Here is a 72,089-nt window from a genome sequence, read left to right as displayed (position 1 = left end):
GTTCCTTATTACATTCTCGCTACTCTGAGGATTGCAACAACTCTAATCATGCCTCCAAATGAAGCAAGTGGGAGCAGTAAAGCCATCCTAAAACACAAAGACGCTCCTAAAGCAATGCGACAGTGAGCGCCCAGCTGGCGCGCTGCGGGCGGTTGCGCAATCGGACTAAATTAAGCTCCCTGGGCACTGAGGTCCACTTAAATTTTGGAAAGTCCATTAGGACTTTAAAAATATTTTCTAAATTTTAGCGACCGCTCTGTCACAATAATGCGACCAGCGCGGTGCAGTTGCGCGGTCAGCGGCGCGCTACGGTTGCGCGTTCGGCGATGCGCTGCAGTTGCGCAATCGGACAAAATGAAGCTCCCTGCGCACTGAGGTCCTCTTAAATTTTGGAAAGTACATCAGGACTTTTAAAATATTTTCTAAATTTACAGCGGCCGCTCTGTCACAATTATACGGCCAGCGCGGTGCAGTTGCGGGAAGCTTGGGAAACAGTGTTCTAGTGGACGCACAAAGTCAATGTGGACACGTTGCCATAGCTCCGATGAAAATTCCCCTTGATGGACACGAGGTAATGATTGGTTGTTTCTGGTTTGGCGGCTATTTGATCAATTTGCTTGTTTTATGGCGACATGTACACTGTACTCTAAATGCAGCTGTGCGATATTTTTGTTCGAAGCAACATTGGCATTGTCATTCATCTTCACCAAAACAGTTTCGTTAATTTCCTAACACCAAAAATAATGCTCAGTGTCTCTCTTTCTAACTGTAAATAGTTGATCTCCGCCTTTATAGTTCTGGAACCTAAGGATTACTTGAAGTAATTAGGGAAAGATTTTTGGCCAACATTGATTAATGCCACACATTCTGCTATCACAGGGTAAGTACTGACAAAATGACGAGAAAAAACAACAACATACAAACACCACCAGTGGCTCCATCTACACCGCGAGGTTTTCGTAAATTGTAACCTATCCTCGGTGACACTGGGAAAGAGTAAGAGCACTAATCATTGATAGGCAAACATTTCAGTTCTTTATTTCCAGAAAAGGTCTGTGTCATTTTCTTTGGCCAATTTCCACAGTGTCCTGCTGGTGTCTATTGTAGCCATGCAACCAAGTGTTGATTTGTAAGAGTAAAAGGTTAAAGTAATTAAAGAGTTTGTAGTAGCCTAGCCCTTGATTGTGAAGAAAAGGTGGGTTTAAAGTAATGCATTGCGGTCAATGGTACCTGTTTTTTCCCCTTGTACAGTGCTTCACCACACGTTAAGGCCCTCAAAGCACTTCACATTCACTTACGCAGCATCAGGAGCAATGGGGGTATGTTTTGCGTCAGTGGTGTGGTAGGTGTGGATTACACCGGGGGACCATTTTGAATTAAAAAAAATCTGATATGTTTGAGTTTTATGCTAATCCAAACAAAATTTGGCATACTGATTGCAATATTTTTTATCTAGGACGTCAAACTTTCGTCTCCACAATTTACCCTCCAGATGAAAGAAAGCTCTATTCAAAAAAAGTAGTAAGACTATAGTAAGAAGAGCTGACCTCAATTGGATTCAGCATTGTGGCTACTTGTCTGTGCATTCATAATTGAGACAGTGCGGTGAGAGATGTGTGTAGCTCCCAATTGGTGAGTACTATCAATATGTGTAAACAGAGTGCTAGCATAGTAGTAATTAGAAGGATTAATGCTGGCTTTTCTCTAAACCTTGTAACCATGGTTATACTGGTGTTCTATTTCATTTTATGCTATGTTATTTTTAGTATTATTATTTTAGTTTAAGAAGCTTCTAATTGTTCAACCTTAGAGTTGTTTTAACACAATCCACATTTATTTCACTTTTTTTTTTTTTTTTTTTTTAAAAAGGATGATCCCATTGCTTAAAAACTTGATGTGAAAGAGAAAAACTTTTGAATTCTGCACACCAAAATTCATTAAACATAATTGTCAGACCTAACTCAAAAATAGTGTTCCCAACTGGTTTTATGTCATTTCGGTTTCATGTCATTATGCAAAGCACCTCTTCATCACTTCCAGCAAATCTTAATTGTTCTGACCTGCATAGCTAAAATGACTACATCATGCATATAAACCACAGCATTATGACCACATGCAAAATACAACTATATTCAATACAATAATGCTGCTTTTTTAATGTAATAATGCTCCTTTTTGAGAGAGGTGTTAATATTGGTGGATGCTCATCAGGTCTCATAATAAGAGTTGTCTTTTTCATTATTTCAACTGGTCACATAGAAGAGTCACGTCCTCTAAACACATCTCTCACTACAATGTTATCTTTGTAAAGGCAGAATTTTTAATACACTGCATGTATTGGATATCACAATATTGACCAAGTGGTCATCATGCTGTGTTGACTCTAAGTTTCTCATCTATGTTTGAACCTCTAAAATCTCCCCATCCCCAATTAGTTGCTGATTCTGTGGATGATATAGGTCCCAAATTTTGATTTGTAACTCACGTAATTAACCCAGTATTATTTTTGGTTGTCATGTGTGAATGAAATTTGCAAGATTTTTTTGGGTGATACTTTATAATTAAGTACAGTGGGGAAATCCAAATCTAGTATATTCTCTTTAACATGCCTGGCAGGTTGTTTGAATAAATAGAGCAGACTTGAAGCCCCCCGGAGTTGTCCCTTTATCATTAAGTGTTTAGTGCTGTTCCCATTCCCTTCCCCATCAGCTTTTGTACCATCAAACTTGGCAAACATGAATAGATTTTTAACAGACTAGGAGTAAAGGTTTATCAATTAACTAAGACATTTTATTTGTATATTGAAAAGCACAACCATCGTTATCAAGATCAGAATAATCTTTTTTGGGCAAGCATGTTCAAAAATACCACACAATGGATTAGTTTCTGTGAGATTTATCTACTTTAGTACTACACCAACAAACAAAAATGAACATTTAGGACGTAACACAAGAACAAAGAGTCTTCAAGCACTGTGAATATGCAATTAGTGTGGCATAGTACATAAACAATGGCAGGGGTCAAGAAATGTAATGTGAGCAGTAGTGCGGTAATTGTGATACAATGACACTTGTGCAAAAGTTGCAGCGTGCTTAAGCTCTTTAAAGTGTCTAGTGCAGTGTTTTTTAACCTTCTTGGAGGTACCGAACCCCACCAGCTTCATATGCGCATTCACCTTATGAGGAGGACGCTTGCCGCTATCCGCTGCTCTTCACCCTGCTGACGCATGACTGCACTGCAACCTACAGCAGCAACCGCGTGCTGAAATATGCCAACAACACGACTGTGGTGGGTCTCATCACCTGGGGCGACGAGACTCAATACAGGTCTGAGGTCGACCTTCTGGCCACGTGGTGCAGGGACAACGACCTTCTGCTGAACGTCAACAAGACCAAGGAGACTGTTGTTGACTTCCGGAAGGGTCACACCCAACACCTGCCGCTGACCATCAACGGTGCTGTGGTGGAGAGAGTGAGCAGCACCAGATTCCTGGGGGTGCACATCAGTGAGGACCTCTCCTGGACCACCAACGCTGCGTAGCTGGCGAAGAAAGCTCAGCGCCGCCTGTACTTTCTGCGGAAACTCAGGCGAGCAAGTGCTCCTTTTGCCATCATGACCACATTCTACCATGGCACCATTGAGAGCGTCCTCTCCAGTTGTATCGCTGTGTGGGGTGGTGGCTGCTCTGAATACAACATGAAGGCCCTGCAGCGCATAGTGAACACTGCTAGTAAGATCATTGGGGCTTCACTCCCCTCCCTGAAGGACATTTACACCTCCCGTCTCACCCGCAAGGCGACCGCGATTGTGTGTGATGTGAGTCACCCCGCCCACTCTTTGTTTGATCTTCTGCCCTCTGGGAAGAGGTACAGATGCCTGCGCTCCCGCACCACCAGACTCACCAACAGCTTCATACTCCAAGCTGTCAGGATCCTGAATTCCCTCCCCCCTCCCCCCTCGGCTGCATAACGTCCTGTTCTTTTGCGCTATAGTCTGGCTGTCTGCTGTATGCACGCTTGCTCCATTTTGCTGCTCTTATTTGTCTATTTATTTATTTATTGTTTATTTATTTGGGTTATTTGCTTATTACTTATTCATTGCTCTTGTCTATTCGTTTTTACTCTTTGTGCTATTTGCAATAAATTATACTGTGATTTAAAAAGATAGGACTGATTAGTGACTGCTGTATAGAACTGCCTCAACAGCTCTCGTGACTTGCTCAACAACAGCAGGAAGTTGGTTTGGCCTTTGTTAGGGTGAAGTTGATGTTAGTCTCCCAATTCAGGCTCGATGAGACATTCATTCCAAGGAAATGAGCTAAAACCCCTAAAAATTGAGACAATAAAACAGCAAAAATTGCAAAACGAAAAGAAAAAAGGGATTGCTACAACAGTCTATTGAGAGGCAAAGGGTGGGGAGCTCCTCTTTGGGGGTACAGGTTACTGGGTCACTGCTGAGTGAGACGATCTTGTGGAATCTGCAGTTCAGTTCACAAGCAAGCAAGGACTGCAACAACAAAACACAAACACCAGTAAACAGCACAGCAAGATTTTTCAGACGTCCCAGTCCTCGGCTCCCCTGTGGGTCACAACTTCAATTGTGCACCATCTTTTGACGCTTCTGAGGAAGGCTGTAGCCTTATAAAGGAAGTAGCCAAAACATGTAAAGTAGGTAAAAACTTAACCTGTCTCACTAACAGAACTGTCAAAAATAGTTTAATTGTGGTACTCGCAACAGAGGAAGAGCTCCTTGCCCTGACGCCAATTATGGCTGGAAGTAAATGCAACCCATGGAACAAACAGACCCATTAAAGCCATTTAAAAACAAATAAGTAAAGGCATTTTGAAAACAAAGTACGTACAAAGTATCAACCATCGCTTTTTCGAGCCAAAAACGTACCTGCAAAGGTCTATCAATCAGATACAGACCACAATTGAGAGTTTCCTCTTAAAACAATCAATATTTCTTATCTGGATTATAGCTCTGAGCAAAAAACACAATATGCCCTTGCAGTTTACAGAAGTACAAGTAATCAACCAATAGACCAGAAAATCCACTGAAAACTCAAATCTTATTTGGCATTAGATGACATGAAAAAAAACTTTATTTAATCCCAGGAAAAAGGCAATGAAAAGCATTGTCTTTGAAAACAAAAGAATATATTCAGGAAATCTGTGGCACTATGGCACGGTTGTCAAAACAGTTAGTCCCTACGTGTTGCGGTTGAATTCTAACAATCTACATCACATTGAGAAACTGCAAGGGAGGTGGTCCTGATTTTTTTATTTCTAATTTATTTTCTTGAGCTACTATGTAGCTTTGTAGCTTGCTTATTTTACTGTGCGCTCTTTGATAGTGCTCACTAGAAATGACACACTAACCCTGTAATATATGGTGGATAGATGTAGAAAGTTCAAATCAATGGGCTGCCACTGGATGGGGCGCAACATTAAGGTGAAACCCCACCCTGTCCTCCCAGTTGATAGATGAAGTGTTTTGATTGGTCCTAGCAGCAGTGCTTCACATCCTCCTACTTGAGGTTCTCACTGCAGGTCGAAGGTGGTGGCAAGCCAGATTGGTTTTGTATCTGTTTAGCTGGTCTCTGACATTATGTGGACATTTGTCAGAGCACAGACACGCCGGCTAACAGTGAAATATGCAAGCAAACAGATATTTAGGTGTGCTTGAGAAAGCAGCCATATATTTATGCAGAAATGCTGGAAGTAGGTTTTGGATACATCTTGGTCTGGTCACCAGTCAATCACAAAACATAAAAAGAACCACAGAACATTTAAGAAGTACAAAACAACAGTGTGTCATCCAAGAAAGGCAATAATTTACCAGCTTCCAACATAGTATCAGGGGTGGAATGCAGCCACCTAAGACCACATTTTGAAGTTTAACACCTGTCTATAGTACACCCTTTTGTGTTGAAAAACATTTGCCGCTCTGACTTTGCCAAACATATCATTATGTCAATATATCAACTGCATGAACTTTATGAAGGCAACTTGGTCTTGGCAAAGTCCATATTTTGGTTCTTTCTGAAAGGCAAATGCAAATAACTCCTAGTCCTATAATTAGACATTTGATAAACTAATCTACAAAGAATTGCACTATATAAAAATGTGCAGTAACTGTTCATGAAAAACATGATATGCACTTTTAAACCACATGTATATTAGATCAGTTATAATCATAGCTAATCTTTTATTGATGCGTTCATCCATCCACCCTGAATTCCCTCTCCCTAGCCACTTAATCCAGCTCTCCCTGTGGAGGTTCTGCATTTCCCAGGCCAGTGAGAAGACCAAGTTTCTCAAGAGTGTCTTCCCTGGCCTTTCCTTCTGGTGGGACATGTTCAGAATAACTCACCAAAAGGTGTCTAAGAGGCATCCTACTTAGATGTCACATCTCCTGGCTTCTCGTGATGTGGCACTGCTGTGCTGAGCCCTTCTCCTATTACCATTTCTCACAATAGAGCCTGGACAATCTGTTGAGGAACCTTGGCCACGAGTACCCATGATCTTGCTCTAGAGATGAGTATGGGTAAATCTATCCACGCTAACTTTCAGTTATCTAGAACCTATTCTATGGAATCATCTCACTGAATTCGTCCGGAAGGCTCATACTCAATTTCAGAGCAAGGTCAAATCTTTCCTATTCTAGAAAGGAATGATTTATAGCCTCATTCATTTTGTGGCTTAATGCACCGAGTGCCAGACACTGATGAACTGATTGGATGAATTGATGGACCGCTATGTCTCTGTCTCTGTCTGTCTGTCTCTCTCTCTCTCTCTCTCTCTCTCTCTTTCTCTCTCTCTCTCTCTCTCTCTCTCTCTCTCTCTCTCTCTCTCTCTCTCTCTCTTTTCTCTCTTTCTCTCTCTCTCTTTCTCTCTCTCTCTTTCTCTCTCTCTCTTTCTCTCTCTCTCTTTCTCTCTCTCTCTCTCTCTCTCTCTCTCTCTCTCTCTCGCTTGCTCTCTCTCTCGCTCTCTCTGTCATTTCTCTGTCATTCTCCTTTCTACACTCTAATCCAGGGGTGTCAAACTATTTTTTTTCACGGGCCGCATTGTAGTCATAGCTTCTTTCCGAAGACCATTATGACTGTCAACCCAAATAAATGTATGAGTACCTCATATTAAAAACAATAAAAGCTACAAAACAAACTGACAAATAACTAATTTTTAAGTCAGACGAGTAAATACTGGTCAAATATTAAAAAAAAGATATTATTAAAAGTGAAGACAATTTGAAATTTAAGTAATGACACATGAATTTGATGCACAATTTGTCTTCACGGGCCACATAAAATGATGTGGTGGGCCGTATCTGGCCCCCGGGCCATGAGTTTGACACGCTCCAATTCAACTGGTGGAAGCAAACGGCTGCCCCACATTGAGATGGGTCTTCTTGAGGTTTTTTCCCAAGAAAGAGTTTTCCCTTGCCTCCACCCCCAAGTGTGGGTGGAGGCAAGTCATGTAAGTTTCAGTTGGGGCACAGTTACTCTTTTAATAAGTGAAAAGTCTGGTTTTTAGACTGCTCCATGTTTAAAACACCTGGAGAAAACTGGATTTGTGATTCAGCACCAAATAGATCAAGTCAAATTGAATTAAATTATAGTTTTGCCTTTCAACATAGCTCATGCTGTACCATGAAAGAGTGATGTAGTCTGCATAACAAACATTGTCTGTTGATCATCAGCTCTGTTGCCATCCAGATGGGAAAGGATATCATCCCTAAGTCAAAGTCACAGCATGCTTTTCTGACAGAGGACCATGGTCTGATACTTGCAGGTGTTGATTGTCAATCCAACCGCTTCATACCAAGCTGTGAACCGCTCTAGCAAGAGTTGAAGACCACACCTTAATCCACCCCTCCAGCTCAGTTCCTTAGCAACTACAGCCAAGGATCTGACTTTTTGGCTCCTGCCCATCTCACACTTCGCCCGATTCCATGGGAAGCGGGATCCACATTGCCTCCGCGCCATGCCCAACCAGTTCCCACCAGGTGCTTGCCGTTCATCAAATTCCACCTCCTTGCTGAGCTCCAAATTGGGTCCCAATGACCTTTCTTTGGATTATGGAAAATGTGGTCTATATTTATTCCTCGTCATAGTGGGTGATTCATTTGGTCCAGGGGTGTCAAACTCATGCAGGCCGCATTGTAGTCATAGTTTCCCTCGGAGGGCCATTATGACGTCTTCGATATGCATACAGTAAAGGCTACACAAAAAACTGATTAATGACTAGTTTTGAAATCAGCGAATAGTAAAAACTGTTCAAATAGTTTAAAAAGATGAATGCTAGTAAAAAAAAATGCTACCAATTTCTCCATTTTTAAAAAGTGAAGTCAATTTGTAATTTTAGTAATGACACAAAATTGATGCAAAATTTGTCCTCGCGGGCCACATAAAATTATGCGGCGGGCCGTATGTGGCCCCCGGCCCTTGGCATCTATGATTTGGTCCCGCACAGATCCCTCACCACCATGACAAGGTGACAGCTCAAGGAGGGTCTTATATTAATCTGAAGGAAAATCTTTTAGAAGGTTTAATTTGATTTAGCATTTTACAGAACATTAATCCATGTAACCAATGACCTAAACCACCTTGGGCATTTTGCATCTAATGTCATATCACCAACATTAATACTGTAATCTGACAAAATACAGATAACCAGCATGATCCCACAAAACATGACATTTGACCCAAGCTACATTAATGTAGGCTCATGAATCTTTACGCATCAGATCAATGTTTTGACAAAAGAAGTCACAAACATTTGTTAAGCTAAATGTTGAAGTGATTGAACCCTGACCTGCATGAAAGATACTCACCGCCGTGCAGTCAGATTTGGTGTAAATATTATTCATGGGTCACGGCTCCTGCTACGATTTTTTTTCTTTACATCCCCAATCAGAGCTGACGGTTTCAGCGAGTGTTCCTCTCCCTCTCACCACCCGTCAGCTCTGTCCCTTCCTCCACCATCAACTGTATGAGCCTGTTGTTGTCAGATAGTGATAGAGCATGTGCTGTGTGGAAGGAGGATCTCAGCTGTTCACTCTGAAGAACTCACCTCCCCTCCCGTTCCGGTTCTAGGTGAGCCTCAGACCTCCCTTTCCTTTTGGCTGACATTACCCAAACTAAGCTCATTTGTCCCCCTCAATAGACCCATGATCGGGCTTTTGTTTGTGCCCCAACCTTCCATTCACATCCCCTATGAGAGCAGACAAAAGAGGAAAAGACACAGGACTGAACCCTTTTGCCCAGACAGACTGTGGTAAAGCGACCATAAAGAGATGCTTAGCTTGAATGGAACTGTGCAATGACACATTGCTCACAAGCTTTTTCTGGAGCCTCTATGTGTCCTATGTTTGCTTAATTGTTAAGGCAATGACATCATTTAATTTCTCTCAGGAGCAATCGATCACTCTCTCTCTCTCTCTCTCTCTCTCTCTCTCTCTCTCTCTCTCTCTCTCTCTCTCTCTCTCTCTCTCTCTCTCTCTCTCTCTCTCTCTCTCTCTCTCTCTCTCTCTCTCTCTCTCTCTCTCTCTCTCTCTCTCTCTATCTATCTATCTATCTATCTATCTGTCCACAGTATAATTGTTCAGCATATTAAAAAAAACATGTATCACATTAGTCAAACAAGTTGAAAACCTGCAAAATTAGTTGGCAGACAACTGTGATATGTTTGCCATTATGCCACCAGCAGACGTAGCAACGTTACACTGGTAGGCTCCAATAAAGTAGTTCTCACGCATGGAAGCGGGCAGACAAAGTCCGACATTAGCTGAAAGCTAGTGACTTGAGACTAAGCCTAATTGCCTTAAAATATTCATACCAGCAGAAAAGAACAGGGACAGCAACACAATGAAGCTTCATTGCCAGCTCATTGTGTCCGATCATGCACAGACAACTTTGTGCCAACGAGAACTTCATCCATCATAGAATAGGATTTGTCATAACACTTTATGGTACTGTGTCTTTACTGTTGTGATACTTGTTGGATTATGCCAACCAGCTGTGACGCTTAACGCTGCTATTGGAGATGTTTCTATATGTTTCTGTTGGTCTTTGAAAAACAGTATGAGCACATAAAAATGGCCAGTGGCACTGAAAGGTTTGGAGCTCACTGCCTTTAATAGAAAAAAAAAATAAATATATATATATATATATATATATATATTTATTTATTTATTTTTTATATATATATATATATATATATTTATTTATTTATTTATTTTATATATATATATATATATATATATATATATACATATATATATATATATATATATATATATATATATATATATATATATATATATATATATATATATATATATATATATATATATAGCCTCACAGTTCAGAGGGTGTGAGTTTGATTCCACCTCTGGCCCTCCCTGTGTGGAGTTTGCATGATCTCCCCATGCCTGTGTAGGTTTTCTCCGGGTACTCCAATTTCCTCCCGCATCCCAAAAACATACATAGTAGGCTGATTGAGCACTCAAAATTGCCCATAGATGTGACTACGAGTGTGAATGGTTGTTTGTCTCTGTGTGCCCTGCGATCAGCTGGCAACCAGTTCAGGGTGTCCCCGCCTACTGACCGAAGACTGCTGGGATAGGCTCAGGCGGGCCCACAACCCACGTGGGGACAAGTGTGACAGAAGATGGATGGATGGATGGATGGATGGATGGATGGATGGATGGATGGATCAGACCGTCCACGTCCCCGCCTTTGATTGCCGGAGGTGAATAAGTAGCGGTACCTCATAGTGAAGAAGGAGCTGAGCGGAAAGGCGAAGCTCTGGATTTACGGGCCAATGTACATTCCTACACTCACCTATGGTCGCAAGTTCAAAGTAGTGGCCAAAGGAATGAGATCCCCAATATAAGCGGCCGTGTCTGGGCTTTCTATTTAGAAGCTTGGTCATTTGGGAGGGACCCGGAGTTGAGCTACTGCTCCTCCACATTGAGAGGAGCTACATGAGGGGGCTCAGGCATCTTATTCGGATGCATCGTGTACGTCTCTCTAGTGAGGTTTTCCGGTCAAAAGGAGGCCTCTGGGATGACCCTGGACACACTAAGAGATTATGACTCTCAGCTGGGCTGGGAACGCCTTGGGATCCCCAGGGATGTGCTGGATGAAGTGACTGGGGAGAGAGAAGTCTGGGCTTCCCTGCTGAAGCTGCTGCCACTGCGACCCGACTCAGGATAAGCAGTAGAAAATGGATGGTTGAATTAGTTGAGAATTACTATTAATGAATTAATACAAAGATGGCTTGTGTGTGTACTTGAGCATACATAATTCACTTGCTTGCATTTTTATCATTTGAGCATGCATTCAGCCTTCAGGGACTCTGCAGACAGCGAGTACTTGTGTTTGAGCCCTGTGTGAGTTGAGGAAGAAATATAATACATGACTTAAATTTTCCCTTTGCGTTTGAGCAAATTGCTTCTGATGATGAAATATCAACTCTTGCTCCATGTTGTCAAACTGACTCCTTCAGCTGATGCTTCTCTTATGGTTTGTAAAATTTCATCCTATTTGAACCTATCAGCTATATTGATATAGCTCAGACTTTAGTATATGCTTGCTGGAACGTTCTGTACTCACTGACATTTTAATCTACAAAGCAAGAAAGCCTGACATAAAGAGTGTTGTATCTTTCTCCACCTGTTTGATGCTAAATGTGAGCTGGAGTTCAGCTCGGAGACAACGGGTGGGATCTGCCATAATGTTCTATAGGGGCTGCTCGGCAAAGCTTAAAATAGAAGCGATAAGCACCAAGCCACCGGAGGCGTTGGGGACATATTAAAAAAAATGTTATGTGCTGCTCGTATGTTATTCCACGGAGAAATGAGCCATGTAGAATGACAAGATAAAATTAAAGGTTTCAAATGCGATAAGCTTTTATACTCGTTATCTGATGAAAGTGATGTCAACTCCCAGAAAATTGTGTTGATACGAGACTGAACACACTCAGCAATAAATAGATAACACCTTTTTTTGTCAGTTGCATTCCCATTGCACACAACTAATGGAAGGATTGTGAGAGATAATATACCAAGCCGCGAGATGAGGGGTGTCAAACTCTGGCCCGAGGGCCAACTTTAGCCTGCAGTGTAATTATACACTGCTCAAAAAAATTAAAGGAACAGTTTTTTTTATCAGGGTATGGCATGAATTCAATTACACCTTTCTGATAAGGTTTTGGTCAGGCATGTGGCAGAGGGGGTTGTTCATCACTTTCAGCTGCATTGGTGTTGATGCAATTAACAACAGGTACACTAGAGGGGCAACAACGAGATGGTCCCCAAAACAGGACTGGTTTTGCAGGTGGAGGCCATTTCAAGCTCCTCCCTCTTGATCTTTTTAACTGTTTTTACACAAGTGTTGGCTTTAGCAAGAGTCATTATCAGGACTGGAAGCATGAGGCGATTTCTTAACCCTCCTGAAGTTGCGCAGATTGTCCAACTCCTCCAGGATGACACATCCATGCGTGCTGTTGCAAGAAGATTTGATGTGTCTCCCAGTACAATCTCCAGAGCATGGAGTAGTTTCCAGGAGACAGGCAGTTACTCTAGGAGAGCTGCACAGGGCCGTAGACGGTCCTCATCCCATCAGCAGGACCAATATCCGCTGCTTTGTGCAAGGAGGAACAGGTTGAGCACTGCCCGAGCTCTACAGAATGACCTTCAGCAGGCTACTGGTGTGAATGGTTTTGCCCAAACAGTCAGAAACAGACTTCACGAGGGTGGCCTCAGGGCACAACGTCCTGTAGTGTGCCCTATGCTCACTACTCAGCACCGTGGAGCTCGATTGGCATTTGCCATAGAACACCAGAATTGGCAAGTCCGCCACTGGCGCCCTGTGCTTTTCACAGATGAGAGCAGGTTTACCCTGAGCACCTGTGATAGATGTGAAAGGGTCTGGAGAAGCCAAGGAGAGCGCTATGCTGCCTGCAACATCATTCAGCATGACCGGTTCAGTGGTGGGTCAGTGAGGGTCTGGGGAGGCATTTCCATGGGGGGGCGAACAGACCTTTACAGGCTAGAAAACGGCGGTCTGACTAGCATTAGGTATCGGGATGAAATCCTTGCAACCATGGTCAGACCCTACGCTGGTGCAGACCCTCCTGAGCCACGACATTCCCAGCCTCATGTGGCAAGAGTATGCAGACAGTATCTGGAGGATGAAGAAATTGTCACAATTGAATGGCCCTCATGATCACCTGATCTAAACCCGATAGAACACCTTTGGGACATAATGTTTTGGTCCATCAGACGCCACCAGGTAGCTCACTGATGCCCTTAGACAGATCTGGGAGGACATCCCGCAAGACACCATCCGTCGTCTCATTAGGAGCATGCCGCGACGTTGTCAAGCATGCATACAAGCATGTGGGGGCTACACAAGATATTGAAAAGAGTTTTGAATTGCAGAAATTGAATTTAGGCAAAATGGACAAGCCTGCCACATCATTTTTTTACTTTGATTTTTGGGTGTCTATATACTGAGCCCTCTGTAGGCTGAAAACTTTTATTTCCATCAAAGGATGTGGCATGCTTTTGTTCCTGAGACATTAAACTGTCCATATCAGTATAAATATCCAACTTTCTTTTCACCATTGAAATCTGATGTGTTTTCAAAGTGTTACTTTAGTTTTTTTGAGCAGTGTATTAAGCTCACAGAGACAAATTGTGCATCAACTTTGTGTCAATACAGAAATTGCCAATTGTCTTCACTTTTACAAAATAGAGTTGTTGCTAGCAATTTTTATTACCATTCAACTTTTTTTTTATTTATTTTTTTCTGATTTCAAGTTCTGATTTCAAAACTAGTTATTTATCAGTTTGTTCTGTAGACCATACTGTATACATGAGACATTCATACATTTATTTGGGTTGACAGTTTTAACGGCCCTCTGAAGGAAACTATGACTACGATATGGCCTGCGACAAAAATGAGTTTGACACCCCTGCGCTACATTATAAGAAATACATTCACAAACACAGATGTGGGCAATGCCAAATTGTGACTCTAGTGCAAGACGAGCACGCCGGGCGAGGGGAGCAAATCGTAGGGAAATTAGTCACACAAAATTTTGTGGTAAGCTTTAAAAGATCTGTGAATCCTAGAAAGTTTAACCTTAAGATTTGCATTAGCATATTATATTTCATCCACTTGCATCTTCATCTATTCTAATTCTTAAATGTTTACATCTCTTCTAACAGCGGTAAAGACAGAGAATTAAATGTATAGAATAGTATGTATACCATTTTAAATATTTTTGTAAGTTGTGCTATTGAAGTAGTCACATCAAAATGAACAGTGACAGAAAAAAATATTCCACACCATCTTCTGAAGTTTTTTGGGTGTCCCAGTGGGTCAGTTTGGCATTGCTTTCTTCAGTTTACTTTTGACGGAGGTCAGATAGGGTCATTTCACTCAGGATGTCGAAGCTCCCACATTCCACCGAATGTGAGGAATAGCATATGCATGCTTTTTTCTGCACAGCAAATTCAAGCCGCCATTTAATAAATGTTTGATATGTTTTATAACTCCATATTTCACCACTTGTGCTTGAGTTTTGGCTGAAATAGTGAACATTAAGCAGTATTGTCATATTCATCCATCCATTATTGGGCTGAAGTCTATATCTTAGCTAACTTTGAGAGATGTGGTACACAATGGATTGGTCACCGGTCATTTACATGGCAGAGAAACAACCAAGATTCAAAAAATTTTATTGGCCATGTTTGAGCATGCCAAACGAGGAATTTGACTTTGGTACATCTCAGCCTCTGTTCAACATTTAGGTGACTAACAACACTCAGGACATGTGCGAAAATTGACAAATATTCTCAAACATCCCCTGATCTTAAACTCCCAGTTGGGCAAGGAAAAACTCAAAACTCCTACTCGGGGAAATGAGAAACCTTGAAAAGAGACCACAAGAGAGGAGAATCTTCTAGGATGACCAGGCTGCAATGGATGCAGAGTGGACACATAGTACACATAATATAGATAATTCAAAATAAAGCGTTGAGAGCAGGATGCTATTGCACAGCAATGTCTCTGAGACTCTAAGAGTGGTGTGAATTCATCAGAGCGACAGCCTGGGGGAAGAAGCTGTCTCTGTGTCTGCTTGTTTTGGCGTACAATGCTCTGTAACGCCGTCCGGAGGGAAGTAGTTCAAACAGACTGCAACCTGGGTGAGAAGGGTCTGTAACGATATTCATTGCACGTTTCCTGGTCCTGGACAGGTACAAGTCCTGGATAGATGGGAGGTTGATTCCAATTGTCTTTTCTGCAGTCCTGATTGTTCGTTACAGTCTGTGCTTGTCCTGTTTGGTGGGCGATCCAAACCTGACAGTGATGGAGGTGCACAGGATAGACTGTCACGCACGTTTACATAGTGACATGATTTAGTCTTCAATTAACATAACATGCAAGTAGTTGGATTGTGGGAGAAAGTTGGAGTATTCGAAGAAAACACACAATTGTAAGAAGAGAATATGCAAACCACACACAGGAATGGCGGAGTCGTAATTCAAACCCAAACGTCAGACCTGTCAAGCAGACGTGATAAACACAATACAACTGAGCTCAGCTCAGCCGAGGTCAAATCTTTATGTAAAAGTTTATTTTACAAGTACAATCTGACGAAAGAGCCGAAAAGACGTTATTGTCATTTTATGTGCTGCGTAAGGTTTATTACCATTTACACATTTCAGGTATTTAGTCTTTACAACAATTCATGGGCATTGAAGGCGTTGTTTGTGTGTCAAGAACAAAAAAAAGGGCATTGTAAACTTGCACGGTTCCCTGCTCTCCAGCAAAAAATTGCCCTCAAGTCTTTTGTGAATTAACATCTGGCAGTCAAGTTACATTAAATGAAAATAAAAAGGTGATCACATAGAGAAACCCATTTAAACCAGCAGCGTGGGACCTGAATCCTTGCTGCATTCACTGAAGTCAGACAAATGTACCAAAACACCATTTGTGAGCTATGTAAAATAAAAGGTCATATAAATTGTAGAAAATAAAACAACAAACAGCTACCAGTACGATGCAGTGCAGTTGTTCACCGCTGTAAGTTACAATGACAATGCAATATAAAAAAACCATACATAGATCGGTCATTTAATACAGTGATTGTTGCAATGATCTATTTATCTATTTGTATGTTATTATCATTTATTATTATTTATTATTAATATTTAGCTATCTTCTGTTATCAATGTTAGTATTGTCTATCTGTTTATCTATCTGTATGTTTCTGTATCTAACTGCCCGATCTAACGGCCCGATCATTCTAGTCAAGTCAAGTCAAGTCAAGTTTATTTGTATAGCCCTAAATCACAAGCAGTCTCAAAGGGCTTCACATAGACAATCAATTGACAATAATTCTCAAAGCATCCCCTGATCTTAGGCTCCCAAAAGGGCAAGGAAAAACTCAAAAACCCCTACCAGGGGGAAAATGAGAAACCTTGAGAAGGGACCACAGATGGAAGGATCCCCCATTCAGGATCACCAGGCTTCAATGGATGCAAAGAGGGCACATAAAATACATAATATGGAAATCAAAATTCTACCTATCTCTCTATCTGTCTATCTGTCTATCTCTCTATCTGTCTATCTCTCTATCTCTCTGTCTCTCTGTCTCGCTGAACCAACTCTATACTGCACATCCTTGCTTTCCTGGCTCAACAACGAACATCCCGCACTACCTTAGGTGACCAGAGCGTTATCAATACCATCAGTTTAAGACAAAAAATTGCTCATGATTGTTCAGCCGTTGGAGGCTTGGCACGCCCACTGGTGGAGGGTGAGGACAATTCTCTCCCCCTTTGCACCTCTGCTCCGTCCGGGGAGAACCTGGAAATGTCTGCCGCGCGGTCTTTGTCTTCAGTGGCTCAGGGTAGACTACCTGGCCACCAAGGGGGAAGAGGATTATTCTGCCTCTATTTGAACTGGGGGCGGGGACGCTGTCGATGGCCGATCTGGTTCCTTGCAGGAACCCTTCACTGGGGCGCACTGGGACAGATGATACCACGTCTCTCCTTTGCCAGCCAGCCGGACAGTAACCGAGGTGTGCTCCACCACTTTATAAGGTCCAGTCCACCTCGGCTCCGTCCACTTCCGTCTCAGGACCTTCAGCCAGACCGATGGAGGTATTTGGATCTCGGCCGTCCCTTCTGGGTCCGCTGTCGTCTGTTCTGCAAACCTGGAACCAAAGAGCTGGACAATAGGTTGGAGATGTGTGCGAGACCGCTTACCGCCCTCCGAATCTGGAACCGGAAGGGTAGACGCAGGTCCCGGAAAACAGCGTCCGGTCTGCAACTCAAAAGTGGTGTGCCCAGTTCGGGCGTTAACGGACATACGCACACACATCAATGCCAGAGGGAGCGTCTGAACCCAATTCAGATTGGACTCTGCCAGTGCCCTGGTACAGATGATACCACGCATCTCCTTTGCCGGCCAACTGGACGGCATGTGAGATGCGCTCCACCACTTTATAGGGTCTAGTCAACGCAGGCTCCGTCTCCCTCCTTCTTGGGATATTCAGCCAGAACGTTTCTGCAACCTTTGCAGTCTTTTAAGATGTTTCTTTTGTTCCTCTCATCACTGTGTGTTGAACTCTTACATGTCCTGTTAAGACTCCAAAAACAATTACATTTGACAAAACATTGAATCTTCCATTAGGCTAAATTATTCTACTCCCCCCCTTTTGACACATTCACGTAATGTGTCAATAGAGTTGTTGGGGAGCAAACGGGACCAGCAAGGTGTCCTGGACATATTATCATACCCATCCCGGCTGGACTAGATGGTCCTGTCTTGTCCAACCACAGGAAACGGGCCTTCTCCATCGAACCATTTGTCGTCAATGGTGCCCCTGAGTAATCATCAAATCCTAGGCCATTCATATGCGTGCCCACACGTACAAACTAACAGACACAAAGGCGCCCATTCATTCACCATCACAGCTCAACCCCTGTTCCACAACATGTAACTTCACGATGGCCGTGAGCAGGCAGACATTGAAGTCCACCGGGCCTCAGTTACAGTCGTGCACATCCCATGTCGTACATGCATTCCCTGCTTGTCCTCATTCATCCTTCCATCATCCTGTCTTAATCTCACTTGCTACCACGCCCTCAGCACACACCTGGAGCGGGTACGACTCCACTCCGCGCGCAGCCACAACAAGGGACGCAAGAGGGGGCCCGGCACTTCCATACTGATTCATCCCAGCCTGGCCAGTACTGGGACAATCAATGCGCCAACCCAGCAAATAGCTACCCGCAGAGCCCAGACCCCCGCACCTCCATCAGTCCTCCCCACAATCAAATTACAATATCAATCACCCCACCCACATTCCAACATCCGTGTAGACAATGGAACAGCAAGGCACAGGTGAGACACCTGGGGATCACGCCCCAGCAGTCCTTTCACAAGTAAATCACAACAATCACGTACTCTCCCTTTCACACTCCAACGCCCGTGGAGACGAAGAAAGATGGAGAGGCACAGGTGAGACACCTGGGGATCACGCCCCAGTAGTCCTTTCACAAGCAAATTACAACAATCACGTATCTGACTCACATTCGAAAATCGCAGGGGGAAATTCCGCGGCCAACTGATCACTCAAACACATTCAAAAATTGGCGGGAGAAAACGCTGCGGCCCAACGCTCACACAAACACATTCAAAAATTGGCAGGAGAAACCGCTGCGGCCACACGATCACACATATGAGAAATCCTGTTTCTCAAAAGCTCATCTCAAACACTGTTCCACAAGGCATAAATCTCGAAGGTCACTCGAGAGCGCAAAACCGCAACGCCGAGGAACCCGTTTCTCAAACGTTTATCTCAAACAACAACACAAACACCGTTCCACAAGGCGTAAATCTCAAAGGTCACTCGAGATCGCAAAATCGCAACGCCGAGGAACCCGTTTCTCAAACGTTTATCTCAAACAACAACACAAACACCGTTCCACAAGGCGTAAATCTCGAAGGTCACTCGAGATCGCAAAACCACAACGCCGAGGAACTCATTTCTCAAAAGTTTATCTCAAACAACAACACAAACATCGTTCCACAAGGCGTAAATCTCGAAGGTCACTCGAGATCGCAAAACCGCAACGCTGAGGAACTAATTTCTCAAAAATGTATCTCAAACAACAACACAAACACCGTTCCACAAGGCATAAATCTCGAAGGTCAGTCGAGATCGCAAAACCGCAACGCCAAGTAACTCGTTTCTCAAAAGTTTATTTCAAACAACAACACAAACAACGTACCACATATACCCCAATAAGGAACAACTTATGCCCACACCCGTCCGCTTTATTTTACCAGAACAAGTTCATGCGCACAAACCCGTTCAACTCACGGCAAAATACGCTTAGCGCCACCTGAAAGCGTCCGAAATCTCCTCAACTGGACAAAACCCACGTCGGGGTCACCATTTGTTGCGTGTTATACGGGATGTCCGTTGTTGAGCCAGGAAAGCAAGGATGTGGAGTATAGAGTTGGTTCTTTATTGGCAAGATCTTGGGTTGTTTAATGGCAGCCAGTACACAAGGCATGGCAGCAGATGAAACAACAACTTCTGTCTCCAGGTCAGCTTGTTTTATACTGTCCGGAAAGGCGGGAACTTGTCACATGACCATTTCATACCTGAGGCGGGAACTTGTCACATGACCATTTCGTACCTGAGGCGGAAACTTGTCACATGACCATTTCGTACCTGAGTGTGGGGGGGCGTCACCGCCCTGTGTGTGTTCATCCAGTTATGTGTGTTGTATTCGTGTTCTGATTGAGCAGTTATGTTTACATAAAATAATAAAAGAATTGTACATATATGAGCATCACATTGTACAGAGATTGTCCACCCTAATAGAACATGTACTCATTGCTGTTGCTCTCTCTTCAATTGCATATTATTGTCGTATTCTGGTCCACTGAGTGGCAATTCAGAGTAGTTAATTTGTTGGCGTTGCATGTTCCTGCATGTTTTTAGCTGTGTTTTGTTTTTTTGCCTATTGGTGGACTTGTGTTCTGAAGCATCTTAGAGACAAGTAGGTGGTGGTAATCTAATAAACTCTCTCTCCCCCTCTCTCTCTCTCTCTCTCTCTCTCTCTCTCTCTCTCTCTCTCTCTCTCTCTCTCTCTCTCTCTCTCTCAGTGTGCTTGTGTGTGGCTGGTAGCTTCTCTCTATATGTGCCTGCGTCTGGCTGATGACCAGTTCAAGATTTAGTGTGCTTTCGCCCGATGTATACTGGGATAGGCTCAAGCATGTTTGTTTTTTTTGCCTCTATTAAGCCTTTACATAATACACTTCTAAATGTAACTTTTAAAATACAAAACTGATGAATAAATACAGGCACTTACGGCGGAAGTTCTTCCATTTCAAAGATGATGAACAACTGTAGTCATGGCAACAAGAATTTACAGTGCAAAAAGGTGTATTGACTCACCGGGATTGTACTTTTGGCTGCAATGTGAAGCGGTGATTCTGTTTTAGGCTGGCCATTTTGAACTGAAATAGAAAACTTAAAAGTAGTTACGAAGTGCTTATCATTGTCCTTGTGTGGTGCTGGAAGCAGAGAGCACCCTACTCACAAAAATTTATGAATGCATCCCTCCCCAGAAAATCTATTTTTTTTTGGCTGGTTCAACTTAGAAGGAAAAAAAACAGGAAGAAAATGAGTCAAAAAGCACAGTAAATACACAATAGATCAAGTTATGGTAAAAAATTAAAACTCTGCAATAGACCGAAGCTGCAACGGAGCAGCAAAGTAGTGACATACTATACAGTCTTGTATGTGGGGACAAATACTTTGTTCTCCCAGTTCTCTTTATCTTGAAGACACAGGACTACTCTTTGAGAACTTGTCATAGCCAAATTTATTCTTTCCATCCGTATTTAGCTTGACATATTGACTGACATTTCTGACATCCGCTTCCACTTGCACTCCAATCCTCGGTGCTCATCACCAGCATCATACATCCCTTTACTAATGTCTCATTAAAGCATCAGAAAGGCAGGGAGTTCAGAAGGAGAATTTCGTCTGGGTCGTTGTCCAAGTGACCTTCCCTGAGGACTTAACCCATACCGTCTCTCCTCACTACTCCATAATGGATGAAGGACAGACATTGGAAGGGTGGAAGAGTGGAGGCGCAGGGCCCTTATTACCTTGTGATTCATTTTTAATGAGGTAAACAGGTCTTTGCAGGTCACCTGCAAATTCACACACACATACACACATACACACGCACGCACAACACACACGCACGCCTGTCGTTGGTGGTGTGTGTTCACCACCGCCTTATTACTGCCCACTTTGACATCCTCTGTGGCTACAGGGGCTCCGTAGCATAATTGGGTCGCACTGTCATTGAGATTGTGTCTCACTTCTCACAATATCTACGCTCCAGGTTAGATACCACCAATTATAAAGAGCCATGAAAGCCTTATTTTAGCCGGTGCAGGCAAACTTGGCCAATTTTCATCAAGTTACAAATAAAGTTTGAGTGAAAACCTCAGTTCACCATCACTATTTATTTCTACGTACTTCTGCAATTCATTTTATGTCAGCAACATGTCTTGTTTTCTAAAAAAAAAAAAGTGGGGAACTGAATGCATATGTTTTGGCATGTTAGTATGATACAAAAATTTCACACACAAAAAAGAAACATTGCGGAAGGCTAGCGTGGACCAAGGATGAGACCAATAAAATCAAGTTTTGGATCATTAAAATGGAGCTGATCCTTCAGTTCCAGAGTCAAACTATATACGCATATTTGTATTTTGGATTATATTAATGTTTGAATGAAACGGGCTTCAAACAGTCTCCTAATGAGAGACAGGGTCAGCCGATTGGGCAGAAAAAAATTGTTGATTTATTCCGTTTGATTTGTGGATTGTGCAAACATGAATATGCCCTCCGGTTGGCTAGCGACCAGTTCAGAGTTTACCCTGCCTACTGCCTTTAGACCGGCATGAAATCTGATGATTGGCATAGTGTGCATTTGGTACAGTCATGGTAAATCAAATCTAATCAATTCAATTTAAAATCACTGTACAGGTACGCTTCCATAAACAGGGAGGGGGAGAAATCCCATAGCAATTCCCTCTCAGACTTTGCGAGGCTGTGAAGGAAGGAAAGAGAGAGAGAGAGCGACAGGAAGGTGAGAAGAGGAACAGATGGTGTGATGCAGGGGACTCTACACTGACACTCTTTTAAAACAGGTGCTCTCCATAGACAAGCTTTCAAGCCATCATCACATCTAAATGATATCATTATAGCCAGAAGTCATTAAAACCGATACTTCTCCCTGAGGATAAAGATCGTTCTTCTCCCTTGGGGTTTGGGGCAAAAATGAATTCAGTGCCCCTTCAGTCATTACATTTTATTTTTTATCACCCAAAAACTGCACTTCATATGTGTCATTGTGCTGTATATAGGATTAGAGAGGATCTTTTCTGCCTGACTGGCTACAGCAGCTCTCAGCAACAAGATGAGGATCATTTCCCCTGCTGAGAAAAGCTCTGCACATCCAGCATGGAACCTTCATCACACACACGCACGCATGCACACACACACACACACACGCACGCACCCACACACACACGCATACACACACACAGTGTGTGGATCAGTACGGCTCATCACTCACATAGCACCAGCTTTTATCAACATGTGCTGCATTTGCTACTGGAAATTATAAAAGCCAGTTGGAAGAACATTTGTTTTGATATCTTCAAATTGACATGGAGAACTAGCAAGATCCACACGCAAGCAAGCAGGATGACAAAAATAACATTTGATAGATAGATAGATAGATAGATAGATAGATAGATAGATAGATAGATAGATAGATAGATAGATAGATAGATAGATAGATAGATAGATAGATAGATAGATAGATAGATAGATGGATGGATGGATGGATGGATGGATGGATGGATGGATGGATGGATGGATGGATGGATGGATGGATGGATGGATGGATGGATGGATGGATGGATGGATGGATGGATGGATGGATGGATGGATGGATGGATGGATGGATGGATGGATGGATGGATGGATGGATGGATGGATGGATGGATGGATAGATAGATAGATAGATAGATAGATAGATAGATAGATAGATAGATAGATAGATAGATAGATAGATAGATAGATAGATAGATAGATAGATAGATAGATAGATAGATAGATAGATAGATAGATAGATAGATAGATAGATAGATAGATAGATAGATAGATAGATAGATAGATAGATAGATAGATAGATAGATAGATAGATAGATAGATAGATAGATAGATAGATAGATAGATAGATAGATAGATAGATAGATAGACAAGCAATGTAAGTGTTGAGTAAAACTGCAAGTTACAATTTCATGTCATTTACTATGAGCACAAACAAGTAAGTGTATGTCAAAGAGTAAGAAGTGTCATCTTGAGGCTTCCTCTGGTAAATTATTTCCTTTTTTTCACCTTTGGTAATACAATAGTGTTGATCTGCACAGCCTCCTTCCTCCCTTGTGCTGAATTGAAAGGGAATGGGTGGGGAGGCTCTTTGATTGCCATGGAATCGAGATGACTGTGTTCAGTCCCACAACGGCGCAGACTGCCATTTCTAACTGCGGTCGTCTAAAAACAAAATTGCCAAAAGAAACAAAACTCAACCCATGTGTGTTACAGTTAGAGTGCACGACAAGTCTAGTGTAGTCACAAAAATGGAGCCCATTGTCCATATGAAAACCATACATTCTGGTATTATTGACCCTTGTCTCACACCTTGAGGTTTTGGTGGTTCCACAGAGAACTTTCAGATTTTAAATTAGAACATGGTGTTTATTAAGTTATGGGAATGAATGGGGTAGTGTTTGATTCAAAACATGTCTGTCAAAAATGGGAGGGGGTGCTGATAAGGTTTGCTAATTTACATGAATGTCAAAGTTTCACCTAAAATCAGAGGATTTCAGCATTTCAAAACAATTGTTTAAAAATGGGTCAAAACCTGTTCAAAACTGATGTGTCGGTGCATTTAAGTTATTATTATTATTAAAATATTTATAATGTACTTTACATTTCAGAGAAATTTCAAGTGTTCGATCGTGAGAGCATCAACTCAAGTCACGGTGTGAATGTAAGAGTGGATGGTTGTCTGTCTCTTTATGTGCTCTGTGACTCACTGCCGACAAGTCCATGGTGAAAGTCAGCTGGGATAGGCTTCAGCCTCTTGTTACACTGAACAGTATAAGCAGTGTAGACAATGGGAAGAAAAACCTCTTTACTTCATTTCTACTTTGTGTCAAATAAACTTGCTATTAGAAATAATATTTTACTGAATTATATTCAGTTTTGACATTAGTCATTTATGTATCAAGCTACTTAGAATTTCCTGGATTTGTGTTTCTTACCTCAACCAGAGTTTGACAATTCGGCGACTCATTCATTATATGGGTTTTATATTGATTAATGATTTTTAATGAATTTGTCTAAGTGAAGTAAAATGTCTGCTCATGCATCTTTTAATTTGTGTATATTTTTTATCCTTCGTAGGGCTTAGGGAACGGTCTACCCCCTCTTAAATTGAGCTGATGCTGCCCCATTGCAGTCCCTGCTCTCACGTCCTTAAACGCAATGTTAATGTTGGGTGTGCATTCACTCTTATCTCACTTTCTATTGGCTCGCTGCTACAATTTGCAGCTAATGGACCACAGACACCCCCCAGTCTCTCTCTCTCTCTCTCTCTCTCTCTCTCTCTCTCTCTCTCTCTCTCTCTCTCTCTCTCTCTCTCTCTCTCTCTCTCTCTCTCTCTCTCTCTCTCTCTCTCTCTCTCTCTCCCTCCTCAGCCTTGAGGCATCCCGTTTCAGCTCTTTCGCTTTCAGTCACAATGCTGTGAAGAGGGTGAATGGGTGGGGGGCGTTTAAGAGAGCAGTAAGTGGGAGTGGAGTCTGACCGCAGAAGGTCCACTGTTTAAGCGAAAGGGAATTCTCTCTTTCATTTGCTCTCTCTTTCTCATTCAGGCACACACTCTCTAGCTCTCTCACCCCCTGTCTCTCTCTCTCTTTTCACTGGCTGCACAACATCAGCAGGCTCTCTTGGTGGACTCCAGTAAACACTCAAAGAGAGGAGAGAGAAGCAAGATGATGGCAAAGCTGTCAGTGCTCTGAGAGGTGCAGACTGCTGATAACAGGCTTGGCTGAGAAGCTGTTCACTACTGCTTGGGCAAACCTTGAGAAATCAGTGAAGTGGGCGTTGTGCAGAAGGTAAGTTCCCTTCTTTACCTGTATGGACAAGAAGCAAAATTGATTGACTTTTCGGATTGTTTAATTAATATAATACATGTATATAAGCAAAATTGACACATTTCACACCTTTGACCAATGGCTCTCCTGAATTTTTCCTCACTTCTGCGTATGTTAAAACATTTTTGTCAATCATTATTAGAATTTACTTCCTTGCTTCCTATAGTGATTATTTGTTTTATCAAGTGTAATGATGTCATTAACAATGACCTATGGTTCCAATATTAAAATTGTATTAGCTTGTATATTTTGTTAACTATCAGCAAATTGGCCACTTGTTTGGACTATCAGGTAACCATGACTGTTTTATGGACCGAGATATGTTGCAAATCAGACTAAAGTCGTACATTTTGATTATAGCCAATTGAGATGCTAGCTTACATATATCTTGGCACCAACTTTTTACTGACAAACTTTATCTTCTTGTCTCATTGTTAAAAAAAAAATTAAAGGGTGCTGTTTTCAAAAATGTATAAATGAGCTACTGTGTTAAGTACATTAGCTGTGGTTGGAGAAATAATAAAGAGTGCCACTGTAGGTGTGTGCGCATGTGTGTTCGTGCGTGTGCGTGTGTGTGTGCGCGTGTGCATGTGTGTGTGTGTTTTGACTGCCAGCCAGAGTAGGTCCAGATGTATACTTTATGGTACATGGCAGTAGACAGTGGGCTTGTGTAACCCAGGAAACAGACAGCTGCTTTACATTAGATGCTGCCGGTTGGTTCCTCTCTTAGATCTCCAGCATAGACACTGCAGGCTGAACACTGTCAGCTTCACAGACATACACACACAGTCACTGACAGTGTGATTCCATATCTCCAATTTCCGCATCAGCATCATTTGTTAGTTACTTCAGTCTCATGGGGGAGCTTGTGAAATGGGAAGCAGGCATCACTGAAAAGAAAGGATATTTGAATTTGTGAACCAACTATGTGTGAGAAGATATCAGATTTTATTTAATACCAAAATTTTCTGACTATAAGTCGCGGTTTTTGTTATAGTTTGGGTGGGGGGGCGATTTATATGTGACAAATTTTCAAAATTAAAAAATCTGCGATGTAGTGAAACCGCGATAAACGTACCGCGATGTAGCAAGGGATTTGAACTGCAAGTGACGTCACCTGTGCCGCGCGGCGGTTGTTCACATAAAGGACAAAGGATTCGATCACGGGATGATGAAGATGACGAAGATGACGAAGGGCCCCACGTACTACCGACATTATTAGCGTTTTTTTTTGTAAGTGACACGGAGGACAAAGAGTTTGAAGGATTTACTGATTTGGAGTGACACAGAAGGTTTGAAAAACTATTATGGCTTTTACGCACGCCCGGTCCTTCTCGACGAGAGCTCTCTTTCACCTCCGTGAATGGAAGTCGGGGGCCGGCGCTCGGCCGGGTGGCTGTCCGGGGACGGTGGATGGGGCTCAGACATGGCTTTTACGCACGCACGCTCCTATTCTATGGAGCTCTCTTCCACCTCCGTGGATGGAAGTCGGGGGCCGGCGCTCGGCCGGATGGCTGTCCGGGGACGGTGGATGGGGGTCGGACATGGCTTTTACGCACGCCCGAAAATTACGGTATATTTGTTTATGTACGATATAAAGCCCTTGTATCTTAGCTTCCATTGGCCTGACACTGTTCGCAGAAAATCTGAGAGTAAAGTAAGAGCTGTTGGGTGAAGAATGGTAATCATAGAAGGTGGAAAGTGAAGGAAGAGACCCACAGGATACCAGAGCATTGTGTGCTGCATGCTAATTATGTATGCTCCAAGTACAAGAAAGGATCTTGTCAATGTTTGTTGGTTGCAAATTAACGTTCAGTGAGGCTTTTGTACAATTTAACTGGTATGCCATTCAACTTTTGCAACTTTACATTATTTTAAGTAACACCATCTCTGCATACATAGTGAGAACTTGAGTACACAATGTGTGCTATCCATTCATAGGTGGTCTTTTAGGATTGTTTGGCTATATATGTGAGTCGGCACTCTAAGACAGTGACACTCAGCATAATGTTGAGTGGGAAATGGGCCTTTGTTTGGACAGCTGTTAGCTCCCTATGCCCCGTGCCCTACAAAGCATTATGAAAGGGCAGTTTTAACCCCACTTAGCTCCTTGACTGGTGATGGAGCACAAACAGTAATTGCAGATATTCATGAACATTTATGATTGGAAAGATTCAAGAGTGATGAGATCTGAAAACAATCATTGACTTCCACATACATTCAGAGGCATTCTTTAAATTGTAACCTAACCTGGTGTAATTTATGGTGACATTGTTTGGATAATTTCACCTAGACCGTACTGCTGATGTAAATATGACCACGTGTGGACCAGATGGTTCCAAAGAACAAGAATAACACAAGAACCAAACAACAGTAAATTTCAAGAAAATGAAATCTTCACAGTGGTACATCTGTTATTTGTGTTTGCCAGAGAAATATGCAGTGAGAGATCATAGAAATTTTACAGCAGTTCACTCTAAGAGAATGTGTTTGATCAATTACAAATTTAGTATTTATATTGTACACATGCCTGAATGATGAAAAATATTATTATGCACTAGAGAAAACCGGAGTGCTACTCTGAATATTTTTTAGCCTTTCTGAATGTAAGGACACAGAGGACAGTAGAAAATCCTATATTAATCTGTATTTATTGCTTATCACAATTGGCTCTGAAGGTAAATATAATCCCGCCTGCATTTAAGAGTATCAATATTTTGCTTCTCTTTTGATCTTAAAAAAAAAGAGGGTAGTGCAACCACACTTCCAGACTAACGCAGATTAGCCCCCTGTAATCCAAATATGGATCACTGCGTTTAAGGGTTAGGTTTAGCCAGATGGCTTTTAGTGTCCCTCTGTTGCTAATGTGTAAAGTAAAACGAGTGGAAGTCTTGAAGTGCTGATATTCAAGACTGCTTTGTGTAGGTCAGCCCACCATTGGATGAAGCCAACAGATGAACACATATGTTAGAGTCTTCACTATGACACTGTGCCTCCACTGGTGACCTCATACAAGAATGTCTACACCATAGGGGACTTGGAAAAGGATGGGGCTCCTTTTGAAAAAGGCAAAAAACTTGAATTGAAAAAAAAAATGTTGAAAAAAAAAAGCCAATGGAAGCCAATGAGCAGCCGACCTGAGGCACTAGGGTCATTAGACTCATACAAGTGTCTGAATGGATGACACTCCCAATTGGGACAGGCAACACGCTTCAGGCTTTCATCGCCGACAAGGACTAACAGATGTCCCACTATCTCTGCCAACTCACTCATCGCCTTTCTAGAGGAAGGAGAATTACTCCTGCTATCTATTAAAGGAAATTCATGAACAAATGTAAAATGCTCAAAAGAAAATACAATTTAAGATATGAACTCCCTCTAGCACCTATATCAAGATTTTATTTATCGTGTGCATAAAATGAGGTATTTTCTTTTGCAGAGTTTTTGATTGTTCTTTTTGATAAGCAGTGAGAAAGACAAAATGGGTCAGTGAGTATTCAGTGATTGGATCGCTTAGTTTGTCAGTCATGCTGCAAGACATTTTTTCGCAGATCTTTAGTACACTAGGCCACTCACGCCCTAAATAGGTTTGTCTGATCTTAAACTCCCCTAGGTTTTGTTTGTCAAAATGATTTCTCTGAGATTAATGCTTCTGATCATTATGTGAAGGAATGCCTTGGGGTACATTCTGACAAGGCCTACAACATCGGTTTACGTCATTAGCTTTTTACAATAGGCAGCCAGGTACATGCCAAATTTTTATTGTAATTATACTGCAACGCAAAAGCTGGAGAGAACAAAGTTGTAAGCATTTACAAGTCTTTGGACAAAACAGCAGGTGGATATGTTAATGCTATACACAAGGCTGCCAAGCCTCCGCACCACACAGACTAGACTAATAAAGCAAGATCGTGTAATGTTAAAAAGCTGATGAATAATGACTTGCATCCAACCTCTCCATCTGGACCCAGCAAGAACAGAAGCGGAAGACGGAGCCACTGCAGGGGAAGAGCCATAAAGAATATTGATGGGCCTCACAGCAAGAAGTCATCCAAATAACAATACAATACAAATGGGATTGAGCTCTGATTGCTGCACGGTTGACCTGGTGAGCACCGCTTCACATCCATTGTTTCCATATCTTCCCGTCAAAGTCGAAAATTGGTTTTGCTCGGAGAAATACTTTTTGGGGATGCTATCAGGCACGTCATCTGAAGCTTTCTATCGGCCCAGCAGCTCTGAAAAGCTGATTGGGGCTCAGCCTTGCCAGCGACTTTCCATATACCAGTAGTGTTTTTGCTGCATGATATCTTAAACCAGTGTGTTCAGGTCTTATCAGCAATGAACACACTAACCCTTACTACTCCTTTGTTATCTGTCATCAGACCCAATGGGATCAGGGTTGAGAGCCGATGAGCGTCGCCTCCGGACCTGTCAAAACCATTCCCTCCCAAATCATTATCTGTTTGGCGAGTCAACCATTGAAAATATGTAATCATAAGAGCAAGCATAAAATATTTTATGTACTGCCTCCAGTTAGATGTTTAAGATGGAAACACAGAGCTCATGCCTAATGGAAACCATGACCACTTTGAATGATTTCATTTTTTTATCATTATTAGTTAGCTGTATCTATTACTTATCGTCTCAGTTAATTTCCTTTTCAAGGAATCAGTACAGTCATAATATCCAGCAATGCATCACTTTGTCCATGAGCACACCAGTTATCTTTTTTATGCAGGTGTCAATGGTTTTTGTAGTTCAGCACAACAGCGACAGCCACATCTGTCATAACAGCCAGAAAGAGAAAATGGCGTGTGCCTTCCAGAGCGTGCGGTGATAAAATGTTAAAAACCTTTTCTGAGAACCAGCATAAAACTCAGCCATCAATCCCGATGGATCAGTCGACTCAAGCTATAGTTTTCTTCCTGGAAATTAATTTCTGTCTTTGAATTATCATAACTCACAGTTGTAGTGCTGTCCTCAGCAACTCGGTATCTCTCCAGCTATGACCTTGGTGGAGATGGCGGATCCAAATCAATACTCACCTGCTCGTGCTTTCTTTCACCTTCCAGGCACGTTGACTGTAGTCAATGTATTTATCCGCAAGTATGGTATTTCTTTAAGTCATGATTGAAGGCAATAATATGCTTGATTATTCATATGTCCATAGTTGGGGATCTTTCCCATCACAGAATGATGCCATTTCAAGGTTAAAGGAGCTCCAGGCAATAGTGCCTCATTCAGTCTTGAAATCATGACCCAAATTTGGATTCTGTCCCATTCAAAGCAACGGAGTTTTTGTCATGGATGACCTACTAAACAAACTTAATACATTCTTCAGAAATGAAAAGAAAACGTGCATCCGATCAAATATTCCTGCAATTCATTCTGGGAGTCGGGTTGTTGTTGTATTCACTGAATATTTACAGCTTGTACATACTAAGTGGGTTGTGTTGCTCCATTATTCAGTTTGTGTTGCCAAGACATCAGGCAGCTGCTGTGCAGTTTGTAAATATATTTATTTATTTATTTATTTATTTTTTAAATTTTTTTATTTATTTTTTTATTTATTTATTTAGAAATTCAGCCTTTGAAAATAATTTGTTCCAGTTTTGATTTGACAATGTATTTTTATTATTGTGGTTGTATTTCACTGTTAAGAGTCAAAATATTCGACACAATGCTGAATATGTTGCAGACCCCATGGACCAAGATTGAAAAACCCTGTTTGTATTCTGCAGAAAGCCTGCAGAACAAGATATTTTTCATAATTTATCTTCAACCTGCTATATGTGAAAATCTCACTGAACTACAAATATGTGTGTGAGCATTTGGGACTGGCTGAGTTTGAGAGAATTTCTAACTTCTGCTTGTATTAATAATACTGACCTGCTTGACAGCCTGGATACAAATTTCTAGCTGCCTGTGATCTGTGAGATTGCTAATAACTTTTCAGGAATTGAGGCAATGGGTCGTATCTTTTTTGACAGTGGCTGGTCTGTTTCCCGCCTATTTCATGTGTGTATTACAGGGATTGCCAACCGGTGGTCCCCGGTCCTCTAGTAGTCTGTGGCGGTATTGGAAGTGGTCCGCGAAATTGGAAATGGAAAACAATAGTAACATTTTTAAAAATAAAATGGATTTATTATTTAGACTTCAGTTATTTTTCAGCTAATTTTGTGAATCACTTAACCATCCAAATTATGCCAAATATAACTGAGATTCCCAAAATAAACATACAGATGCAAATAAATAGCCTGTATAGGTCTATCCTCCTTCGGTGCAAAATAGAATAATATTACGCCAAAGCAGTGGTCCCCGAGTTGCCTCTTGGTTATAATTGTGGTTACAAGGTTATTGCAAATGTGTTTGACATAATCATGATGTCAGTTTGAGGAATGTAGGTGAAGAGACTTTCTGAGCGACGTATCAATACACAATCCACATTGTGAAAGAGTATTCACATCTGTTGAGATAGTGCTATAGAGGAAATTGTTCTGCTTCCACAAAATTGAAATCGGTTATCTCTTCCTTGTTTTACAAATGTCAGCTCTTTAAACAATACCAGGTGCAAAGTAATGGTATGTTTTTTGTATTTCCTAGCTTTTATTTAACTAACAACCTATTCCACAAATGCTCGGGTTTAGTTTGTGGGTGTGTGTATGGGTTGTTACTTACAGGGATTTAAGAAAGTCGGTAATAACACTAATTTTGTACATGATAATGTGTGTCTTAAAAAAATAAAATAGATCCATACATTTAAAATTGTCTGGATGGTAGTAATGGGTTGTGAAATCGACTATTAATTTTAGCAACGATGGAAGCCTCAACACCATTTATTTGAGTGAGAGTCCTATTTTCTGTTGACCCTCACTGTCAAACTGGGTTCATGAAAGAACAGAGGACAATCGGGTTCAAATGATAAGAAAATGGAAAATTATTACCTAGTCATCACTCCTTCTGTCAGGCTGTCTACATTCTCCTGTGGAAAACTCGGTTTGACATGAATGGAATTTCAGACACTGATTGGTCTTGGAATACTGTTCACATTCACGCATGTTAATTAATAAGAAATTGATGCGTTGCTATTTGTTTTCAATGAACAAATCAGACAACATTGGAAATGACACTTAATACATTTCCAGATGACCACATTTAATTTAAAGTTACACATCTTGCCTTTTCAGACAATCCATAATTTTTTTACCAGTGTTTCCCCAAATCCCATATTAGCATACCTTCTTGTACTCGGGTCATCATTCCCTCGCCACCCATCCCCTCCACCTGTCTGTCCACCATAGGGGAGACAGACAGCTTCTAAGCCTCACCAAACGCCCCCCCCCCCCACCACCACCACCATTTGTGGGACTCAATACCTAACACACGATCTCTGCAAAACTGATGGATGCACATTTTAAAAACAAATTTCTCACCCATAATCAAACAATACTTATACACTCCATTTTCATTTCCTTTGCGTCAAATGTGTCTTGCTCTCTTTGGATGGATAATTTTCTGAATTCTGCGTGTACTGCAGTACATAGCAGCCAGTCAAGGTATAAGAGTAGACATGTTTCTCAGACGCTGTAGAAATTTGTTTCATCTATTTCTGAATAAAACAGTATCCTAGAGCCAGATTTTCCCACAAAGCTGCACTGGTCTGTTGAGGTTGCATTGTTTAGAGATCCATGTGGCGAGCAGCCAGCCTTCAAAGTGAGAAAGCCAACCATCCGGCCAGAACTAAAACCTGAGCTGCAACTCAAAGCAAGTTTTCAGCCATTTTGTTGATCTTATCCCTCGTTTAAGATGCTTTCCCGACTGGTGTGCAAGCCCCAATGAGCACAAGCGACATAGTGTGTCAGCAACTGAGACACTGAGAGGATTTCTGTACCCCCCTGGGTTTGGTTTGTCATCACTCCCAGCAGCGGGCTACATTATCACATTTGCAGTTCCCTACCTGTTTAATCATGAGATCGGTGGGTGAAGCCATGGGATCCTTCCGCACTTGAGCTCATCTGTCAGTTTGTCTAACCACACGTGGAGAAGAGAAGACTGAACATGTCTCGTGGATCAGAACCTGCTATGTCTTAACACTTACTGGCTGGCCAACAATTGCTCTGTTTTTGTTGTTCCCACATATGGCAGCATGTAATACAAACACACACACGCATATATATATATATATATATATATATATATATATATATATATATATATATATATATATATATATATATATATATATATATATATATATATATACACTAGTGTGTGTGTGAATAATTGTTTGTGTGCATGAGCAATTCACTAACGACTAGTCCTCGGACAGATATTATTCGCCTTCCACCCAAAGTCTGCTGCGAAAGCCTCATTAATACTGAATGCGATATATAGTTTTCTCCCACGTGTCTCGTAGTATATGTTAATTTGCTACAGGGAAGTTGTTGTTTGCTGCAGAGTTGAGAAGAGGCTCCTCCTTCTCCTCTGACAATAAATCAAAGTTTCGACATTGCCAGTGAATCAGATGGCCCGTGGTTGTGCTAAACGTTGGCTAATACTAAATGCTATCTTGGTTCCCCGACATGCATATGATTGTGGAACTATCTGTGCGAACTACATTGAATTTAAATGTAATCGAAACACTCAACTCATTTTCGGCCTGACCGCAGCATAATAAATACAAGTGACATTGAAAATGTACAAGTGACATTGAAAATGGATGGGTGGATATACCAGATGTCACACATTCAGGCATGTAAGAAAAGATGTCAGAATGAAAGGGATGAGTGAATAGCTCATGAGCTGTGCCTTGCTCTAGAGCAGCTCTCATCATCTAAGTAGCATCTGCCTTTTTTTTTTTTTTTTTTACAGCAGGAATTGAGCCTTCTAACTCCAAAGCCCAAGTCCTTAGAGATGAGCTACTGCTGAGTTGTCTCTTTATTAGGAGAAGCCTAGGGTTTATATGGTGTCAGTTCAAGCAGACTGTGGCTCAGATGAAGATCATATCGAGCCATTTTACGACCAATTTTTGTGGAAATCAAATTAATTCCAAAAAGGTTTACAGAGTACATGTTTCATGTGTTTGTGCCTTGCACAGTTTGACGCCTACACAGATACTCTGAACTTGATTAGTAATCTGGTATTCTTGCAAATAAAAAACACAGTCGTTACAAGGATGAGAACAAAAGCACAAGCTAAGCAATTTTTTCCATCATACCTTTTAAACAAATCATGTCTGTGAGAGGTTTGGTAAAAGGTAATGAGAATCATGTTACACAACTCAAAGAAGACCCAGTGGTTGCCAGGAAGGCTGTTTGGAAATGCTGACCTGCTATTTTCCAGGTAGCAGTGAAGCTGTAGACTGGTGTGCTTTTCAGGCTGCCCACAGATAGTTCAGCCATTCTATTCCCGTCAGCTGTCCCCAAGGGGGTTGCGGGTGTGTTGGAGCCTATCCCAGCAGTCATCGGGGAGTAGATGACGGACACCCTGAACTGGCCAATCCACTTTAACATGATTGTAAAAATTAGAACTAATAACTAGGTCTCAATATAGCTTCAACCGGTCAAAAACCAATCACAAATTTACTAGTGAGTTTGATGATTTGTTATTTCTTGGAATATAATTAGTACCTTTCATAGTTTGGTTTTCTGAGTGGTTTTACACGTTAATAACATGACAAAAGATACAAATACACTTCTGTCTTTCATAAATTTCTTTGAATGAAATACCACATTAACAGTACTGACAAGTTAATTCATAATTCACTCATTGGATCATACACTAACTGACCCATACCTTATCAAATTGAATCATAATCCCGCTGAATTGAATCAAATGAAATTGTTCCACTTTGAAATGCACCATTCTTGAATCATATTGCACCACATTGTGTCTGCTCATAGAAACACAGTAAGCAAGTTCAAATATGGCTATGCCTGGTAAAACATTGCAATCTCACTGAAAACCATAGAATAATGAAATTCTAGGTTCTGGCTGGTCTCTTCTTCGTCATTGCATGTGTGTGAACAGACAGAGAAAATAATGATGTTGATATAGTTGTATGGTACATCACTCAAGTTGGCATTTCAAGTTGTAATAATATATTATTGACCATCATCATGATGATGATGATTATATTGATAAACAGTGACAATATACTGTCGATTATTACACATTACTGGTATCTCCCAAAACCTTGCTTTATAGGGAGACATAAAGTGCAAGCCAATATCCAGCGTGGATATTCATCCACTTCAGGTCTGAGCAGGAATATTTACTTTATGGGGAAAATTATTTGTGTGTGCGTGTGTTTGTGTGCGTGCGTGTGCGCGTGCGTGCGTCTGTGTGTTTTAATATTGACTTGACAACGTCGAAGAAAAGAGTAAATCAAATCTTCGTCCTTTCCCTCACTTGTGTTTTCATTGTCTTTTATGAAAGGTCACAAAAGAAGAACAGTATAGACTTCACTCGGTGCGAGCGAAAGGTCATCATGGGGATGAAAGGCCTCATCTTGGGCTTTGTGATTGTGGCCATGGTCCTTCAGCTTTCCACCGCTGGCCTGGTTAAGAAGGTCATACGGCATCGCAGAGAGGCTTTAATGCCTAAGAAGAACCAAGAAAACCACACCCTGCCAAACCCTGAACACCCAGTCGTCTTCAACCACGTCTACAATATCAATGTTCCTTCAACATCCCTCTGTTCTGTGGACCTCGAGTCACCCGGCGGCACCGTGGCCAATCACAAGAATAGCCCACTGGACATGCAGAACACAGAGCACATGGAGCACACGGTGGATGGTGACAATCAGATTGTCTTTACCCACCGCATCAATATCCCCAAGCAGGCGTGTGGCTGCAACAATCAGCTACCTGATATAAAAGAAATCCTGAACAGACTGGAGATGTTGGAGTCGGAACTTTCCAGTCTGAGAGAGCAGTGTGGCAGTGGTGCAGGGTGCTGTGGATCTCAAGTGACTGGTAAGTTAAAATGTCATGCTGTATGCGGAATTTGGTGGAGAACATATGATATAAATAAATCTCTTTAAAAGCCTTGCTCAAAGTGCATGAAAAGACAGAAAAGAAAATCCATCACTACTGTTCCAGCAATTCCAACATCATTTCAAAACCTGATATCTTGTATAGTCATCTCAAACAACGCTCACTGTAGATGTAAAAATCAAAAGCTCACTGGCAAACTTTTAAATGCAAATTACTTCCCATTCTTCTTCAGTGCTGTCTACTGACACAAAAAGGATTGTCAAGGTTTCGGTGTGATACATAAATTGTGTCAGAGTGTGCTTTGAAGCAACACAAAATTTGCAACTTGAGATATCAAATAAAAATCTCACTCTGCTGAATGGCACTGACTTCATTAAGGAAGTGGGATTTTGATACGCTCTACAACACAAGTCACCAACCTTTTTGGAATACTGATTAGTGTGAAGGGCTACCAGTTTGATACACACTGCAATATATTACATCACATTGACATTAGCTCAAATTACCTTGAATGTTTTACAAATAATGTTATGATATATTCCTAATGATGATGACAATATTCATGGACGGATGGATGGATGGATGGATGGATGGATGGATGGATGGATGGATGGATGGATGGATGGATGGATGGATGGATGGATGGATGGATGGATGGACGGATGGACGGACAGATGGATATTAATTAATGTGAAGACACTGACCATGTTTGACACCACAATTAGAAAACAATGAAATTGGCTTCTCTTGTCTTAGTTTGATTGAGCGACCATACAAAAGGGTGTTTGCTAATGAAGATCATGAAAATGAAACAATAAGATGTAATAATGTGACTATAATCACTGATTCCGCTTCTGGTTTCAGAAAATTCAATGCTTAACAATGGATTAATACTACATGCTCATGTTAGCTTACTGAAGTGCGTTCAAAATCTTCTTGAAAAATGTCTTCTTCTTTTCTCATCTATCAGGTGAAGTGTCCACAAAGCCTTACTGTAATGGCCATGGAAACTGGAGTGCTGACACCTGCAGCTGTGTATGTGAGCCAGGATGGAAAGGCCCCAACTGCACAGAACCTGAATGCCCTAATGAATGCCAGGACCAGGGCCGCTGTGTGGACGGGAAATGTGAATGCTTTGAAGGCTTCAGCGGTGACGACTGCAGTACTGAGCTATGCCTGCTGGATTGCGGTGATTATGGGCATTGTGTTGAAGGGGCTTGCCTGTGCGAGGAGGGCTTCTTTGGGGAGGACTGCTCCCAGACAAACTGCCTCAACAATTGTCTGGGTCGTGGGCGTTGTGTTGATGACGAGTGTGTCTGTGATGAGCCGTGGACGGGCTTTGACTGCTCCGAGCTCATCTGTCCAAACGACTGCTACGACCGTGGACGCTGCATCAATGGCACTTGCTTCTGCGATGACGGCTTTGCCGGAGAAGACTGCAGTGAACTCACTTGTCCTGGCCATTGTAACAACCGCGGCATCTGTGTGAGCGGACTGTGTGTGTGTCAAAGCGGCTACAGCGGAGAAGATTGTTCCAAGCTTACATGTCCCCAGAATTGCAATGAGCGAGGCCATTGCTTCAATGGCAAATGCATCTGTGACCCGGGATTTGAAGGGGATGATTGCTCTGTTCTGTCATGCCCTGAAAACTGCAGCAACAAAGGGCAGTGCATAAATGGGGAATGTTTGTGTGATGAAGGATACCAAGGCGAAGACTGTAGTGAGCTGTCCTGCCCGAACAACTGTCAAGATCATGGGCGCTGTGTTGCTGGCCAGTGCATATGCAATAAAGGGTTCACCGGCGAGGACTGCAGCATCAAGACCTGTCCTAAAGACTGCATGGGACGTGGGGAATGTGTGGATGGCAAGTGTGTATGCTTTGCTGGTTTCACTGGGAAAGGATGTGGTGAACTGACCTGCCCCAATGACTGTCTCGGCCGTGGCCATTGTGTGAACGGTCAGTGTGTTTGTCACAAGGGTTTCACTGGTGAGGACTGCAGTAAGAAGACATGTCCTAAAAACTGTCTGGACCGAGGATATTGCAATGACGGCATCTGCGTATGCTACAAAGGCTTTGCTGGGCTGGACTGCTCCTTCCTAACTTGCCCCGGGGATTGCCAGAACCAGGGTCGCTGTGAAAATGGAGTGTGCCTCTGCGATGAGGGTTTCATTGGTGAAGACTGCTCTGCAGGTAAGGATAATAGCTGGATCATTGCTTTGGCTTTCAGATTTTGCTGTACTTACTAAACTGCTTGCAATGCACTCTCATTTGAGATCTGAATAGTATTATAACCTTAAACATAATAAATGCAATCATGCATAAACGTAGATTGTACACTATCGCACCTGCTTGACTTGCCATTCTTGCTCTTGGGGGAAAAACTACAATGATGATTCTTGTGAACGAATGAAAATCTGTAATTATTGAAATAATAAAATATTCCTTGGGTTACCCAAAAACAAATAATAGTTCATGTTAAATGAAAAAAAAAAAAAAACCAATAATGTGCCCATCCGATTCCGTGGTAATAATGCTCATTTTATTGTAAAGGGGTTGACGATTGCCATGCAACAGAAAGGGTAAAAATGAAAACACACCCAAGGCCCATTGGGAGTGATGAAACGTATATGCTAGCTGCTACTCCCTTCCCTATCCATTATCACCCTGTGATTGACTTGCAAACAGCCCAGACACTTGTCGGCTGTCGTGCTACAGGGAGTTTCTCTGATAAAGAATGTCCTTTCTTGGTCCAATTCAAAACCTTCCACAAGGTTTCGTTTAAAATATGTAGTTTGTTTTTTCAGAGTTCTCATTTTAAGCGTGGCATGTACTTTCTGTTTTCCTCAGTTTCACCTCCAAAGGACCTAACTGTGGAAGAGGTCACACCTGAGACGGTGGATCTGTCTTGGGAGAATGAGATGCGCGTGACAGAGTACTACATCACCTACGTTCCCACATCGCCCGGAGGTCTGGAGCTAGATGTGCGGGTGCCCGGTGACCAGAAGAAGGCTACGATTAGAGAGCTCGAACCAGGCATTGAGTACCTGATCAGCGTCTATGCTATTCTCAACAACAAGAGGAGCATTCCTGTTAGCGCAAGGGTGGCAACACGTATGAGAGTTCCAGTTTATATGTGACTATAAAACAGTCTCAAGCCAATTAAAAAGATCGTAAATTAACTGTTTCTATACATCCCAGACCTTCCCGAGCCAGAGGGCCTGAAGTTCAAAGCAGTGCGTGAGACGTCTGTGGAGGTACAGTGGGACCCCCTGGACATCCCCTTTGATGGATGGAATCTCATCTTCAGAAACACTGTGAGTAATGCTGGCAATGATTATTAACAATATAAAACTAGTTCAACCCACTGTATAAAGAAGCAACATTTTGAAATGATCTTCATTTTGAGTAAGTTTTGCCTCCATTGCTCAGAAACATTTGAAAACACTGCCACTAAAACCAATTCAAGGTCTATTAAAAGATGGTCTATGTCTCATCGCTCACTCATAAGTGTAGTGCTACACAATGCTGACTTTCATGCAGTTAGATTGTGATCGATTTACAATCAGTGACTGATGTGGAAAAATGGTTCTCTGAACTGTATGTGCCTGTATGAGTTCTGCTCAGTGGAAAACAGGCATCATGTAGGCATAATCATAATAGCAATCAATACAAACAGTGTGTTGATATAGTCAATGAAACAATGTCATGATGTTATGAGGGTTGTAAGGCTTCTTTTTGTGAGGAAAGGTAGGGCCGCAATGTTTTTTGTCTACATTTATGATATTGTTTTCCCAGTTAGGCAATACATTGTAATTTAATCAATGTTTCAGGCCATGCTTTGATAACACAACACACTGAGATACTGAAAAGCACTGCTCAGTGGTTTTATTTGGTTCTCCCAGAAAGAAGAGGATGGTGAGATTCTGAGCTCTCTCGGCCGACCAGACACGACCTTTGAGCAGTCTGGCTTGGGCCCTGGCCAGGAATACGAAGTCAAACTGGAGGTAGTGAAGAACAAGAAGCGCGGACCACCTACCTCAAAGAATGTTGTTACAAGTAAGTGTACATATGTATTCATGCTGCAAGCTATTATTATTATGATTATTATTATTATTATTAGTAGTAGTAGTAGTAGTAGTAGTAGTAGTCGTAGTAGTAGTAGTAGTAGTAGTTGTAGTAGTATACACAATGGGCTGGATATTTAACAGTCTACTTAAATGTTTTGCGTTTACTATTGCACATCTTTTTTCTTGTTTTAATAATATTTTATTCACAATATTTTAGTTTTTCTCATATATATATATTTTAGGTCACAGGAGATTCAACCAGCCAAAATGTGTTAACAGAGAAGGAAAACCTGATAAAGAGGAGTACTTTGTTGATCTTAAACCTTTATTATTGTCTTTTTTGGCATTCCAAACAAAATTACCGTAGTTTTCAGACTATAAGTCGCAGTTTTTGTCATAGTTTTGGTGGGGGGGGGCGACTTATACTCAGGAGCAACTTATATGTGATTTTTCTTCACAAATTTGCGATGTAGTGAAACCGCGATAAACGAACCGCGATGTAGCAAGGGATGATAGCGGCGGTTGTTTACATAAAGGGCAAAGGATTCGATCACGGGATGACGAAGATGACGAAGGGCCCCACGTACTACCGGCAACATTAGCAGCTTTGTTTGTAAGTGACACAGAGGATGAAGAGTTTGAAGGATTTAATGATTTGGAGTGACACAGAAGGTTTAAAAAACTATTATGGCTTTTACGCACGCCCGGTCCTTCTCGACGGGAGCTCTCTTTCACCTCCGTGGATGGAAGTCGGGGGCCGGCGCTCGGCCGGGTGGCTATCCGGGGACGGTGGATGGGGCTCGGACATGGCTTTTACGCACGCCCGCTCCTATTCTATGGAGCTCTCTTCCACCTCCGTGGTTGGAAGTTCAGTAGTTGTTGGCTCATTGAACTCTTGTTTTGTTAAATAAAGAGCCGTTTACCAAACCCACGTCTTTCCTGGTACTTACAATACAATGCAATGCTACAATATAGTTATATACTAGATCTCTGCAGCGCACACGCGGCGTTGTTGACATAAAGAACGAGGAATTTAATCGATGGATTTAATGGTTTTGAGTGACACAGATGGTTTGATGATATTGTTGTTATATAAACCCACGTCGTTCCTGGTACTTTGTTAACGCTCCAATATACATACAACATATACTAGATGGTTTGATAATATTGTTGTTATATAAACCCACGTCTTTCCTGGTACTTTGTTAATGTTCCAATATACATACAACATATACTAGATCTGTGCGGCGCGCGTGCGTGGCGTTGACGTGAAGGAGGAGGAATTTTATCAATGAATTTAATGATTTAGAGTGACACAGATGGTTTGATAATATTGTTGTTATATAAACCCACGTCTTTCCTGGTATTTTGTTAACACTACAATATAGTTATATACTAGATCTCTGCAGCGCACGCGCGGCGTTGTTGACATAAAGAACGAGGAATTTGATCGATGGATTTGATGATTTGGAGTGACACAAATGGTTTGATAATATTGTTGTAATATGATAATTATTTGAAATATACTTTATATATCGTTATACAGGTCTGTGGGATAATTAGAAATGCAACTTACAACGGGTCCGACGTGAGCATATGCGGCGCATACGCGGCATTGTTTACATAAAGCAAGATCGATGGATTTAATGAATTGGAGTGACACAGATGGTTTGATAAACATGTTATTTATGTAATACTTACGTGAATAACTCTGAATGTTACGTCAGGCCCATTTCTCAGCTCCTCGTTTGTGTATATGTCACTTTAGCATACCGTATCGTTTAGCCTGTTGTTGGTGGTTCATGTCTGTTTTTGGTGTTGGATTTTGACAAATAAATTTGCCCCAAAAGTGCGACTTATACTCCGGTGCGACTTATATATGTTTTTTTTTCACTTTATTGTGCATTTTTGGCTGGTGCGATTTATACTCCGGAGCGACTTATAGTCCGAAAATTACAGTATGTTTTTTTTTCACTTTATTGTGCATTTTATGGCTGGTACGCCCTATACTCCGGAGCGACTTATAGTCCGAAAATTACGGTACTTTAAATCAAACGGAAGCAGTGCCTTATTGGCTTGAAACAGGACCGCCTCCATAAAACAGGCTGAGTTCAGCAAAACTCAAATAAGAGTTTATAATTATTGAACGTTGGTGTACTGGAAAATGACGAAAGCATGTCACAGACAAGATTCAAGATTCAAGAGTTCAAGACAGCTGGGAACTTTTAAATGTGGTTTACCATGAGGAAAAAAGGTCTAACCTGTCTCCTTTGGAGGCAAAATCAGTCGGATCCTTGATACAGTATATCTGATTGATTCACACTGACATGCATGACATGCGCAGGACATGTCAAGCATGTCTGATTAGTTCAATAATTGGATTGGTTAAAGGCTAAGTATAAACAACTGTGTCTTCATTAGAGTGGTTCATGATAAGGCCTTTTTTAAAGAGTTTGACAGCAATATGCACTGACCAGGTAAAAAAAATCTAACTTGTAGGTGTGCTTTGATTTTATTTGCGAATGCATTTCTGGAGTCGTACTAAAAGATTAATTAAAAAAGATCCAATGCCATTTTCTGCACACAGATTACATACATGTCAAGCCGAAATTAGATTAGTGGGTTCCATTTTTTGTTGTTCAGGCCCTCTTAGCATGCTAAGAGTTTCAGTCCAAAGAATGTCTTGCAACACTCACTGAGACACAGTTTGTACTCAGTTCAAATGTAGACTGGATTTGATACATCATTTCTAGCCCTAATGAAAAAGTGTCCTTCATGGACCTTTGATCTGCACAAAGTTTAAATGACCCTGTAAATACAACAGTGTCTGCGCTTGCATTTCTGAAATTGCAATAATATGCACAATACTCTGGTCTGTATGGAGGAATCCTTATCCAGTGGAAGAGACAATTGGTGTGTGCTGCGAACCAAATTGAACACACACAAGAATCTTGCACAAAGGTGTTTTGATTGTTTTTTAAATCAGTGTGTGTGTGTGTGTGTGTGTGTGTGTGTGTGTGTGTGTGTGTGTGCTTTTGTGTGCTTTTGTGTGTGCGTGTGTGTGCGCGCGCGTGCGTGCGTGCGTGCGAGCGAGCGAGAGAGAGAGAGAGAGAGAGAGAGAGAGAGAGAGAGAGAGAGAGAGAGCGCTCTTACCCATGAATTAATATCAATAAACTTTCTCGTCACTGCTCACACCAGAGGGCAATAATGAATTAAATAGTAGTGATAGTTTTAACCCGCGCAAGTTACCCCGGAATAAGTAGTGAAGTATTTAATTTCTGTCTGAGAAATGCGTGTCAAACGCAGGTGCTTTTTACTGAAACATGGAAAATCTCCTCCTTATTTATCCTGAGTTATATCAGAAATGAATTATTACCTCGACATATTACCTGTAGCTTACTGTACTTATTTAGCTCCTGTGTAAAAAAAAACAAAAAAAACAGCTGGTTTAGGTGGAGACGAGAAGTCCTGGTTCCTTCAAGAATGTAAAAAAAGTACAATAAAATACATCATAACTGAATGCACAAAGCAACATGTGAGCAGGACGGACTCGGTCAACATAATGTGACCCGTCTGCTGTAATATTGAGTTTTATTACTTTAATTGTCGCAACTATTGGGAGAAAGCGGCGTACTGCCACATGCGAGTGTGGCCAGGGCTCGTGCACAGTGTGACGTCACTATGCAATCAGTAAGTATGCCATAAAAGGGAAGCCAACCCCAAAGTTTTCTTTGTAATAAAATGTTCTGTGTAGCCCAGGTAGTGGAAACACAGTAGTCTGATTCATGTTTTGTTTGTGGAATATGTATTGAACAGGCAAAATCAATCACAATTAATCACGGTTCACCAGTTTTCTAAAACTGAGGCGTGACTGGTTGTGACCTGAGACTGTGATGTCATTTTCAGTCGACAGCAAGTGGAAAAATGGCTGTCCCCGGAGATGAATAAAAACAGGGGGATTTTGCCTGTTCAAATCATATTCCACAAAAAAAGCATTAATCAGAATATTGCGTTTAAACTAGTGGGGCCACATACAACATATTATTGTGAACAAAATTTGGGGGTAGACTATCACTTTGAGAACTGTAACTGGATTCATCAAGCAGATGTGCAACGTATTAAGTTGTATACACAAGAGACAATAAAAAGCACTTAAAACTTACTAAGCTGTTTTTTCCAGATGCATTAGCAAGAGCTTGACTCAGGTATTCTGCACGTTTTAACGACTGGGGAAAAAAAGGAAATCCATGACGTCTTCCTGATTCCGTAAGACCTTGTAGGCCATGAACAAAAATGGGTGTAGTAAACAGATTTAAAATGATACGAATCATTCTTTAGCACTGTGAGCTCATACAGCAAGTAAAGCCACGGATGATACGAGAAAGGAGAGGCAGCTTAGTCTTCAATGCCTGCCATGTACCTGACTTGCAGCGCACAGATGCTACACATCACCTTTCCACGCGGACTTGGATTTTACCTCCAAGCAAACTGAGGAGCTGATGTGTAAGGGGTAGATACAGCAACACTGCTTGAACACAAGAAATGGAAACTGAGTTTTTTTAAGCCTCCAATACGTCAATCACGAGTAATGTTTAGTGATATTATAGAATCAAAGGTATGTTTGCTTTTCTAAGGTAGTGGAGTCAAAGTACACAATTTCCAAAACAAAATGCACTCCAGTAAATTGTAAAATTGTTACAAACATCAGCCATTCATTTCCCATAGGCCAGCTTAACCTCATTTGGGTCGCAGTTCTACTGGAGATATAACAGATGACTTTGGGGTGACAGTTTGGGTATATAGGACTGGTTGTACTTACTCAAGAAAAATGACTTTGTTATTTACAGTCCACCACTGCAAGTTTGTGATCTTGCACATTACAAAAACAAGTGTTGTTAACAGAGTTTAATTAGTCTTGTTTCCATGGAGTCTGTTTCACTGGTCTGTGCAAGGTTTATTTGTTGTTTTTGTGTTTTTACACTTGACGTGGCTTTGTATTAAAACTGCATACCCCTAGGAAATGGAAAAGTTAATTACTCGGTTCTTAAGTGTCATCATCTCACCATGTTTTGAAACAAGACAACAACATTTCGTTACGTGTGGTTTACTCCTCCAGGAATTGACGCCCCGAGCCAGGTGAACATACGGGATGTGACGGACACAACAGCGCTGGTGACCTGGGTCCAACCTGTGGCCTATGTGGATGGGATCAGCATCTCCTTTGGGCCTGGCGCCAGCCCTGCTGATCATAGTGTGGTTGAGCTTTCCTCCACAGACACCCAATACCACTTTGGGGGCCTCATCCCAGACACCCAGTATGAGGTGTCTTTGACAGCCCGGAGAGGAGAACGGTCCAGTGTCCCTGTTTATGACTCGTTCCTCACAGGTAAGAAATACACGCGGTAAGAACCTTTTCAGATGTAGAAATGTATCTTCTTTCCTCCATGGTATTCTAAACCAGTAATTCTCAACCGATGGGTCGGAACACAAAAGTGGGTCGTGTATCAATTTTGGGTGGGTTGTGGACAACTAGTAAAACATTCTTAGTTTGATTCTTTTCTGCTACAGTTATAGAGGTGTTCCCAGTTTCCAAGTTGAACATAATTAAGTGAGCAACAGCAAGTCTAGACTTCTTGCTTTTAGCCAATAGTTTATAAACAAATACAGGGCAGCTCAGCCTAGCTGGCTAGCGGATGTCACAGTGAGCAATGTTCTTTTGCTGGTAGGTCATACTCATTTTGAAGGTGTAATAAACAATACATGCGTTAGCAAAGGCTCTACCTGTGTTACCTTACCTGCTAGCTGAATTATCGTGGTATTTGTGAGTTCACAATAACATCTCGTAAATCCAGCTCGTAATTTTCTCCGAACCGAGCCACTGGTAGTACAGACCGACCACAAAGCAATAGTTTGTTTGTGGCTGCGTAGATAACAAGAAGCGCTGAGGCCATCGGCGGACAAATGCATGGACACTGCATTTAATATTGTTCTCGAAGACTTAGTACTCACAAACTCCTTTTGCGAGAAGAGCAGCGAGAGGCACTTTTTGCATTTTTAACTGGAAAAGAGGTTTGTATTTGTTTTACTTCTTGATGAGGATTTCCATTGCCGTGAGAGGTCAAAACAAAAAATTGGCTGGCTGCATAAATTGCCACATCTCTCAATCAACTTGCTGAGTATTGTACTCAGTTGTCCCTCCTTTCCCCAGCAGATCACAGTGGAGCGGTCCCAGATTGATACTGTAAAGAATTCTTTCACAATTCATCAGTCTGGCTCTTGCCAGTTTAATACCTGTGTTAGCAGAGGCTATTTTGAACAAAATATGTTCTTTATGGTTTCAAACATCTAAAAATGTGGGTCACAACTATGCAACAAAAGGAAAATCTGGGTTCTAGGGTGAAAGCTGTTGAGAAACACTGTTCTAAATGGTAACAATCTAGATCTGCATTACCTGAATTAAAAGCTACAGACTACTACCTATTCTCCACAAACAGGTATGGAATCTATACTGTATATCAATGTATCACTTAGATCAGGTATAAAGAGAGAGGGGTACGTGAAGGACCACACATTCTACAGGTTTATGAGGAAAGAAGTCCTACTGCGGTGTAATTAATAATGGTTGGTTTTCAAAGGACCACCTATTCCACCAAGTTTAAAATAATGATGAATACACATTTTCTGTGGTGGGTCGCTCTCAGTCTAATGGAAACAACTTGTCAGAGCTTAGCATCAGTATGAAATCAACTTCTCTGTGTGTGTTAGACTTGGATGCCCCCAGGGACCTTCAGAAGCTGGAGCTGACTGATGAAAGCATCACTCTTGAGTGGAAAAATAGCCACGCTCAGGTGGACAACTACCGCATTAAGTACGGGCCTCTGTCTGGAGGTGAACACAGAGAGCTACTCTTTCCTGCCGGACTCAAAGACACAACACAGGCTAAGATAATTGGTATGCACAATCCTTGTACCTCCACAGTCCACCCAGTAACTAATAATTGTACCATCCAGGAGAAAGCTATATTGCACATTGGCAAGTTGGGCAGTCTGCCCAGCATCTCAAATAGCCGTTTGCTATGAAAATAGAAATATAGAAATTCAGTTTCAAGATGCATGATAACATTGGTATCCATGGTTTGTCTCTAAGATCAGTGAAGCACAAACCGTATGAAGCTCACAACAGAGATAGAAATGTCGAATAACGTTTATGATTATTGCTGCAAATGAGTACAGAAGGCACGCTTCCTGTTTTTATCCGCTCATTTACCATCTCCATTTTATATATCAATAGTACTCAAGATATTTTATGACCTTGGACCAATTAATGTGCGTCCAAACGAAAGGTACTTTAGCTTCATCACTGAATGCAAGCTTTTTCTATTCCTTGCACAATTTTTGTTGTTGTTGTTGTTGTGTCACTGCTGTCTGCATCTTACATCACTGTAAGTAAAAAGCAAGTTTTGACAGTATGAATTGTTTACTCTTATTATTCGGACGTGCAGTCTGTCTTAATAATTGGACAGTATTATGTTCTGCCAGCTGATTTCTGCAGTAGCTTTCCTTTGTTTTGGATTGCGAAATGTTTGCCTGTCTACAATAAGCCTGCCTTATGAGAAAACCACCCAGAGGGTTTGGCATTCACTGTTTAAATTGAATTACTCTGCTGCTTATTTCTCTTTTGCTTAAGCAAGAGACATGGGCATGTTTTCATCTATCAATGCTGTTGACATTATAAAGCAGTGCTTTGAGCTTTGTTTTTATATTTTAATTTTTTTATTTTGTCGTAGTTTGTTGATTAGACACAATAAGAGAGGGGAAAAACTTTGTCTAATGGTGTCTTTGTCTGGCACAATTCTTTGTCCTTGGGAGGCCCATCTCATGGAAATAAAGCATAGTGTCCATTCAGCAGACGTCCCCCTCTTCGCCACACACCTCAGTAGTGCTTTCACACAGTTATTATCTGTAATTGCCTTCACGCTCGTGATTTTATTGATAATGAGTTTCCTGGGTATTAGATGTAATTTCATGCTGCAGAACTCAGTGTGTGATGACCTCTGTGGGAGTTAATAAAGGAATTAAAGGCAACCAGGCCTAGAGAGGGCTTAATTGTGGAAACCAAAGGCTTTCCAAAGCCAGCGGTATCATTGGGAGTAGTGTTTCTGCTGCACGACAAGGGCCCTATAGATCCATCAATGCAAACACACCAGCCGTGTTCCACAAGGAGCTAAGCTTACCATGAAATGCAATTTGGCTGCAACCTATTGTACTATCGCGCCACATGAAAGTGTTTTTGTGTTTGCCATGGCCACCGAAGCCATTAGCAGAAACAGCTGGCCACTTGACGAGACAGACTCCCAGCCATTCAACTGAGGGAAGATAGAGGAATTTGGGCAAACAACCATATAAGTTGGTTTACTTTGTTTATTTTGCATGGTTACCTAGGTCTGAGACCCGGCACAGAGTATGGAATGGGAGTGACAGCAGTAAAAGGGGAACGAGAGAGTCTGCCCACGACCACCAATGCTGTGACCGGTATGAAGATTTCACTTACTACAATAAGACAATTAATGTTAACCTTAACAATGTCTGTAATTGTCAGTAATGTCCATCATTCAGCAGTTACACTACAGTAGTATGTTTCTCAATTTTGGCAACAAAAACGTTAGATTTTCCCAGTCTTGATATCTTCTGAAGTTCAGTTTGTTTTGTTCATTTTAGCTAATTCATCCATTTAGTTTGTCAGGATTCCATCAAATCAAATGTGTGTGTATATATATATATATATATATATATATATATATATATATATATATATATATATATATATACACACACATATATATATGCTAATCACAGAAAAGTCGCAATAGTTATCACAGTTAACAAATAGTAACAACATCCTGTTCAAATCTTTGCAATACATTTAGGCCCTATGGTGGTGACATTTATTGTCTCGCACACTCTGTCCTGTGTCAGGCTAGCAGATTAACTTCCATTCTGTCATCATTGGGTATAATTTAGGGAAAAGACTCAGGGAGTGAGAAGCTAACAGAATCATTCTTTTGTAGGATGTCACTAAACCATTTGTAACAAAAAAAATAAAAAAATATTATGACTGAAAATCCTGTTGCTCTTTCTCATGATGAACTAATTAATTATTGTAAATCACTTCTACAAGGGGAAAACATTGTTTCCTTACATTAACCCTCATTTTATTTTGCTTTGTAGGGCCATACACCTCCCCTTTGACTGATGACGAGGGTGACAATCCACTGTTTCCCTCGCCTTGCATCAGCTCAAAAAGGCCCTGGCGTCAAATCGCAATTTACGAACTAGTGTCCTATATGTTTCAGCTCTGGATGCACCAAAGGACCTAACTGTTCCAGAGGTGACAGAAACAACAATGATGTTGGAATGGAGGCGCCCCCTGGCCAAGATGGACTCCTACCGACTTGTTTATGTTTCCGCTGATGGTCAAAGAGCAGAGGAAGTGGTCCCAGGAGGCTCTGAGTCCCACACCTTGAGAGGCCTGACACCAGGCATGCTCTATACCATCAGCATCACTGCAGAAAGGGGCCGCAAGACCAGTGCACCAGCTACCATCTCTGCACCTACAGGTTGGTGAATATGAATCATTAGCAGTCTTTTTGACTGATAATGTAACATAGCTCCTTAATGGACAAAGTGATATGGCACTGGTATCAAACTCATGGCCCAGGGGCAAGATACGGCTCGCCACATCACTTTATGTGGCCGCGGAGACAAATTGTGCATCGACTTCACGTGGGGACATAATACGTAAATATAATATTAGTTTTCAATGTTACGTGGATGACACCCAATTCTATATGCCGTTATCAATGACAGATCTGAACTGTTGTAATCTTGAGGCGTTCCTCGCGGAGATCAAGCAATGGATGTCTCTCAGCTTCCTTCGTCTTAACCCAGATAAAACTGAGATGTTGATAATTGGTCCAGCTCGTTATCAACATTTATTTAAGGAAACCACTATAACTATAGATAACCATACTATCACTCAGAGTGATACTGTAACTAATCTCGGGGTAATATTTGACCAAACGCTCTCCTTTCAAAAGCACATTAAGAATATAACCAGATAATCGTTATAATCGTTCGCAAAACGCTAGTCTTTTAGTGACACCGAGGGCCAAGAAAATGTCTGCAGGGTCTAGAGCATTTTCTATTTGGGGTCCAGAGCTCTGGAATGCCCTACAAATGGATATTAGAACTGCTACCTCAGTAGAAAAATTTAAGACACGTCTAAAGACATATTTCTATGATATGGCCTTTAATTAACCTGTAGTGGCCGATCCGGCAGGAGTTTGTTTTTGCTCCCGCTCCCCGACCCCACTTCCCCCACCCCTCCCCGGCTGGGAGACATAGGTGACATTAGGTGACACCCAAGCTGACAGCGGCTATCTAGATTCTCGTGGACCAAATACAGGATGAGGGAACTGCAGCGGATTACCCTCCTCGAAGACACTGCCAGCTCTTCGCTTTGGACCAACAAAAGATCCACTTTTTGATTTCCATATTATGTATTTTATGTGCCCTCTTTGCATCCATTGCAGCCTGGTGATCCTGAAAGGGGGATCCTTCCATCTGTGGTCCCTTCTCAAGGTTTCTCATTTTTCCCCTGGTAGGGTTTTTTTGAGTTTTTCCTTGCCCTTTTGGGAGCTCAAGATCAGGGGATGCTTTGAGAATAATTGTCAATTGTTTGTCTATGTGAAGCCCTTTGAGACTGCTTTAGGGCTATACAAATAAACTTGACTTGACTTTTAAAAAATAGAAGTGTTGCTAGCAATTTTTATTATGATTCATCTTTTTAAAATATTGGAACAGTTTTTATTCGTCCCTTATTTCAATACTTGTCGTCCATCAGTTTGTTGTGTAGCCTATACTGTATCATCATATATGGCGTTGACAGTCATAATGGTCCTTCGAAGGAAACTATGATGCGGCCCGCGACAAAAATGAGTTTGACACCCCTGTGATTTTGTATCATTGAAGTAACAATCGACACAGACTACAGCCACGAAAGGCTTAACTCTTAAAAATAAGAAGTGGAGTCTGTACTTGTCTATTTTTCTGTTTGTTTGTTTGTTTGTTTGTTTGTTTGTTTGTTTGTTTGTTTGTTTATTTTTCTGTTTGTTTGTTTGTTTGTTTGTTTGTTTGTTTGTTTTCCCACCTGCTCGTTTCATTGTTTTATTGATTGCTTCTTAGTTTGTTTCTTTGTGGAGTATAACATTTTTGTCTCCCTCCTTGATCCATGCATAAACCCAGTACTGTAACTAAGCAACACATTGATCAATTATCAATTGAACATAACCTTCTGCCTAACCTTTTCAGTTTGGTTACATATCTGAAGGTTTCTTGATCTCTTTTGAGGAAATTAACCCTGTTACTTTTTTGTGTTACTGTTCTTTTTCATTGAAATCTTGCCAAAATGACAAAAATGTTGTGAAGAACAAATGGCAATACATTTTAAGGTCTGTAACACAGATTTCCCCATTTTGTAATAATGGTGACTGGGTTGCTTTTTTCAACATGGTCCTGTGACAACAGCATCTGCATTTTGAATGAGCTTTACCACTTTCTTGGCTATCTCATTCAATATTCTGTCACGCCTTTTCAGTCTCTGTGGAGACGGTGCTGCTGATAGAGAAGGGCAGGGAACAACAACAATACAACCCAAAAACAGTCGAACAATGGCTTTTCTTATACTACCAGACTTTCCGGCAACTTTGAGTAGATTTTTTTCCCCCATTCTCAAACCATCCCCTAACCAGGAGCCAAGTCACTTGCAGACAGCTGATGACCACACTATCTAATATGACCATTGCATGTGCAAACAAGTACAGCCAACCGTCCTATAGTAATCGTCGTACACAATAATAGTGGTTAAAAAACACCACTGGTTCATGTAAGTATTGCTGCCCATCAAACAGAAGAAATAAATTGTTTAGTTAGTTAGTTAGTTAGTTAGTTAGTTAGTTAGTTAGTTAGTTGGTTGGTTGGTTGGTTGGTTGGTTGGTTGGTTGGTTGGTTAGTTAGTTAGTTAGTTAGTTAGTTAGTTAGTTAGTTAGTTAGTTAGTTAGTTAGTTAGTTAGTTAGTTAGTTAGTTAGTTAGTTAGTTTGTTTGTTTGTTTGTTTGTTTGTTTGTTTAGTGAAGAACAAAATCTATTGTAATAAAAAAATATCTAAAAAGAAAGCACATCAATAGTTCAGTCGTTAAGCACAATTTACATTTTCAAAAGGGAGTAGGAAGAGGTAAAAAAATATCTAGTCCCACCCTTTGTTCTTATGTAACTCTCATATTAATGCAAAAATAAGTTATTTGTTGGAATGAGGTATTTGTCTGAAGTAATACCGTCTATTTCTCCGACTGGGGCTCATATATAGTATGTGGAAATACATTTGCCATTACTGTGTAGTATTAATTTTTCCTCATCCTGAAAACAAAACAAAATAATTGTGGCACACTTACACACAATTGTCAAATCACCTGATGCAATAAGTTTCAACATCTGTGGACAAAAATCAAAATACGTGGGAAAAGCAAAAGATCTATAAATAACGGCTCATTGTGTATTTCTGGACTGCGCTTTAATTATAAAGGGCAGGGTGATGGCAGTGGTGGTGTGGGGAGGGCCATTGAATAATGTTCATTCATGTGGTAATTGTTGACGTGAGCCTTGCTCCCCTCTGGTTTTGTGCGATTTGACCACGACGAACTCTGGCTCTGTCAGATAAAAGGCCACATGCTGGGACTCCTGTTAAAACATTGTCTCTGAAATCAGCAGCCTTCTAATCCACAGCCTGCGTTGATCTGAGCTGAGCCTTTATCGTCTCCAGACATGAACGTAGATTGGACTCGTTTTACAGGAGGAATTGGAGAAAAGTGGAGCAGTGGATATGACGAGGTTTGGATGGACGTTTCAGTGATCTACTTACTGCCTTAGTGACGATTACAGGAATTAAATTTAATAGTGTTTGAAGGGATATACTGAGGCAACATCAGATGCAAATGTTTTATGTGAATGTAATACTTGAATGATAAATGGAGAAACAGACCACCGTCATAAGGCCCACACCAAATTTGCATGCCTTGTGCGATTTCCCCTTGACGATTTTTCACAAGTACGTTAATGCACTCGTCGCAGCAGGTCCATTGTTGACCTTTGTCTGATGTGCCATGTTCCTTTTCTTTGTTGACTTTATTGGTGGCCTGCACTTTGTCTTTGTGGTATGATTTCTCCTAATAATCTATCTACATTTCATATTTTGAAAATGAAGTCTGCAATCCATGGCTCCAGAGCCGCATGTGGCCCTTTCATCCTTCAGCTGTGGCTCTATGTGACTTTGGAAATTTTTCAGTTTTCAAATGTATTTCTAAATTTCAAGATTATGGTCCTCTTTTATTATTAAACCTAAACATTTACTTCTGGGGGGGACTCAATATATGCGCCACAGGCGCTGATGTACAACACTTGGCATCAACATTTATTGAACTATTTGACCAATAGTAGGCAAACATGGCTATATGCAAGAAGAGAAAAGTTTCTAAAGAAAACGGAATGTTTAATTGAACCCACCACTCCCGCCACTTGCTATTGAATGATTCGCTAGATTGTTTGCCTATGGCTATAAATCAGTCTTTCTTTTCTGATCACAAGGTGATCCTAATAAGCTGCTGTAGAGGTCGAGGGAAAAAAAAAGGCAAGCCAAGAGGCCAAGAGCGAATGTGCCAGCCCCACCTGCTTCCTCAAGTGACATCGAGATCCATACATTCATTTTCTATACCGCTTGTCCCTACGGGGGTCGCGAGTGTGCTGGAGCCTATCTCAGCAGTCTTTGGGCAGTAGGCGGGGGACACCCTGAACCAGTTGCCAGCCAATCGCAGGGCCCACAGAGACGAACAACCATCCGCACTCGACACTCACACCTAGGGGCAATTTGGAGTGTTCAATCGGCCAACCAAGCATGTTTTTGGGACCACGGAGTGCCCAGAAAAAACCCATGCATGCCTGGGGAGAACATGCAAACTCTACACAGGGAGGGCCGGAGGTGGAATCGAACCCGCACCCTCCTAACTGTGAGGCGGACGTGTCATTAAGCATTTTTACTCTGATTAGTCTTTTAATCCAAATAAATGTGTCCTAAAGACAAAGCCACTGTCTCTCAGGACATCTGCTCTCCATAAACTTGCCAGTGTTGAGGATATTGCGAGTTGCGATGTTTTTCTGCACTCTCTATATCGTTCTAATCTATTCTCTGAATGTACTCATGATGGTCGTGGATTACAGGCGACTGCACATTTTCCGCATGGCTTCCGCACTTCTATTTGAAGTGGACAGTGTACTTTCTACCGTTCTGGCAGGGCTACACTGCACCTTCAAATGGTAATGGCTCATTTGAGGTCATTAATGCACACAAGCTACATTGCATGTCTCACTGTTGCTTTCAATTTTTAACCCTTCTCTCTCGTATGGTAATATGGATGTTATGGCTATAGGCAGCCATCCATAATGAGGCGCTTTGTTCAGGTCTGGTATTTTGTCGTGAAAATAGTAGAATACGTCCTCCTCAGTCAAGTGAAAGAAGAATTTTCCTTTGAGACAATAAAATGAAATGACTGAAATACGGCACCATTAGTGTCAACATTTTCACTGCTACCACCCACGGTCTCACAAAACACCACTCATGTTGGCTCGGATGTTCAACCCATGCATTATAATAAACGTTTTGGAATGCTTTGTTTGTATGCTAACATTTAGACCAATATCAGCTGGATTCTATCAAAATATTGGCATTATACTGCCTGTGATGCAGCCCTAACTGTGAACCTTGAATGCATATTGTTCTGTGTGAGTTGGAAGTTGGACCCCTATTGGCTATTGCATGACTGTGGCATAGCTGGAAATGTCACACGGACTAATCTTAATAGCTTCAGCTTCTAAAATGTACGTCTACATAGATGTTGTTAATGGGAACAATGAGTTCACCCAGTTGTGTGTGTGAAGAGAACTGGTCGGTGGAGGGGGGTTCCACAAGATCCTTAAAAAAACATAGCGGACTCTCCATTCTTTGTATGTCACCACCCTGTAACTCCATATTGATATGTTTTTCATCACCCAGCAGACGAGATGCCCATGGTGACACATGTCAGTATCAGCGATGTGTCATGGGACAGCTTCCTCCTGTCCTGGTCCGCAGACGAAGGGGCCTTTGAAGCATTTCTGATCGAGATCACAGATGCAGAGACGGGCGCTGAGTGGCAAAATCACACTGTGCCCGCCGATGCTCGCAGCATTGTCATCTCTGGCCTCACTCCCATCACCTGGTACAGGGCCAATCTGTACGGGGTGTACAGGGGCCTGCTGTTAGATCCAGTCTTTGCAGACACCATCACAGGTACAAACACCGTCAATGCTGTGGCCTCACTCTTTCCTTTGCTTGATTCCTCTCTTGCTGCTTCACACTATGAGAGTGATTATCTTATCTTCGTGGAATTCCGCTCTGTTCAGCACCGACTCAAAATCTTCAGTTGTCTCCCGTGGAGGTTTTAAAAAAAGAAAAGTTATTTTCTCTTTTTCCTTTCCTTTTAAAAACTAAAAACTACAGCCTCAAAATTATCCTGGACCTAAGTTTGTAGAATGTTTTTTTTTATAAAAGGTGAAATAATTGGTATTTGCCATGCGACTGAAATTCTTGAGTTGAAAGTCTGCATTGAAATCTGGAAAAGCAGGTTTTGTTCTCTTTTATTTGTTAGCACACACATTTAAATTGTTGGAAAAGCACATTAAGAAAAAAAGACTAACTCATCACCCAGCACCAGACTTCATGCCAGACGCCAGTGTGACCAACTCAAATTCACCAACACCCAGACATAGTTACGGAACTAATGCTCCATTCCAGAAAAGTTAGACGTACATACTACACACTTCGTTACTTCCTTGGAGTATATAAGTATGGAGTCCAATTTCGTCATCCAAAGGTACTTCCTTGGAGTATATAAGTATGTAGTCCAATCTAGTAATCAAAAACATGACTAATGAGTGTAACATGTTAGGTTTATTTTTTTTTTGATTGAACATTCGATTTAATCAGCAAACTTGGCCACAAAGTACTGTTTTTTTTTCAGGCAAGATTAGTTTTTAAAATAAACTTTTAAAAGTTTTCAGAGCGCATGTTGTGTTGAAAGGTGATATGTAGTATAGCAATTATATACAAATAGCTTCATGGCCTCTGGTGTACAGAAGTCTGTCTTGGCCATAAAATCCAGTTACATGAACAGTAGTTGCACTTTTATTTATTGGAGATTAGATGTCCAATTTTGCAGTTTTTTTTTTTTATATATATATTTTCCCATTTTGAACAATTATGAAAATTGGGCTACCCCCCCCCCCCCCCACACACACACACACACAAGCATGTCATTTGTGTTAAAATGGGTCACAAACTCGACCTTAGTCAGTCTGCATGCTGAAAAGCAACTGAGGCCCCATTTTCATAGACAGTGCATGTGCATTTGAGCGTAAAAACTGGCACATTTTGAGTTCCGTGCTTACATTTTGGCCCAATTTCCTCTGTTTGGGATTTTGTCAGACCGTGTTGCAACATGCTGGGCATTCCGGTGGATTGGAGACAAGTTTTTTTTTTTTTTTTTTTACACGCCATGATCCATCCAACAAATTGTTAGTAGAAAGTACAATACCGTATTTTTCAGACTATAAGTCACGTTTTTTTTTTCATAGTTTGGGTGGGGGGGCGACTTATACTCAGGAGTGACATATATGTGAAATTATTCACAAATTTTACAAATTCAAAAATCTGCGATGTAGTGAAACCGCGATAAACGAACCACGATGTAGCAAGGGATTACTAGAATCTGAACTGCAACTGCGGCGCAAACGTGGCGGTGTTTTACATAAAGGAGAAAGGATTCAATCACGGGATTTGATTACTTGAAGTGACAGAGATTGTTGAATAAAATTGTTGTTTATAATTATAACGGCCAGTAGAATATTTTGAAGTGCAACCGCCGTCAGCGGCGTGCACCCAGCGTTGTTGACATAAAGAACGATAGATGGATTTAATGATTTGGAGTGATACAGATGGTTTGGTAATAATATTGCTTATATGATAGTTATTTGATATATAACTTATATATCGTTATATGGGCCTGTGGAATCATTTGAAGTGCAACCGCCGTGAGCGGCGCGCAGCCAGCATTGTTGACGTAAAGGACGATCGATGGATTTAATGATTTGGAGTGACACAGATGGTTTGATAAAGGTGTTATTTATGGTATAGTTATTTGGATAACTGCCAATGTTACGTCAGGACCGTTCTCAGCTCTTCGTTTGTGTTTATGTCACGTTAGCATACCATATCGTTTAGTCTGTTGTTGCTCGTTCATGTCTTTTCTTGGTGTTGGATTTTGTCGAATAAATTTCCCCCAAAATGCGATTTATACGTTTTCTTTCACTTTATTGTGCATTTTATGGCTAATGCGACGTATATTCCAGAGCGATTTTACGTCCAAAAATACGGTAATTTCTAGATTATCAAAAAGAAGGTCTAAATTTTGAGGCAGGTGATGTAACGCATTTGTGATGTATTTGATCCAAGTGGAGGCAGACAGATTCTGAGCTCTGCAGACATGTGTGGTGGCTCACGTTTCTGTGATTAAGGGCTATATAAATAAAGTTGACTTGAGTTCAAGAAGAATTTCAAGAACCTAAATCTTGAATCTTGAATCTTGAGTTGACTCAAGAGAACATTTTCAAATACAACATATTCTAAAACAATACCTCTCGACAAACAATAAGATTATTGTAGGACAAATTGGCAACGTGGTAAAACTGAATCAATCCTCGCTTTATTCACAGTTTTATGAGTGTCTCATTCCAACATGAAGCATCATTCAACATTTTAAAGACTGATCAGTTAAGTGAGGAAAAAAACGGGAGAACTGACCGGAATTAAATAAAATTAAAAAACGAGGCTTTGTATGAGGTTTCTTGTCTGTATGCATCCCAAGTCCCCCAAAGACTGGGCCGCGCTTCATTCTCAGGCTGCCATTGCCCTTGCCTTTGCCAGGGGCTTCTGAGGCCACGCAGAATATGGCATACACTCAACACAGTCTATTGTCAAGATGTTAATGGCCGATCAAACCATCTTTTTTCAAGAGCATTAAGCATTCCAAGTAGTGAATGCAGGCACTGACTAACTTAATTATGCCGTGCACAGTAGTCAACACTAGTCAAGTGGAAAAAGATATTACAAGGGAGATTAAGTCCTCCAACTGAAAAACATTAAACACGGAAACTTTGATTAGCCAAATAGTTTTATGTAAGAAATGAACAATGTTACCACAAACAGATGTGGACAGCATGCCGAATTACCTTGAAGCTCTCTGGATCACCACAAACTAGCAGTAAAGTTGTCAGGTGTAACTGGTACATAGTTTCTGCTTGCAGAACACTTGTTGCCGCATGCTCCATGCCCTCTTCCAAATAACAAGCTCGCTTTTGTGAGTGGCGATTCTGTTCCCCCAAGACGTGGGGGCGTGCAGAAAGACACAGTGGAAGTAGCAGTGATACGGTGGAGAGGGTGAAATCAGTAGCAAGCTAGCGCTTGTAAGCTGATGGAGGTGACCCTCCTTCTGTTGCACTGACCAGTTAAAGCTACCGATGCTGGCTAATGAGGAGTGACAGCTCCTTGGGATTTGTTTGTTTTGTTTCTCATTTCCACTGCTTCTTCTCACAACAAATGCCTTGAGCATGTTTTTCCTCGTAAGGAAAAGGGGCTTGAGGTGGACCCTTACAACACTCATATTTGGTGGTGTTTTAATGAGCAATGGCACTAGGATTTAGTCTAAGTTTTTATTAGCCTTAATATGCATTTTTCTTTCCAGACTGCTTTAAAAGCTCCTTCTGATCCATGTGTCCTTGTATCCGTAGATGCTATGGGACATTTCTCTGGCTAATTAGCTTGTGGGTTTTCTTTTGTCTTCCTATAGGCTGCTAAAAATGGCTGCCGGTCGAACAGCTTTTCAACAACCCATACACGCATTTGTAAAATGAGAAGTAGTGGGATGAACTTTTCCACTCGAACAAATATTATTGTCAAACATTGTCTATTCTGTCATGAAATTTTGGAGATTCTAAATGACTTGGACGAACCTGAAACCAGTCACAAGAATGAGTCATTTCATATTGCTTGACAAAACTCCTTTCAACTTTACTTGGATCTGGGTCATTTGCTTTCAGTACACTGTGACTTATCCTGGAGGAATTTCTAAGATGCGCTGTCCCAAGTTTTAAACTCAGCGTTAAGCAGAATGGATTCAATTCCCAAGCACCCGGACCAAGTTAAATTGAACAAAACATGGCTTTTAACCCAGTTATGACTTCTCTAAAATTACAGATGGGATAAATTTCTTTTCTGTTTGTTCTTCTTTAACACTTTAAATTCATTTTGTTTGCAAACTTGTCAGTCAAAAAAATGAATTGGTTGAGGTGGGAAACAACTTTCTAATTGCAAGATTTAAGGTTTTGATGATGATTTCTTTGCACTTGCACAAAGGTTTTTAATACATATCCAGATAAAGAATCTATTAAGTATGCCCTTAAAAATACTGGGTTACAAACAACTCAATTTATTTTGCCTAATAAACTCTTTTTTTTTTTTTTTTTTTTTTTTTGCAAAACAACACAAAATTTGCTTAAATTGCACCAACTTCCTGGGTTGGTCCAGTTTATTAACCCAGCGGTTTTAAAGGCGTGTTGGCCTAGCAGGCACCACATAATGAATTTGAGTAGCATTCAAAATATTACCTTTGTTGTGTGATCCGACCTAATATACAGGATTAAGGACTTTTGTTTGAAGTTAGTCAAATCTGTGGTCTACTGAACTTTGTAGAGACAGTTTTTCAAAACTCAGGCTTCATGTTGCTGAATTTCCATTTCAGATTGATTCCATTTCATCACAGTGTTCCTATTACGTAAAAGCATTCTCGAGTTTAACAGAAGAGCAAATCTGACCTTCCCTTGTCACTCAGAGACTGAACCACAGGTGCAGGCTCTCCTACTGTCTGACATCACTCCTGAGAGCTTTAGATTGGTGTGGACAGCAGATGACGATACCTTCGACACCTTTGTCATAATGGTGAGCCAGGCTGAGAGCCCTGACCAACCCCAAGAGCTGGTCTTGGGTGGCGAAGAGAGAAGCACAAAAGTGATGGACCTCAACGAGGACACAGAGTACAAAATTGAAATCTTTGGACTAATTTTGGGAAGGCGCTCCAAGTCTGTAATCGAGGGGGTGAGAACAGGTACAGCTTGAAAGGATGGCTCTAAATGAAAATCTGGGAAGGGATATTCAGTTTTATTTGTTTTGTCAATGTTTCTTTCCTCATATATGTTCTCACAAGCATGTAAAGGTCCAAGATATTGTCTTTTTTTATTTGTTTACTAACCAAACAATGTCCGAACTACTTGATGCAAAGTCTAAAATCTTACGTATGTTTCCTATGAGAAGTAGGTTTAGAACATGCATCTTTATGGCACGGTTGTATTTGTGTGACCATGTGTCACTGGCTTGGTGTCTACCAGTAATCCTGAGTGGTTGAAGTGAACTGAAAAACTGCATAAAAAAATTAAATATTCCAAACTGGGTCTAAAGTTTCATCTGAAAAAATTCAGACACATCTGTTGGCTCCCACTCAGGACGTTTACTGAGCTTTTCTGCAATCCTATTGTGATGTCATTTTCGTCTGGTTGTCCTACCAGTGATGTCTTTGATTTATTTATTTTTTTTGTGGGATGGAGATGGAGTTACTGTCTCTGTCTTTTACTGTACAACTGTTGCCTATGAATGTGTCCCTTTTCCTCCCTGGGGGTAAGGCTTTACTCTTGGGTTGTGTGGCAGATGTTTTGTCTCTTGATGAAATGGGGGCAATCTCCTCAGGTTTGTCACGCAAGATACTGTTACTAATGGCCGTTACTGGGAAGTAGTCTGTCAGCGCTGGTCTTCTTTTGTCTGTCTACATCACTTCACAAACTCACTCTTTTCCCCTCCTTACTTATTTGCCTTCTAGCGAATTTCTGATAAAGCTACAGTCCGTGTATTTTCCGCTTTATCAAATGTATTTTCATGCTAAAATGCTTGATTTCATGCATTATTAAATGCTCATTGATGCACTCTTAGGTTCCTGTTCCCTACTATGACTAGTCTGAGAACGCAAAAATCATGTTGACTCACTCTCTCCTGTTTTGTCTCTTTTGTGTCCCTTGTGTCATTTCTACCAGATCTGGGACCACCCAAAGGTATACGCTTCTCTGATGTCACTGACTCATCTGCTACTGTCCACTGGGCAGTTCCAAGAGCCCGTGTAGACAGCTACAGGGTTACGTATGTGCCTGCTCATGGAGGTCAGTCTCATCATGTTCGAACAACATTAATTAAGGCATCTTGACAATCTCTGCCAAGAAAACCAACCCATGACCTATATCTAAATCTTTATAACTGCTGGCACTTTCACTCTAAGCTACATAAAATGTAACTCAAAAGCAACTTGTATATTGTGCAAAATATACTTTACAGATACATTGTGGGGTATTGAATACAGTGTTAGCACAAATTAGCTTACATTTGTTACTAACGTGTAGTGTTACCTTGAGATATGGGATGGATGGATGGATGGATGGATGGATGGATGGATGGATGGATGGATGGATGGATGGATGGATGGATGGATGGATGGATAGATGGATGGATGGATGGATGGATGGATGGATGAATGGATGGATGGATGGATGGATGGATGGATGGATGGATGGATGGATGGATGGATGGATGGACGGATGGACGGACGGGCGGACGGGCGGGCGGACGGGCGGATGGATGGAGCATGTGTCCGTGTGTATGTGTGTGTGCGTAGGTGCATCCATGCTGCATATTTCAAATGTTCAATATGAGCTCTTTAATTGCATTATTTTAATGGTGTGATGTACATTTTTCATGATGACACTTTCTATAGAGTATCAATGATATTTCTTAATTGACACTGAACTCTTTGGGCACTCAGGGAACGCTAAGACTCTGACAGTGGACGGATCAAACTCACAGACTGTACTCTCCAACCTGATACCTGGTGTCACATACCAGGTTACTGTTGTTGCAGTCAAGGCTCAAAGGGAGAGTGATCCTGGATCAGACAGTGTCACGACTGGTGAGATTTGTGTTACACTGACAAATGAAACACATGCAGTTTTTTGCCACACAGTTGCCAGAAACCTCAATAGGAAGACATACACCATCAAATTTAATGCAAGATCAAAAAATACATACTTGATTCCACACTTGATTCCTCTAAACCTTCCCACCAGCTTAAAGTTTTATTGTTTGTGTTACAGCTTTAGATAAACCCCGTGGTCTGACTGCAGTCAATATCACAGACACGGAAGCTCTACTTCTCTGGCAGCCTGCCATTGCTACAGTTGATGGCTATGTTATTACTTATAGTGCAGACTCAGGTATGAATTTACATACACTGCTTCACACCGCTTCAAACCTAAGCTAATTACCTACAACCAGCTGTGGACATCCCATCTATTTGCTATATTAACAGAGACACTAAAAAAAGTGGTTTAAGTACCAAAGGTTTGATGCCAGTACTACTTTATGTCTCAAACACAATTCAAAATTCAATCGAGTATTTCATCCATTGAAACTATTCACGACCACTCTCAAGCTGCTTGATTTTTATTCCTGACATTTTGTGCCCCCCAGTGGCTCCAGTGATGGAGCGTGTGTCAGGAAATGTGGTGGAGTTTGGAATGACTACCCTGGTGCCAGCAACGCGATATACTGTAAAGGTCTATGCCATAAGGGATTTGGCCAAGAGTGCAGTCACTACAACAGAATTTATCACCGGTGGGCTTTTGTTTGAGCATAAAAGAATTTAAATATTTCAATGCAGATTGACTTCATTCAAATGTTAATAAAATTACAAATTGTGATGCATTAGACATGAACAGTCCAATCTGTAGCTGCTAACTAACCCCTTTTTCTCTTAAGATGTGGATGCCCCTCAGGACCTGGCAGCAAGCAATATCCAGACAGAGTCAGGCATGTTGACTTGGAGGCCACCACGTGCTGACATTACTGGGTACATCCTCAGTTTTGAGTCTTCTGATGGCGTCTTCCGGGTAAATAGATATTGTACTTCACGCATTCTGATCTTTTTAAGATAGACATTACCAATATTTCTTGTGTAATTTTGCTCTTTAATTATTATAAATAAAGTCGGTAACATAACATACTACCTCATCTCAGGAGGTGGTTCTCAGTCCAACTGCAGTTTCCTACAACATGGTTCAACTCAGTGCCTCAACAGAATACTCAGTCAGGCTGCAGGCCATTGCAGGGCCCAAGAGAAGCAGAGTCATCAGCACTGTCTTCACAACCAGTAAGTAAAAGCATGACCACTGTATGATGGAAAAAATAAAAAAACGTCAGATACAAGTTGATGGACCGTATGTTCAATCCTATAAGTCCTTAATATTCACCCCATGAATAGATGGGGCTACCAAATAGGCACTGTGTTTTCCAACCAACGTGCCATGGTTAATTTGTCAATTTCCACTTGGGTAATATTGTACAGTACACCATAAATATGACATGTCACGACAAAAATTAGAGCCTTGCTCTTTACGGCATTCTTGCTTCACTTTGGCTATTTCCGTAATCATCTCTGATATAAAATAAAACTGTTTAGATGCCTCAATAAATTATGACATCTATAACTTTTTTTATTGTTACAATTAGTACTTGATTGGTTAAGTGACATCCTCAAGTTGCATTTGGTTATTAACTGGCATCATTGGGGAGCCAGAACTTAAGCGTGTGTGTGCGTGTATGTGTGCGTGTGTGTGTGTGTGTGTGTGTGTGTGTGCCTGCGTGCGTGTGTGCGTGTGTGTGTGCGTGTGTGTGTGTGTGTGTGTGTGTGTGTGTGTGTGTGTGTGTGTGTGTGTGCGTCTGTGTTTCTAGCTGGCGTGCTCTACAAATATCCAAGAGACTGTTCCCAGGCCTTGCTAAATGGTGACACCCAGTCTGGCCTGTACACCATCTATCTGGGTGGAGATGAGAGCCAGCCCCTTCAGGTCTACTGTGACATGACCACTGACGGAGGTGGATGGATTGTGAGTCCCTGACATATTTAGCATACATATGTTGGAGAGAGACCCTAAATGTTTTTATTTTAAAATTCTTTACAGGCCCCTCAATGAAATATCAAAGATCAATAAAGTTTCTATCTCTATCTATCTATCTATCTATCTATCTATCTATCTATCTATCTATCTATCTATCTATCTATCTATCTATCTATCTATCTATCTATCTCTATAATCAGTATTTGGTTTCGTTTTTCACGATTTCTAAAAAGATCAATAAAAGACCTAGGCCTTATTGTAGGAATGTGGATAATAGGAGTGTAAGTGTTTATGAGATATCAAATCACATAAATCCTGCATAATCAAATCTTTGTTATATTTTTCCTTTCCAGATTTTCCTCAAACGCCAAAGTGGCAGACTGGAGTTTTTCCGCAATTGGAAGAATTACACAGCTGGCTTTGGAGACATAAATGACGAATTCTGGCTGGGTATTTTCTAGTTGATAATACAGTACACAAAATATTTTTGTCCAAGATTCTATATATTGAATTCCATGGAACTACTTTTTTTCATCACTTGTAATTTAGAGCATTTATCTCTATATTATAGCCATGTCTACAACCGTAAAAAAGAAAAAGGGAAAAAGAGATTCTGCTGATATTTTTATTTTAATTATCAATAAGTGATAGCCTTCCATACAATTGGCTGACCAAGAGTAGTTGGCAGAATACAGTAGATGAGTTTTGTCTCTTGGGTGATAAAGAAATACACTACACCGTGCATGTCAAACGTCAAATGTGTGTTTAACTACGTATGCTTCAATGTGCAATTTCAACACTGTTTTGCCCCTCAGGTCTATCCAACCTTCACAAGATTACAGCTGGGGGTCAGTATGAGCTGCGAGTGGACCTTAGGGACAAAGGAGAAACAGCCTACGCTCATTATGACAAGTTCTCTGTCTCTGAACCTCGGACTCGTTACAAAGTTCATGTTGGGGGATACAGTGGAACGGCAGGTAAAGATGAATAAGATGATAAAGACAGTCAAAGTATTTCAATAGTTTGGATACACTCTAGGGTGCACTGGGTAGCACGTCCGCCTCACAGTTAGGAGGGTGCAGGTTCGATTCCATATAATGTTATTAACATGGTGGCAACTTAAAGTTAAAGCCCCATCATGCAATTACACTCTAACCAAAGATAGTTTGAATCACTTTACAATTCTATTGTAAATTGCTACAAGGCCTAATTGTTGAATTCACTAACATTGTTTCTTTATCAAAATCAAATTGATTTAACTTTGCTAACGGTGAAGTTGCGGTTAGCATGTCAGCCTCAAAGTGGAAAGGCTCTGCCAACAAATCTCAGCTCAGGCATTTCCATTGTGGAGGTTGCATGTTTTTCTGAGCTTGCGTGTATTTGACTCGACCAGTCCAAGGTGTACCTTAGCTCTATCCCAAAGTTATCTGTATCTGTAATTTACTAGGGTTTATTTGAGGTTGATTTAAGTAATTTTCCCAGATGGAATTGACACAGGCGGCTCGGTGAGCAGTGGGTAGCACGTCCGCCTCACAGTTAGGAGGGTGCGGGTTCGATCCCACCTCCGGCCCTCCCTGTGTGGAGTTTGCATGTTCTCCCCGTGTCCGCGTGGGTTTTCTCCGGGCACTCCGGTTTCCTCCCACATCCCAAACATGCTTAATAGGCCGATTGAGCACTCCAAATTGGCCCTAGGTGTGAGTGCGAGTGCGAATGGTTGTTCGTCTCTTTGTGCCCTGCGATTGGTTGGCAACCAGTTCAGGGTGTCCCCCGCCTACTACCCGATGACGGCTGGGATAGGCTCCAGCACACCCGCGACCCCCGTTCAGAAAATGGATGGATGGATACACTCTTCTAAAAATGTAAGAATGTAATAAACCATAGTTGACCCTGTTGTTTGTTTTTGAAGGTGATTCAATGACCTACCACCATGGTCGTCCTTTCTCCACTTATGACCATGACAATGACATTGCGGTTACCAACTGTGCTCTTTCATACAAGGGCGCTTTCTGGTATAAAAACTGCCACCGTGTCAATCTCATGGGAAGATATGGTGATAACAGTCACAGCAAGGTACGATTGATATCCTAAGCTCTTGGGTGAAATGTGAAGATACAGTATAAAACACTTTGGTCATCAACTCCTTTTACCAGCTGCAATATCTGGACACAGCTCAATTGTCAAACACATTACATTATTTTAACAAAACAATATTTTTATCATGACCGTATTTTTCGGACTAAAAGTCGCTCCGGAGTACAAATCACATCAGCCATAAAATGCACAATAAAGAGGGAAAAAAACGTATAGAAGTCGCACCTGAGTTTAATTCGCATTTTGGGGGAAATTTATTTGACAAAATGTAACACCAAGAACAGAAAAGAACCAGCAACAAGAGGCTAAATGATACAATATGCTAACGTGACATAAACACAAATGAGGAGCTGAGAACGGGCCTGACGTAAAATTGATAGTGATTCAAATAACTATAACATAAAGAACACATTTATCAAACCATCTGTGTCACTCCAAATCATTAAATACATCAAATTCTTCGTCCTTTGTGTAATATAAACAAGAATTTTATGGAACCGTCCGTGTCACTCCAAATCATTACCTTTATTAGAATCTTCGTCCTTTGTGTAAACACCAGCACTTCTAACCCCAGAAGTGTGTGCGGTGCGCCGCTGACGTCAGTTGCAGTTCAACTTATTCCACAGACCCATATAACTATATATAAACTATATATCAAATTATAATATAAACAACAATTTTATCGAACCATCTGTGTCACTCCAAATCATTAAATCCATCAAAATCTTTGTCCTCTGTGTCAACTAAAAAAACAAACAAAAAAAACCAACTGTTGACTCCGGAACTCTATGCGCCACTGACGTCAGACTCGTCATCAGTTATGCTCCAATTATTCCACAGATCTACGTATATAACTAAATTGTAACGATATCAAAGTATCAGGCAAGATGTGGGTTTGGTAACCGGCTCTTTATTTAACAAAACAAGAGCTCAACATATGTGTTTGTGTGCTCCAGGCAAGCGCCCTGGATTCCCCCGCTGCCTTCACGGCCTCGCTAGACAATCGGAAACTACTGAAGTCTAACAACATACACGTTGCTACTCTAAATAAACTATATGTCAAATAACTATAACATAAATAACAAGTTTATCAAACCATCTGTGTCACTCCAAATCACTAAATCTCCTGACTCCAGAAGTCAGTGAATGGAACTCAGTCAGTGAGGCTCCAATTATTCCACAGCCATAGTGTGCCCTCATGCAGTTTAAAGTGAAAATAACATGTGAAGTGATCAACTATACTCGTAAGTAAGTAATGTATTCATGATCAAGTTTACATTTGTGAATAATTTCACATATAAGTCGCTCCTGAGTATAAATCGCCACGCCCACCAAACTATAAAAAACATGATTTATAATCCGAAAAATACGGTACTTTACTTTATCCAAAGTGTCTCACTAAAATGTGGTCAGATCTATACCTGCAGTCTTTTTAAATGAATTGTACTTGTTCATTCTCAGGGCGTCAACTGGTTCCACTGGAAGGGCCACGAGCACTCCATTGAGTTTGCAGAGATGAAAATTAGGCCATCCAACTTCAGAAATTTGGAGGGACGGAGGAAACGCTCATAGGCGCATCACCTATTACTACATCAGCAACAACAACATTGCTACAATTGTTTTGGACTCCCTACAAAACATCTCAACCCAGACCTAATCCTTTACCGCCCCGCCATGCAACAACCAAAGCCACTGTCGAGGCCCTTGTTGCTTCCATGCACATCAACAAACCTTACTGTTCTCTCACAGGCTCCCTATACCCCATGCTGCCTGTGCCAAAATGCATATGCATGTTGCAAACTGGACTTAAGTGAAACCTGAATGGATTCTGAGTCCCACACCAAAGAGAACAGAACATTGTACAAGACCTGATTATCCAAATCTCTCGTGTTTGCAGCATTTGTCGCGAGGCATGTGTGCATCTTGGGCATTCTGTTATGTACAGTCATGAATTTACCCATCTCGTGAGCCAAGCCATTTCTTAGTAGTTGTTAACAATGTCTAAGGCAGGCAAAGCACAGTGATGTTTATAAAATTGGAATAGAGATAGCACAAGTCAACTCAAAGACATTAACCCTCTTCCCCGCACCTTCATCATCCCCTCTTCCTCACCCGCCATGTAAATTGTCATTTGTTGGTCTTTGTGAGACTGAACTCGTTGTCTCTGTGCCACTTTATCCTCCCCTGGTTTCCTCACAACCTTGTACACAAGCTAATCAATGATAGGATAGGTTTCCATACAAAAAAAAAAAAACTATGGGATACAATGTTTTCCATTCATTTTTGCCCCCCAGTCATTAACCACTGTAATCTGCGTTAAAGGAGACATATTATGCAATTTTCACAATTCATAAAAGATTCCGAGTACTTTGTCCAACACGTGAACGTAAGATTGACTTACAAAGCTCTACTTCAAGTCAAGTCAAGTTTATTTATATAGCCCTTAATCACAGACAAGTCTCAAAGGGCTTCACATGTACAAAAATTGACAATTATTCTCAACATCCCCTGATCTTAAACTCCCACGAGGGCAAGGAAAAACTTTTAAAAAAAACTACTGGGGAAAATGAGAAACCTTGTGAAGAGACCACAAATGGGAGGATGCCCCTTCCAGGATGACCTAGCTACAATAGATGCAGACAGGGCACATAGAACACATAATGTAAAACTATTCAAAGAAAAAGTGGATGTCCATATTCAAAATGAAGACCTGCAGGAAGGTGCCCACAATTGTCCTGGCAGTGTTTTCGACGGTGGTAATCCACCGCAGTTCCCTCATTCCGCTTGGTTGACGAGAAATCCAGACAGCCGTTATCTGTTTGGGTGTTACCTAACCCCCTCCCTAGCTCCAGCCGAACCGGCCCACTTCAAATTATTTAGTCGATTTTTTCTCGGGGTGGATGGGGTGGACAGTTCAGTCTTCTGCATACGAGCCACTCAACATCCACCCCTTGTACTTCGAAGCCAATGGGAGTACTTTTTCATGACAACTAGGGACAAAGCTCAGGTGTTGTGCTTTTGGGAGAGGCTACTTGTTTTTAAACGGTTCGGAGAAAGATGAGCAGAAGAGTAGAGAAAGCAGACATTGAAGTCAAACATTTTCACAACAAGAGTCAGCACTTTAATACCAAGCTTAAAAAAATTACAATTATTGCAGTGGATCTGTGTATGTGGTGCATGCAGCAGAGATTTTGCCAGACTCAAATATTTTTAAAACTGGAGCCAAGTCATGGGTGAAGAAACCCATTAAGGAGGTTGTGGTAGTCACACACGTGGTCACAGTTCTGGAAAATTCAGGTCAGTTCTTCACAGACACATTTTAAGAGATTAGTAGCTCAAAAGGCTGACTTGTTGACTTTTACACTTGAGGCACTCTATGACTCTACTCTATTAGTATACAACCTATTAAATTTTCCCATAATATGTCCCCTTTAAAACATTCGTTTATATTCACGTTTGATGAAACCAAGGCAGGACCTATTATTGACTATATATTTTTTTCATACTCTGAGTAATGCGAATACAATAGATATATGTCAAAAAAGATTTGTTGTGTTGTGACAAAAGATTTTGATGCTCTAAATGTACAAAACTATCAAGCCCATCAAGTACTATGTTGTTGAAAATGTTTCAATGAGTTAACTAAAAAAATGGTAAATATTTTTAAGCCCCCCATTTCCCGCAATGGCAGGATACTAAACCACTGACCATCAAAAATTGCCTGTGTAAGTTTGTTTTGTTCTTATTGTTTGTTTATAACTGGGTGAACAACAGGTGTTTCTCTGTAAACTGTATCACAATAAAACTTTCTTTTAAAGGATATTTTTACTACAATTTTTACGATGACAATTTACTTTTCAGCACAGAAATTTGTCACATATAGAAAAAGGGAGGCATAAGAAATACTACAAAAAAAACCTGGAACAATGAAATACCGTAATTTTCGGACTATAAATCGCGGTTTTTTTTCATAGTTTGGGTGAGGGGGCGACTTATACTCAGTAGCAACTTATATGTGATTTTTTTCACAAATTTTCAAAATTCAAAAATCCCCGATGTTGTGAAACCGCGATAAACGAACCGCAATGTACGTAGAAAGGAATTACTGTCATTTAAACTGCAAGTGACGTCACCGGCACCGCGCGGCGGTTGTTTACATAAAGGACAAAGGATTCGATCACGGGATGACGAAGATCACGAAGGGCCCCACGTCTGAAGGATTTAATGATTTGGAGTGACACAAGGTTTGAAAAACGTATTTATGTTATAGTTATTTGATATATTTTTATTTCGTGTAGCAACTTGTCTATGTTTTTATCGTTACAGGTCAGTAGTTGTTGGCTCGTTGAACTCTTGTTTTGTTGAATAAAGAGCCGTTTACCAAACCCACGTCTTTCATGGTACTTTGTTAACGCTACAATATAGTTATATACTAGATCTGTGCGACGCACGCGCGGCGTTGTTGACATAATGGATGAGGAATTTGATCGATGGTGTTGTTATATAAACCCACGTCTTCCTGGTACTTTGTTAACGCTACAATAAAGTTATATACTAGATCTCTCCAGCGCACGCGCGGCATTGTAAACATAAAGGACGAGGAATTTGATCGATGGATTTCATGATTTAGGGTGACACAGATGGTTTGATAATATTGTTGTAATATGATAGTTATTTGAAATATACTTTATATATCGTTATATGGGTCTGTTTAATAATTAGAAATGCAACTTACAACGGGTCCGACGTCAGCATATGCGGCGCATACTCAGCATTGTTTACATAAAGGACGATCGATGGGTTTAATGAATTGGAATGACACAGATGGTTTGATGAACGTGTTATTTATGTAATATTAACTTGAATAACTCTGAATGTTACGTCAGGCCCGTTCTCAGCTTCTCGTTTGTGTATGTCACGTTAGCATACCGTATGGTTTAGCCTGTTGTTGCTGGTTCATGTCTGTTCTTGGTGTTGGATTTTGACAAATAAATTTGCCCCAAAAGTGCGACTTATACTCTGGTGCGACTAATATATGGTTTTGTTTCACTTAATTGTGCATTGTATGGCTGTTGCGACTTATACTCCGGAGCGACTTATAGTCCGAAAATTCTGGTACGTGTAGATAGATAGATAGATAGATAGATAGATAGATAGATAGATAGATAGATAGATAGATAGATAGATAGGTAGGTAGGTAGGTAGGTAGGTAGGTAGGTAGGTAGGTAGGTAGGTAGGTAGGTAGGTAGGTAGGTAGGTAGGTAGGTAGGTAGGTAGGTAGGTAGGTAGGTAGGGTGGGTGGGTGGGTGGGTGGGTGGGTGGATGGATGGATGGA

At 41.1% G+C, this 72,089-nt stretch overlaps 1 protein-coding gene across 2 annotated transcripts; it reads left to right on the top strand.

The window, feature by feature from the left end:
• Positions 1-35,519: 35,519 nt before the first annotated feature.
• Positions 35,520-70,506, top strand: tncb (tenascin Cb). 2 transcript variants are annotated; one of them, XM_085910619.1, is made up of 22 exons: positions 35,520-36,330; positions 37,322-38,542; positions 39,200-39,463; positions 39,551-39,666; positions 40,255-40,408; positions 45,536-45,805; positions 47,185-47,370; positions 48,861-48,950; positions 49,772-50,035; positions 55,578-55,853; positions 60,508-60,780; positions 61,757-61,879; positions 62,536-62,679; positions 62,864-62,983; positions 63,240-63,383; positions 63,528-63,658; positions 63,786-63,918; positions 64,500-64,651; positions 65,017-65,113; positions 65,479-65,640; positions 66,570-66,733; positions 68,216-70,506. In XM_085910619.1, exons 1-22 carry the CDS (start codon positions 35,844-35,846, stop codon positions 68,324-68,326), a joined length of 5,082 nt encoding a protein of 1,693 aa, XP_085766745.1. In that variant the 5' UTR covers positions 35,520-35,843; the 3' UTR covers positions 68,327-70,506. The 2 variants fall into 2 exon arrangements, with proteins under 2 accessions (XP_085766745.1, XP_085766746.1); XM_085910620.1 differs by lacking the exon at positions 60,508-60,780.
• The last annotated feature ends 1,583 nt before the right edge of the window (positions 70,507-72,089 follow it).

This window comes from Syngnathus leptorhynchus, chromosome 4, assembly GCF_054491065.1.
Source record: "Syngnathus leptorhynchus isolate UIUO chromosome 4, UIUO_Slep, whole genome shotgun sequence".
NCBI lineage: Eukaryota > Metazoa > Chordata > Actinopteri > Syngnathiformes > Syngnathidae > Syngnathus > Syngnathus leptorhynchus.
The sequence above is the reverse complement of the archived record's forward strand: the minus strand, read 5'-3'. Positions and strand labels throughout refer to the sequence as shown.

What these genes read in the sequence shown, in the direction of transcription:
- tncb (XM_085910619.1), top strand. Translation starts at nt 35,844, where the DNA reads ATGGGGATGAAAGGCCTCATCTTGGGCTTTGTGATTGTGGCCATGGTC. An exon ending in TACAACAGAATTTATCACCG is followed by an intron (nt 63,384 to 63,527) that starts GTGGGCTTTTGT and finishes TTTTCTCTTAAG; the next exon opens with ATGTGGATGCCCCTCAGGAC. An exon ending in CTGACGGAGGTGGATGGATT is followed by an intron (nt 64,652 to 65,016) that starts GTGAGTCCCTGA and finishes TTTCCTTTCCAG; the next exon opens with ATTTTCCTCAAACGCCAAAG.